Genomic DNA, 53,151 nt, shown 5'->3' on the forward strand with positions numbered 1-53,151 from the left:
GAATGACCGTGTTTAATCCATGGTTGATTCTGAAGTGATGTGGCAATAAAAGTGTGACTCTTACTTGTTGTCTCGTATTTTCACCATGACCTTTAAACATCAGGGCTCGTATTCAAACATTCTGAGAATCTTATCAGAGCTCCTAACTTAGCTTAAACAATCATAGCAAGGAGTCTTAGCCTAGGAGTCATTTAGGAACATTCTTGGAGCAACTCTGAGCGAGGAAGAGACAGAAACTTTTATCTTAGTGAGGAGGCGTGGCTGACCCCGTTGAGGAAAAAAGTCAAACAGAATCGAGTCAGAAATTGTGAAATTATAAACACTGAAATTAGCATCTGTGTGATAAATAAGACGTACTTTAAAAGTTTATAGCCTACAAGATGTTTGAAATCACATGCTCACTTGGCAGCAGCTTCTTCAGAGAGAAACTCAACATGCATGTCTCACTTTGTACTGAAAAAAAAGTCAAAGATGGATTGAAATGTCTTCACAAATAACTTTCATCTGTTCAGTAAAACTATGATTCAAAAAGATTCTTCATGTAGTGTTTGAAGAACATTTCTCCATTTTCTGCTCAGTTTGAGGAACTCTTAATCCTGACAGTTTGACACCTTAAGGGCACTTTGTGAATAACTTCGATCTTTACAAGGATCTAGTCTTAACTCTAGGGGAAATTCTTAGAAAATGTCCTGATTCTAAGAGTGTTCTTATAATTTTGATACTAGGAGCAACTCTTATTACTTTGGAGGATTCATGAATACGGCCCTAGGAGTCCAAGAATACAGGTGTGTGGATTTAAATAAGGAGCAGTGACTTCAATTCTATAAACGATTTCCTTTTTTAAAATGATTTGGCCTACAACAACAATGCAAGGATGTTTGAACATGACACACTTAAAGGTGTTTCACATTTCACACAGCTCTTGTGGTCTTTGAGCCAGTAGATGGCAGCACAGGTTCAGTTTTGAATGTCGAATAAACACTCTTATTACAGAAACTTTAAAGCAATTTAGAGTGAAACATAATTCCTACATGGTGTTCAAGAGTTACTTTTACTGCACATCCTCCTGATTGGTTGATTGATGGACTGATTGGGCATCAACACACTTCTCCTGCAGCACCATGAGACGGCACAAGCAGTTTGAATACAGTGAAGGCTTTCATTTGAAGAAGGCTTTCTTCAGCTTAATGTGATACTAATCTACAGCACCACTGGTAACTGCTGGTGATGTACTTTATGCTAAATAACATTTCTCTGCAGCCTCAATTTGGACACAGATCATTATGTGTTTAACTACAGCCTGCATTTTCAAATAGCAGTTAAGCTAAACATGTCCTTCACTATAGGAAACAATACAAAATGTTTTACAGAAGCACATGACTTTAATATTAGTTCTGCCTCTAACATCTTAAAAAAATGACTCGTTTGTTTGATGATGCAACCGCAACCATGAGGCAACCTGTGGGACAAGAGTGATGTAGCACAACTCAGAAATATAGCTACACATCTGTTCAACTTTTTCAGACTATCCTCAACATCTGCATGCTACCACATCGAGGTAACACTGAAGGAAACGGACGTGCATGCAAAGCTCAACTCGATAATACTGGCAGCATAAAGAATAAGACATTCCTCTGTGATTAAAAGAGCTCCTCACAGGCTGAAAACATAAAACTACTGTTTCAGTGAATGAAACCTGCATGTCATCTATCTCATTTATACCAGTATAATTCTTATTTAAGCTCTGGTGCCACCCTTTCCATCACGCCTAGAATGTGTCCACATTTGATTTTTATATCCGTATGCATCCGTATGCCTGAATCCAAAACACACGCAGCCCCTGAGGTGTTGAACATCTGTCACCTGTTGGAACCAAATGAATGTTTCAGCCTGATCAGAAATGCAAAAATGGAAAAATCAGCCAGCAGCGAAAAAACATTCAAATCCCAAATGTTGACTGATTATTACATTTTTGCAAGTCAACACCACCCTCACCTGTCATTCTCCCTGCTTAATATGGAGTCTTGGTTGTTCCTGCTGGTGGAGGGGGGGTGAATTATTAGTTTTGAGAGTTGATGCAACTTCCTAAAGAGCCCAGAAGTCATTCTAATGTGGCGATTTTTCCAGGAAAAGAAGTTGACGTTAGACTAGTGACAGCCTCATTTGGACAAAACCGTACTATCGCCTCAGGTTAACGTCAATCGTGTGAAATAGTCATTAAATACAGAAGTGAAGATATAATAGTGATTTTATATTCCTCTTCAATAAGTTCCTCGACCATCCTGCTGCTCCGGGGCAATACAGTGTGTTTAGTTTTATATTACATTAAAATACAGCGGCTACAAGAAGCATGTGCTCGTGATTTTCTGATGGCAACTTTGGGTTTAATTAGAAGCAGAGCTCTTGTGTTATTCAGCCGGCCGTGACTGTGCTGCGATAATATCCGCTCTTAACCCCGACTCTCAAACACTCTCCTCGGGACGCTTCTCGTTAGATTGCCTGTGGCCAAGAAAAAGCCTCTGAAATGTTCCAGCATCCGGGAGGGGGAATGCTGGAGTGAGCTACTTGTTTGTACTTAATGCACAGGGAGAGAGGAAGTGCAGAAATATACCTTATTGGTTCAAAATGAAGAGGTCATTTTCTGTTCTTTTTCAATGTAATGCTGAGAGGCCTGCAGGTTGATGTTCTCTATCAAACATGAGGCTGTGCAAGACTCCAAAAAAATCTCTTTTAATCTCTTCTAAACAACTAACAGGAGAACTGAGAGAGAACCTGGTTTAAGAGACGATTACTCCAGTCTGCTAACTTTAATGACTTGAGGTCATTTATCTCACTCTTTATAAACACAGTAATGCTCTGTAACGCTGTTAGTCTGTTTCTCATGAAGCTCATTAATTCTCCTTCAGATAACAAGGTGTTACAGTTAGAGCTGTGGCAAACAATCATTCATAAAAACATATTTTATCAAGTTAGATAACTTTCTGAGTAACATTTCTGTAAATAAATCACTAGTTCTTCTTTTTGTTATATTCCACTATTTAACTCAACATCCTTTATTTTTTTTTATTTTTAATCAAACCAAACGAGCAACTCAAAGTCATTCATGTTGGAAAATCGTAATTGGCATTTCATATCATTGTCTACAACCCTTTTTTTTTTAATGGAGAAAATAATCAGCACAATAGTCAGTAATGAAAACAAATGTGTTGACTGATCAACATGTGACATCATCATCATGAATAATAAACATCCCTGAGCGGCTAAACAGAAACTTGAGCTCAAAATAAACGGAGGAGAAAATGATAACAATTTTTTTTTTTTTTTTTTTTTTTTTAGAGGTTGAGATGAAACACTAATGCATCGATGCAGTTTGATGAGACAACCGGGATTTATGTGGACGACTTTGTACTTTTCATTTTCTTAAGGTTTTTTTTTTTTTTTGGAAGGGGGGCTTTTTTTATGCCTTTATTTAAGAGATAGGACAGAGTCAGAAATTGGAGAGAGGGAGAGAGTGAGGAATGACATGCAGGAAAGGAGCCACTGGTTGGATTTGAACCCGCGCTGCCCGTTTGGAGGACTACAGCCTTCGTTGTTGGGGTGTGCGCATTAGCCACTACGCCCCCATGTTTTTCATTTTCTCGAGTCAATATAATGTTACAAAAGATTAGCATGGTGAATCCAAGTTTAACACTTTAACACGTACATTTTCACCAACAAACAAACAATCTTTCATTCTCTCTGTAAAGCATAATAAAAACCTTCCTCAGTGAGTTTGCTAATCTCATTTTTCAGATGCCGTTGTGTTTCTTACCAAAGTGGCGCTCCGCTGCTGCAGGGTGATGATGGAGGACGAGGAAGTGGAAGTCTTCGCACCCTGGCAGCCTTTCTAACACATGGCTGCCTGCCTCGCTCTGAGCTGCAGAGTCAAGGTCAGCCGGCCTCTCGTGTCAAACTCCACATCCAGGCTGGGCTTCAGGGAGAGGAAGAGTTCACACAGATTTAATATGCGAGAATTACCGACGGGTGATTTGATGAGATTTATATTCATTTAACCTACAGAGATGTTTAAAATCAAATGCAAGAACTCCTTAAAAAGAGATGAAAAAGGCACAAAGATGTCTAAAAAAAAACACTGACTTTAAGGTCTCTGTAAAAGCTGTTTTTGGAGTTTTTGGTCACATCAAAGGTCCTCATCACCACACTGAGTATTTCGATTTTACCGGTTCAGATTGAAAGCTCTAAAATTTCTACTCAGTTCACCTTCTAGTAAATATTGGGTACAAAGTGACGACCCTGAGCACCCTTCAAAGTGCTCAGGGGGAAAAGAGGAATTTGAACTTCTACAGTTCAAGAACGGAAAATAGTCCATCAGCTGATGAACAAGTCAAAGGCTCAAAAGCTCCAAAACACCTTAAAGGACCTTCTTGTGAGAGTTTCCTCCACTTATTATTTCATGTCGTAGCATCAGCAGTATCAGGAAGAAGAAGAAGATTTACCTTGACATGGAGGAGTCCGCTGAAGTCCAACATTTACCTGAACATTCAAGACAGCATGTAGACAAATCCTTCACAGTTTAAAGTCAAGTGTAATTTGTGCCACATAAAAACACGTTTAATTTCAAATGAAACTGTGGTAGACAGAGTGCAGACAAAATCAAAAATCCATTGTAATTATTAAAAACATGTTTTGTTTTTTTTTTTGGGGGGGGGGGGGCTGCACATGACAGAATTGTGCTCACTGTTCTTAAAAAACCTTCAACTTTCATCTCTGGATGCTTTCAGGTTTAATGTCAAGTCATTAGAGGTCTCCCTTTAAAGCTGCAGGCACCCAACTTTGACCTTTTCCCCATCTATTCTTTCTGAACGTTGTCTTTGATGAACTGAAAGTAGAAAAATAAAAGAGTGTCCTCTAGAAAAAGAAAAAGTCATCCCGTTCGTGTGCTGCTCTGCTGTTCATCAAACACTGTCAGCAGTATAGGAGTCCTGACCTCCAGCAGACCACTGCAGGCAGCGCACTCTGAACCTTCTGCACTAATCTGAGCTCAGACACTGACGACTTTGAGCTTCACCTGAGCGGTCTTGATCTCTCTGTGCCTCTGGAAAAAAAAAAAGAAGAAAAGATGTTCAAAGTTGTCCCTGGTCAGCTCCAGAGGCAGATGTTGCTCATGGCCTGGCACGTTGAGCTGCTCTCTGCGGGGGAGAGGTAGATCTTCCCGCTGGGGCAGACGCACACCTCGTACACTTCCTCTTGCTGGGAGACCTGATGGGGCGACGCGGTGTAGACGCCCAGCGGGAGGCCGCCCAGCTGAATGGTGTTGGCGTCTAAAAGTATCTGGGAGGAAAGACAACATCGAGCAGGAAGTTATTAAACCACGTTACCAGGGGAGCGCTGAAGTGATGGATTATCAAGTCAAACAGAAAGAATACAGAGTGACAGCGGGAGACAAATACAGCAGCTCTGATCTGGTGAGGTGAGATAAGCAGAGGAGGAAAAACTCAATCTCTCTATTAAATATTTGTATGTGGAACATTAAAGTTTCTAGGCCTGATATCAGCACATCTCTACTGACGGAGATGTTTTTTGTTCTGTCCATCATTTTGGTCCAGACTGCAATATCTCAACAACTGCTACAACTAAGTTTGTTACAAAATCAAAAATTCAGACATTCATGTCTCCCTCAGGATGACTTCTAATTAGGGATGCATCAGATGTTGAACATTGGTATCGGCTGATATCAGCGCTGAGGTGGTCAGGGTCACCCTTGAATTCTGATTAGCCTCCCAATGGGGCCACCCCAAAGTCCGAAGCTATGATTGGCCACATGCCTTTTCCAGAGGCGGGGCTTATGTTCAAATCAGCTGTTTTGTGGCACATTACCTTGTGTTAATACTTTGATTTGTCACCACATCTTCTTTGTGAGTCTTTAAAGAATGAAGCATGGAAGATTGATATGGTGTTACTTTTTAGTGTTACATAAACAAACACAGGTCTGTAACATCTTTGAGATACTGTAATGCTCGTAGTTGAAGAAGGTATGGTTAGTAGAAGCAGGACGGGTAACTGAATGCTATTCTAAGCTAATGCTTGAGGCGATTTTAACTGCAGAGTAACTTGTAATCCGCCTCACCTCTCCCTCTGTGGACTCCAGCTGGAGGTCCTTTCGACCGCTGACCTTCAGCGGCCCTGTGGCAGCGCTCACTTCTACCCCTCGGGGAGCCTCCATGGTTAGGGTCCGCGTTGGAGACTCCAGCCTGAAGGAAAATGAACGAGCACAGGCTCAGAGATTTAAGTGCATGAGCTTCAATTATTCCGGTCTACTTTCTGGGTCTTTGTTTTCCTATAATTCACAGCTGACAATATGCTGTTGCTGATTAATTTTTCATATGTTCTTTTGTAATTACCCCTTTAGGGATGGATGATGGATTTCAATCGCATTATCTTTTCATAACAAACCTGAGGCTTTCAAAAATGGAGTGAAAATGTCTTAAAAAAAAAAAAAGCAGCTCACTGCTTGACTCATGCTGCATAATTGTATCCTAGTAGTGAGTGTTAAACCAGAGACCTCTCCACCTGCTGTGTATTTTGAAGCGGCTTCTCTCATTATTCTAATCCAGCATGGCTCCTTAACAGCCCATAATTGTATCAGCTGATTTTGACCTTCAGCAACACGGAGGCTAATGCAATCTGCATTTTCCTCCTGCCGACTATTTGTTTACACGGGGAGAGATAAGTGCCAGAGCCAATCAATGTGCGATTTGTTTTCATAACTCATAACTGTTTGGAAGACATTTCCTCCCCCCATCCCCCGCCAAATCTGTATTCAATGAATTTTAAACGGAGGACTTTAAGGCGGCGTCTTGAAATCGCTTAAATCTCCGTACCGTGCTGAAAGTGACACACATTCCGGATTATGCGCTATTGATATAAAGACACACACACACACACACATGAATTTCATCTGCATTTGAATAAACCTCGTTGACTCTAAATCAGCTTTTCAGTAGAAACAGTTTGGAGAGGATCTGTGAAATGTGCCTTTGACCTGTAGACATGTCTTCTTTCACTCCACATTTTTCTGTTTCATACTAACATCATGAACTCTATAGAACAATGAACCAAATCATCTTTTTTTTAAATTTAACATATCTCTTCAGCACTATGACTATCTATAGCTGCTTCAAATTTAAAGTACATAGAAGTTACAGTCTCGTGTTTGAGGCACTAAAAGCAGCAAAAGAGTCGCTTTACCCAAATCCAAACTTCAACTGTGAAACTCATTGTTAAATATCAGAAACGCATGAAGCACACAATGCTACAGAAGTTGTATCGTCACCTTTTAAGGGTTGTTTTCAAGGTCAAAAAAGAACTTAGATCAAGATCTCAGCGAAACATCATCTCTGTTTTTAAACCTGGGAGGGAAACACGCTGCATCAAGAAGATGCAGATAACCTGTAATGTTGCAATAAGACTGTACTACTGAGGACATGCTGCTACTCACAATAACTCACAGCTCCCATGAATTACTGCTGATCTGCATGTTTAGCATGTTCAACACTTTTTGAGACAAGTCGTCTCTCCTGATTTCAAAATAACCTCTGTGTATTACCTCTCAGTCGCCACCATGATACTAATTAAAGTACAGATGATTGCTAGCTGAGGCTTCATCTGTATGTCACAATTATGTGAATGCATCTATCAATGAATCATTTCGATTGGTCAAATGATTACATGCTGATGTAAATGCACATTATCTTACTGAGATTCTGTAGGTCTTTTGCCATGTTTTCACTGTGCTCTCAAACTCTCCATGAAAAGCCCTCACCGCAGATAACCTGTGTGGCATTTGTAGCCACCTCAGCTGTTTATGACAGGCGCGCTCTCTCTCTCTCTCGCTCTCTCTCTCTCGCTCTCCCTTTCTGGGAAATCTGACCAGCTTTCCTCTCAGCGTGCAGGACGACCTTTAGATCCACAGAGAAAGGTCACAGTATTGCAGATCTGGACAGGACTGAATGTGTTGAGGGGCCGGAGCTGAAGCCGTAGTGGATGAGGTCGCTTTAAATACTGCACGTCTTCTCAGTTAGCTGAGGGGATTCCGAAGGTGAAAGTCAAGTTTATTTTTTGTACACTAAGCTATCACATACAGTGTCTGAAAAAGCTACACAGACCCTGTTTCCACCTCTCTACAGTTCTGAGATATGTGATGGATATAATGAGCCTCGGGGGATCTTCTGCTTAGGTTCACTTTACACTCTGATGTGCAGTTTTACACATTACATGAACGACTCAATCGAGAATGCTGTGACCAAATGTCTTCATTTTTACTTCAATTTATTGTTTTCCTAGTTTTACTCTGTCTTATAAAAATGTATACACGTCATGTGCACCAGATGAAAAACAGTCTTCCAGCTGTGTAAACATAATTGACAGGCTAGTGTAGTAAGCAAGACCAAACTAACCGAGACCAGAGTGCTCCTAGACCGAGACAAGACCAAGACCAAAACCATATCACTGAAAAATCTTGTGTGCAGCGGGCGCATCACTCACTCAGACCGTAACACTGGGAAGGTTTAGGTCGTAACCCTGTAAAAATCAAACTTCAAATATATTGAGGTTATTAGTTCTTTTAGAAAGAAGGGTGGTTTTGACCGGTCTGGATTTAAAATCTGAAGACAAGACTGAGTAAAACACTTTGGATTCTGAGACAAGACTCTCAAAAAGCGGTCTCGAGACTGGCTGATTTGGAGTGCTGCACCACTTTACATGGCTATTCAAAGTATACTGTATGTCCGGTAGTTGTTCTATATGGCCAGAATTCTGGGCTGTCTAGCATCAACTCTGGTAGCATCATATTATTTTTACAGAGCCTGAACCTTGCTCAGTGATGGATGTTTTTTTATTTATGATGAAAGACCTGAAAGTATCCACTTCCTCAGGGTCTGTGTACCGTGTCCTCTGCTGTCCAAACAATTCTCTAATGGAGAAAATAAGACCAACGACAGTACAGTTATAAACAAAAAACAAGTTTCTGTACTCTCAAAACTTGAGAGAAAACGAATACACTCTCCCTGCACTACATCTCAATCTCACCAAATTGGAGATAAAAAAAAAAGGTCTGAACAGAGCTAAGTGAGACCAAGAAGAAGAATAGTTCTGTTCTGCCTTTATCTTCTTAATGAACTTGTCACTCCAGTGTGGATGCGCTTACTGCTGCAGAGACTTTCCCCAAAAGCTGCTCACACAAACCAGAGAGGAGTATGTGGCTGGCTGCTCTGCAAGCAAACTCTCTAGTAGCAGGAAGTTTGGGAGAAATTTAAATGACGAGCTGTTTTCTTTGCTCTCTGATGTCGTGGCCAGGAAATGTACTGTGTCGTCTGCAATGTAAGGAAGCATCGCGCCTTCAGATCCCGTCTGGTCTGCCTGCGTCTCTTGATGTCAGACTCGTCTCACTTCACACTCCCGTGTGCTTTTAAAGCAGTCGATTTATTTACAGTAAGCGAAAAAACTGCAAATAGAAGTTTGTTCTCGGCTCAGTCGAGACTTTCTCTCGCGTTGATCAGACGTCAATCTACCGTTTGTCCTCCCTACATGTCAGGAGAGTTGACTCTAGGTGTAAACAAACTGGAAGACAGATGTATCAGAGACATTTTGAGAGGAATGACACTGCACCAGTTTTACCAAGAAGAACATGACAGGAAATTCTTACACTGCTTCCTTCCCTCTTCAGATGGATTTGGGACATCAGGAATCAGAGCACCATCCTCCAGAAAGAGACACAAGATGATCCTATTATGTAATGGACAGAAATATTTTCACATCCGGGCCTGCCATGTCTGGCTTGAAGCTGCTACGAGTGGGCAGCAAGCCGAGGAGTCAAAACATGAATCCAAAGAGCCAAATTTCCTGCAATTACCCGTCCTGATATCGGTCCTCAAACTCAGAGCCGGGGGAATGGGGGGGGTGTTTTTGAGAGTGAAGCTGAACCTGGGAGGTCAGTGCCAGGTGAAGGAGCAGATCAGAGCCAGACAAGAGTGATGACTGAAGGTAATGAAGCTGCGAGCCGGAGAAGGACATGACAAACTGACAGGTGGCTCCTTCAGGACTATATCCACTTTATAACTGCAGCGCCCTTGTTTCAGAGCACATCAAGATCAAGGTTTCTGCTTCTCATAGATCCTCAGAACCAGTCACTATTCACAAACCGTTTATATATATATATATATTTATATGTATACGGTTGATAAGGACAAGGGACCAAAGCATAAAACAAAGTAGAACAAAAGAAAACCTCACTGGGCTTTAAATCGATCAGGCTCCTTAACTGTAAACATTTTGCACTAATGTCTTTATAGGATTGATAGGATACACATTCCCTGAAGCAGTGGTCCCCTTCATTCTTCGTTATTGTCCATGGAAATCTTGAGCAGCATCATGATGATGACAGAGACAGACTTGAGCATGATTGTACACACACAGAGTGCTGAAGGGAGGAACAGGTGCTTCAAAAGGAAAGGCTGATCTGAGGTGGATTTCTTTGATTTGGTCTGTGCTCTTTTTCTTTCCTGAGATGGCTGGCCTGCAGAGAAATAAAAACGCATCGAAAAGAGAGTCATGTGTCCTTAAAGGGGAAAGGGAGAGTGACATGGATGAGAGCCGAGCTGCCTCGGTGTCACCCAGAGAGCTTTACCAACAGGTGGAGAGAGGTTTGCAAAGAAGGCTCAACTTGTGCTCTTTCAGGGCGGTGCGAGGGGGGATTAAATGCATGATTTAAAAAGTCTCACAGCTACAGAAAAATAAACAATACATGACAGGGGCACTAGAATGTCTGCCTCATGGTTGTATCCAGTCAAATGGAAGTTTATATCCCTCAGTATTTACCACAGAATGACAGTGGACATGTGGTCCGGACAGCGCAGGGGGAATTCAGTTTTTCATAATAGAAATATAGAAAAGAATAAATGACCCTAAAATCCAAAATATGGAAAAGATAGGCCAAGGATAATGTGTTCATGAGAGAGAGAGGCACACGCAACCTTGAGCTCTGATCATGTGATCAGCTCGTCCCTGAGTTCAAGTCGATGTTTGTGCCACATGAGGAGGAAGTCTGTCTGGAGTTCCATGAGATATATTTAACAAAGAGACAAATCATGGCTGGAGAAGGTTTTTGTTTGTTTTCCAGAAAGGCTCCCATTAGACGTCTGTGTGAATGTATGTGAAGATAAGCAAATGAATGATGAGTTTTTGCATAAAGACGTGTTCTGAGAGATCAGAGTGGCCTGATTTTGAACCACCAGAATCCAATTATTTATCCTTAAGTCCTAGTGAATGTTTGTGCCAAATAAGCAGACATTCCCCCTGGGTGTTCTTGAACTATTGTTCTAAAAACTGACACACACACTGAGGGACTTTGAGATGTACCCACAGACCACCCGGACACATTTTGCCTCCAGCCACATTTATAGCCTGCGGGGAGTCTAAAAATAATCGAGTTGGCTTCATAGCATGTTTTTTTTATTGTTTTGAATCAGCTGCGAAAGCGATGGGACAGACTTTGTAATAACATTGATATGCCACAGTTTAAGAATCTCACTTTTAGTACGAGTCAAACTGTTCTGATACTGTCGCCATAATTATACAGTATGATCTCATTATATTAGATGATGAATTAGAGTTACACCTCCAATCAATCAATCAACAGGCTGTTCTGACTCTTAATTGAGCGTCTGGCTTTCTAATGAAAAAGAGCCTGAAGGCGTCAGAGAGTTTAAGGTGGAGGGGGAGTGAAAGTATTCAACCATGAGACAGAAAGCACTGTTGAATTATAGTTCAACATTTGCAGAGGAAAGCGAGGGGAATCAGTCTTTGGCCTGGTAACAACTGAGAGATATATTTGCTGGTAATAATTGGTCAAAAGAAGACTGTCTAACGGGTCACAAGGCAAAGAGTTCTGGGCCAGGGGCGCGGGAGTTCAGAGGCTATAGTCCTCAAAGCGGGCGGCCCTGGCTCCACTCCGACCCTCAGTGCTTCACTGCATGTCATTCATTACTCTCTCTTCCTGTTAATCGTTCAACATTGGTCTAGCTGAATGTATTAAAGCATGATGGGTCAATTGTCAGGCTTTGAAATCTAGCCCACTGTCTGAAGTGTCATTCTCTTTGTTCCACCCATGCAGGATGTGTTTTCAGACCCTCTGAAAACCTATTTATCTTCTTTACATAAGCACATAGGAAATTGGCTTTAGAAGCAGAGCAAAATGTGCTTTCCATTATTTTTTCAACCTTATCTTTAGATCTCATCTTAATAAAACAGTTATCTCGCTGTAAACAAAGAAACAATTGACTTGAGATTAAAAAGTGTGATCACATTCATTTGATCACAGCTGATTTCCACCTTCAAGTTCTCTCTCATGAGTCTGGGAGGACAATGATTCCAGTACAGTCTGATGTGTAAATAATAATAATAATAACACTCGATCAGTCAATCTCAACCCTGAATCAGGCGGTACAGTTGTCCTGGTGCCTTCTATTGAAACAGATGCTGTACTGCCCTCCTCATCTTTGGTAAAATTTTAAGCAATTAACAAAAATAAGGTTGATTACCTTTGTTACTCGAGATTACACAAAAAATCATAAACTAACGTGTGATCCTGAAAAATGATGGAAGAAAAGCCCCTCTGTAATTATTCTAACAATACAGTAAATAGTTCATTTTCAGACGTGTTGGTTTATTGAGTCAAATTATTGAATCCTTCGTCTAGCACAGCGTGAACCATACTTTGTCAGAATTTTGAGTTTGTGGATGTATGCTATCTTTTCCCTAAACCTGCAATTAGATAATGTAAATCACTAAAAACAATGTGATCCTTAAAGCTGTGGAATATGAGCACAGTCAGGGCTGAACATGTATAACTGAACAAAACGTTTTGAAAACCTTCAAGAACTTTTCACAAATCTTGATAGCAGAACTTTTTGTTTCAACTTCAGTTTGATGACATCACAATAACGGATGTGGCGTACGTTATTCAGGCTAGCCATCCTGTGTTAAAGCAGAACTGAAGAAGTGAGAAAAGTCACAGGACAGAAGCAGCTGCAGAAATAGGAAGCTTGTTTTCTTCGCCTAAAGCCCAATTAGTCCAAAAACACAGTTGAAGAAAATAAAGAGTAAAACCAGTTTATACAGCCCACATGATTCACTTTTCTACTTTCTGCCTTTTTAATCGCGCTGTATAATTAATATTAAAACTCTTTGACGTGTCGGCGTTTGGAAAATAAATTTGCTTTGGAATAAAGGAACTTTTATTTCAAGATCTGACAGTATGCTTGTTAGGAAATATTTCAGTGATTTTACTTTGAAGGAATTTCATGCAATTTTACCGTATTTTGAAGGAGCCTGGAAAAAATGTGGATTTTTGAACGTGCGTAACATTTTAATTAAAGCCCTCAAACAGATGTTGTACACACAGAATCAAACTTTGACGGTCTGATAATACGATGTTTTTCATCAAATAGAGGAACGTCTGAATCCTACTGAAGCCAGCGTCATGTTGGAGAATGTGTGTCTTTACTGTCTCCTGTTTGTCTTGTTAAGAGTGTGCACTCACTGCAGATGGTCACCCGTGAGTGTGTGTGTGTGTGTGTGTGTGTGTGTGTGGGTCTTATGTGTGTGGGTCTTATGTGTGTGTGTGGACGTGTGCTTGCTGTAAAGAGAGTCTCATCAGTATTCCTCTCACTCTGGAGGAATTAGATGCCAGAACACTGTTTTTTTTTTTTGTGCCAACTTTGATCCCGGCGCTCCCTTCAGGACCAGTAAGGTGGACAACAAACCGAACCCGTTATCGCTCGTTAATGGAGCAGCCTCGAGCTCAGAGCGTTGAAGAGCGTATTCACGGAAGTGTGTGAGTCTAATAAGCATCTCCAAATCACCCACTTTCTGCATACTCTTCTCTGTGCTTTAATCAATCCCTGACTGCTTCACTAACACATGATCTCCCCCCTCGGCTGTGAAATTAATATAACGGTCAAATCTTGTTTTAAATCTGTGGGATAACGAGCTAACTAGTAGATGCTTGAGTTTAAAGGAGAGTGCTCAGGGATGATGATACTGGTGAATAATGGTCCCTGCCATGTGTTTTTTTCCCCTTCAGCTCAGGCATCGACTTTTGAAATGCAGCGGCACATTTATCATCATCACTGAAATGATCTTCGTCTTAATTGAACAGGATATTAACATGTTACATTAAGCTTTAATGCAATTCTGTAAAGTCGATGAATATGAACTTACTTCAGGTCCTCAGAGGCCCTCGCCTGGATCAGAGGAGTCTCGACTGAATGTCCAAACACGGCACCTTCTGAGCCTAGCAAAAAAAAATAAAAAATGTAATTCACCACCGAGGATGTTTTATAGTAAAGCCCTGCATCAACTTTAATACTTTCATTGACTGAAACGTGTCTATAGAACCGTTTAAAAAGCTGTCAATCAAACCCTTCTAATGGTCAGATAACAAAGACGGACATCTTTTCTATCTCCGGAAGAGTTCAATTCAAATCACAGTAAGTTATGACTGATATCTGATTTGAACATGAACGCAAAATCAGTCACTACTTTGTCACTCTTTGCAGTTTATTATTGTCCGTTGACTCTTTTTTAAGTCCCGCCTCAAATTGTATTTCATTTAGTTAGCATTTGAGCCCTCTGGTCCTGAAGAGGCTGTTTCTCTCAGGTTTTCTTTATTGATTTATTTATTCTTTTAAATGTTATAAACTCTAGTATATTGTTTTTTGTTTTTTTTTTTATTTAATTTTGAAATGTGCTTCATAAATGAATGGGACTTGACTTGACACAGAAGAATTTGAATTCTCACATTAGACGCAGAAAAGTGCAGCATGACCTGATGTCATTTAATTATAACTATGAAGACATCTGGACTTCCAGGACACTTAAATCGTGTAATGTTTCGGGGTCCTTCATCAGCATTGTAGGCGCAAAGAGAAATCTGTTCTATTAGTTTATCTTTCTTTTATGAGGCATGCAGCTTAACTCTACTTTACCTGTTTTTCTTGAGTAAAACTACAAATGACATCATAATACATGCTTTACCATGGTTGCGCAATTAAACCATGTTTGTCTCTTTGTTCTGTCAAATTGTGTTCCATTTGAGGTCCAAACTACACCAGTTTTCACTCAGATAGATGATGATGGATGGCTTTTAAGTTCTTCCTCCAATATTAGAATATTTTTAAAACACAGTACAGCACACTGTACCTGTGACGGTGAACTTTTCAGTTGTCATGATGACCTCCTCCTCATCTGCAGTGAACAGCAGTTTGTCTCCACCTTTACTCCATACCTCCAGCCTCTGACACTGAGCCTCCACAGCTTCAGGTCCTGCAGAGAGAGAGAGAGAGAGAGAGAGAGAGAGAGAGAGAGAGGGAGGGAGGAAGAGAGATAGAGAGAGAGACATCCAGGTAAGAGCTTTTTTATTTCATCAAATGAAATCTAAAAACACCGCAGATTGCACTCAAGCACAGCGCTAGAAATTCAATTGAAAGTCTTTTACATACTTTGTATTTGTATTTGTTTGCTTTCCAGGAAGAAACATGCATAACGTTTTGAAAATTAAAAGCATTAACAGAAGACATTTTTATCCAAAATGTTTCCTTTGTCTGCAGGGCGGACAGTAATGCACTTTTGGAAGACGATGCGCTCAATTAAAAGGTAGCCTTATTTGTTCCTTGACTCTTAACTCAGCTTTTTGAAACAAAGTTTGGGCATGAAAGGCTATTAGCAATGTGAAAAACTGTGCAGAGTGCTTCCTCTGCAAATGAAAGGCGCCCTGACGAAGCTTTGCTTTTACAATGGATGGAGACAAATCAGTAATCTGTTCCGCTTGTGAGGAATATTAATTCCGGTTCTCCAGACTTTGGTGTTTTTCCAGATGTGCATGCAGAAACTTATTTTTCTCTCTCTTCTCTTCTAGCTTTCATTAATCCACGGGCTTCTGGGGAATTTAATTATTCTCGCCAAGTTTCATCTCATTTCAGACAAAAACGCACTTTCTACAAAAGCAGGCACTAATTTTCCGAGGAGGGTCAAGCGCGACCAAAGCGTGTCATATCAGCAGTCTTTTCAAATCAGCATCAACTCTCAACTTATGTTGGCTAAGATCAATAGCTATTAATGTTAATAAGCAGGTCATTTGCCTTCCAGTGATCATTAATCATGTAAATGACTTTGGTAATTTGGGCTGACTGATGGTTGAACTTGATGATAATAAGAAGAATCCATTGTCCTTTCAATAAGTGCAGCAAAGGTTAGTGTCTGCAAGAAACTGCAGAGTCTTATTCTTTGAAGGCAAAAAGAGGTTCAAAGAGAATTTCCAGATGAATCATCGCTCGTCTTATCTTGATTACAGTCATTAATAAAATAGATCGATCATGGCATTAACAGTCAGCGACAGCTTCATTTAAGATCACTTTTTAACTAGCTGTACTTTAAAGAGCGTAATGGACATTAACATATAATCCTGAGTTTCTTTAGACACTCAGGGACACAGGTAACACATCAAGAGCTGTAAGACTCGAAGCCAAAAAGTGCAGTTCCTTGAGTGGCCACTGGAGGCTTGCCTCAGATGCGAGTCAATCTGTTACATTTTTAAACACACAGTATGTAAAGTCCGCCACAAGGGCGCTCTCCTAACAAGGTTATTGTTACATTTCATGTTATTACATTTAATTATAAGCGCCTTTCTGGACACACAAGGACACTGATGTTGTGGAGTGTATTTCTTTTCCCTGATATCGTGAATACACTTGTTTTTCTTAAAACCAGGTTGATATCATATGAACTTGTTTCTCCTACAGGAGAATAAACCAAAGTTTTACACTCAGGTAGCTCGTGGTAAGTCTGCCTTGGATGGTAAAGACTTTGTGGCTAATAATCAAATCCACTATGGAGAAAATGAATGGGAGTTTTACTTCCAGAACCACACTGTTTAGCCCTAATAGCAGGTGTGTGTTCCTATTTTGACAATGACTGGCTCAATCGTTGTTCTTATACACTGGTTTATTGTAGTAGGCAGTGCGTAGGACTCCGGGGTTTTCATTTCGCTTTCCCCCACACAGAAGAAGTCTGGCTTCAGTGAAGAAGTTATAATATACGTAAATGCCTTGGCCATTTACTGTTTAATTCAACAGCAATGACAGCGACAGACATAAAACCAAACAAGTCTTTCAAACAGCATCAAACAAATGTGTGTCGTCACAGTGGCTACGTCCACTCACTAACTAAAGGTCATTGTTAAACCTCATTGTTAAACTAACTTCAGACAGCGATCCCCCACACTGGTAATGACAACCTTCTCATGTGAAATGGCAACAGACAGAATTAGAGACTTACCCACTGTGAGCTGCCCGGTCAGCTGGCCTTGTTCGTTTCTGACGTTCAGGGTTACATTCTTCTCTGACTGAAAGACCAGCATGCTGTCCTAGGGGGAAGTATGAATTGGGAAGGAGAGAGACGAGAAGAGAAAGAAAGAAAGTAGAAGAATAATTGTGTTATATTAGAATTGTTTATCTTTCTTTGGGATACCATAGGTAGGAGATTTGAGTCTTGCTTAAGCAAATTATTTTTCGTTGTCGTTGAGATCGGGGAGCTGGTTGGTAACACCAGTAAAAATGAAAGGTGTATCAATCCTGAATCATCCCTAGAAACCACATAAAGAGGGGCTGTTGGAGAAGATCTCTGGCTAACCAACAACTTTGACTTTTCTTGGAAGTCGTGTCGCAGCTGTAACAAGATATTAACACAACAATGACCGATTTTCCCTCGTATGGCTGACACAGGCAAACCTGGCTGCAAACTACTGCTTCTTTCTAAATCCATCATGTGGTGCAACATCGACATATATTTGGAGTTAATATATAATCTCCTTCTAGCTGCGAATGCTCCTCGATGTAACCTCTCTTACATTACACAGATGATTGAATCATTCATTGTCAATTTCACATTTTTATTAGAGCTATACGCGGGTCATTAGTTCCATATGCTCTAAACTAACTGCAAACCCCGCTGTGTGTCTTTAGTGGAGGTGGTGTTCTTCATTTTGCTCTTTAGTTCATCACAGAAGTGACTCACTTATTAAATCCACTGACATATTGAATTTGGATTCCTTTTTGTCGTATTAAATCTGTTAGCATTCAGTCACAGGAGTCGTATTCAAGCTGGTGTTTTCTAGGTGTGATGAACTTCATGCTCTCCTTAAAAAAAAAAAACTAGGGATAACATGGTAGCAGATCATCTGAAGTGTGTGCAGTGTGTATCTTTATGGAGGTCATTCGGTTCATTTTGATTCCCCTGCTTGCTCTCTCTAGCTCATCCTGAACAAAAGTTCTCCAGGAAGTACTGCGTCGCGAAGAAAATCCGAGTTCTTGATTTGAAGTCTACTTTAAAGAGTTTAAAGGTCTTGAACCGTTTTCCTGAGGGGGGCCGTGACTGCGATGCTGTTGCTCTCCTCAACACTTCTTTGGGATCACATGAAAGACTTCTTAGTCGACGCGCCTGTTGAGGAAGGTCAAGTGCGGATCAGAGCGAATGAACATAAATGGAGCCTCTTGTTGAAGGTGCACTGGGCCCCGTCAGACTGAGAAATTACCATGGCTGCTGTAAGGCAGAGGATGCTTCCCTGCATACAATGAATAACATCAGAGCCCATACGCAGGAGCACGGCCCGCCGCTCCGATGAAATAGCTGAAGACAAAGCTAACTCGTCACTGTACTGTCGTCCTGAGAGCAAAATAAAATGCAGACCTTAAAGTGGAGGAGAAGAAGGGCACTGCTCTGGGTTTAAACCATAATCCAACACACATATTTGCATACATATATACACATTTTTAATTATATTTGATTGTTCTGCCAGCGGCTCATTTTAATACTGAGCTAAACAAGAAAATATAAGTTGAAAATGTACGCCTATTATGTCTTAATTTTCTCATTTGAAAATCAAATCCTGCAGGCAAGCTTTCCATGCGCAGGGTACCGGCTGTTTTGGGACATGTTTGAAGGAATATTTAATAGTTTTCATATTAAAAAGGGCCTCTTTATTTCAGTTTAATACTGTTAGCGAAATTAAATTGGCTCCAGAGAACTGGGGTTTGACGGATGTTCAGATCTCTGAGGCAATGCTGCTGCTGCTGATCCAAAAAGCTTTCATTTAAAATTGTGAGAATGAAACAAGTGAATGGCTTCGGTTGCATCAGCAGACTGGAATTCAGATCAGCGCTGGCGCTAACAATGATCTTTGCCGTGCGTCACTAATGCAAGTGGGTGAGACTGAGTGAGAAGTTTCACCCCAATAAAGATACACCTGCAACTGATGCTATTAATAGCTCAGTCAGGGTCTCCGGAGATAATAACCAGAGCCAACAGTCTGAACAGCAGAGATTTGATTTTAGATTTTTTTTTTTTAAACGATCTGGGCACTGTGTTGCGTCATACAGCGATGTGCGTCAGAATTAGACGGAGTTCAAATGAAAGACAAGATGCGTTTTAACTTGATTTCAAAGCGAATAAGAAAAAAAAAACGTTTATAAGATTACCACAAGGGGAAACATTCACTTCGCCATGAAACATCTTAATAAAGCTTACTCACACTAATTCAACTCAGTGTTTTAAGGGAGGGTGATGTGTTTTTTTTTTTTTTTTAAATAAGGCAGCAGATGTGCAGAAACAGTCGAGTTGTCACATTGCAGTCCACAGATATCCAGTCCCCTTTGTTTGTTGGTTTGGAGACCTAGATGGTGTAACTAAAGCTGTTTGGACGTCTCTGGCCTCCTGCCCCGTTTTATGTCCTCGCACTGTTTGCATCAGTTGTTCTAAACCATGTGCCATCGGATCAAAGGCTGCAGGCTGCAGGCCAAACAGACGAGCTACTGATTCCTTTTTCTCTGAACCCGTTCGAGCAGACGAACTCATGAGTGAAATCAACTCCTGCAGTTCTTCACATAACTAAAACACTTGTGTCTCTGCAGTTTATGATTGATATTAAAAGGAAGAAGTTCATTTAGAAAACAGTGAAAACAACTCATCAGAGTACGCTCCTCTAAAAACACAATAACCCATTCTAACTTAATTTGATCTCTGTTGTCCCTAAGAGACAGAGAACATTATTATACGATGTAGGGAAAAAAACAGGAAGTATTGAATCCAATTACTTAAATATAAACTTTCTCCTTTGTGCTTTCCATTCAAACATTCTGTGAAATAATAAAAATATATTTTAATAAACTCTTGACTTGAATAGCAGCATGGATTTTCAGACTTATACATGTAGTGACTTGGGCTAAAACATAGTCAGATAAAACCTTTCATGACAGTAAGGAAACAAGTACAAAAAAAAAAATTTGAACAAACATTATTTGATCCACCCTGTTTGAAGTTCCTGTGAGGGACAAAGAACAATATGTCTACTGAAGAACTTCAAATTTCACTTGCCAGAAAAAAGAAACTTCATAATTTCTGTTTTAAAAGTAAACACAGACATTTCCAGACAGACTTATTTCAGACTTATTTCCCATTCCTGAAATATCCACTGTATTGTGACTTTGACAGGTTGAGGTGTAGGCTTTGTGAGGCATCATATGCTTGGACATTCAAGTGTTAAGTGGATTTTAAACACTTGATGTTAAGGTTGTCCTCTTTTATGTCATAACAGAAGGTGTGCGCTGACACTGAGCTACCTGTGTGAGCTAACAGGTGGATGAATGGATGTATAGATAGAAAGACATGCAGGAGAAGCCTACAGGGTGAAGAAAATAATATACAGAATATCCATCTATCAATCTTCCTGTCGAGGTGAGACAGACATCTCAGCACAGCTATAACTGAGAGCTTCTGCAAAAAGAGGCCAACATTAGTAACACATATTAAATCGATGGTAGTATTGAGTGTCTGTAGTCTAATGTACACTTGACCCTTAAAGCAGCAGCGCCATTCAAGGTCCCAATGTGAAAGCAACAATGGCACTCTAATTTTTAAGAGTTTGAAATCATTACTGTACTTGAGTTTTTACCTGCCAGAGGCAAACTGTTTTAAAAGTTTTAGAGAGGAAGCTGTGAGCGCCCGGGCTCAAACACAGCAGGCGCACAGCAGGCAGGAAATGTGACGCATCAACATGAACACTCCTGCCTGCTTTTTGCAATCACACTGAGGAAAATAAAGGGACATATAACCCAGTGTAAATACTCTGCATAATACATGGCATTACATGAGGCCTCAGTGTTTAAACATGATACTTTGATGGTTAAGGGTGGGAATAGCAGAGTGACTCAGGTACAAAACTAAACAATAAGATACTATACTAATAAGAAAACTATAATATCATGATACAGAGACTCTGCAACAATTGATATATTGCAACATCATCTGCCATTTCTAAAGACATTATAGGCTAAATTGTTAGCATCTGTTGGCCATTTGCATATCTAGCCAATAGTAGCAACAGGTGCCTGCTGAAGTCTGTGCTGAGTCAGTCAGAGCAGTAACATTGTGAGCTGTGAAACCAAAACAAGCTGAAAGACACTAAGACATTTTTTGCCAGTGTGACGTCTTGTCAGTGTGATATCACTGATCTAAGCCCATTGGCTCGTTGTGGCAGGCCCAGCAGCTCATGTTGTATGCCCGTTAACTTCTGTGGCACGCCCACGATATGCCGTAGCCTGCGGTAGCACAGTAGTGCTAAGGTGCTAATGTTTTTGCTCCCCAGCCCTCGGAGCCAGAGTGGCTGAGCAACTGGCCAATTACGGCAGAGCCGTCAGGCCGAAACAATCAGATCAGACTTGGCACACGTGGGGACTCTGAACGTGGGCACTTCAGAGCCTTAGAGAGAGAGTCAGGAGTGACCCGGTGCATGGAGCGGCAGTACATGAAAACAGACACTTTTTTCGAACTTTAGCTATTGTGAACATACTTTAGTAGGTACATAGATTAAATATACGAACCCCAAAAAGGGCAATAATATGACCTCTTTAAGTCCTACAAAGTAAGAAACAGAAAAGCTGGATGATAATCCTCCAACAGTTCAACACAACTCTGAAGCAGATCAAATACATTTTTAGATGAGGCCAGCTTCAAGAGGTAATAGAGTCAATACTGCTGTCGAGTAATATTTTAGCCTTTTTGTACTCAACTATTTTTTTGTACAAATTCCAACAACAAATGAGAATACATACTGTCATGCAGGTTTTTTTTATAACTGGGCAGATATCCCAATGAGTGTAAACTGTATTTTCAAACTTAGCAGCTCTCCTGTCACAACACAATACAGAGAGTGCTGATTTAAGGGGCCACTTGGACTCTAATTTACTGCCAGCTACCAGAGCTCCTGCCAAAAACACTGAGGGAGCTATTTCCACTTGGTATTCACAGATTACAGCTTCAGTCATTGATGAGGTTTCAAAGTGCTGATTGATCAAAAGGAAGTGAAACTAAAGCTACTTTGAGTCCGGCGCTGACAGCAGCTTGGATTCAGCGAACATATAAAAGAGAGAAATCATGCTATATTTAACTTTAAGATACCTGGGGTGCACTACTGAGGTCATTGCTGTTTGTGGTAATGGCTTATTGATCAATGGTGGTTATCTGACTGAGGAACAGCACGGTGCACTGTGCTGTACACTCATTGGATAACCGTAATCCCCTCGCTCTTGCAGTGCTTGACATATTTCCTCAGGTGAGAAATATCGAGTGACCCACAGAGATTTTTGTCCTGCAAATATCTCTGGTGCGGATAGATAAGGGGGCCGGTGCACAGCACGTCTGTAAAACAAGACAATAAAAATGTCTGCAGGTAGTATTGCACCGGGGAATGAAATATTGCCTTTGTTTAGTGTTGGGCTTGGGTGTCAGCTATGGCCTTGAGGTGTTTTCTAATGCTAAGCGCACAGCTGTTTTATTCAAATCACCACTTAGCTCAGACTTGGACATCAAAGTCCAAGAGTGGGCTATTCCGAGTTGTTTCTCGATCCTCTGTGGCGAATTGTACCCCACTTCCTCTGTCGACATCCCTCAAAAAAATCAAATTTACATGGAACCCCGGCTTCCAGTGCTTGAAATTGCTTTCCGCACCATGCCTAATCACTTGAAAAAGGGGATGATCCAACCGAGTGTCTGTGTGTCGTGTGGGAGAGGAGAAATTTGGATCAACTTTGCGCTGGAGCTGTGTTGGTTAATCTACTGAACATCAAAGAGGAGAAAGAGGAGAGAGAGATGAGGGAGGGAAGTGAGAGAGGGGAATTTATTGCGTGGGCTTGATTGGATATCCAGTGGGGCGGGGGGGGGGGGGCTGTGGTCCCTCTGTAAATGCCTGTAATCTCCTGTAGGGTTTGTATGTGGCCTGAGAGGAGCCGAGAGGTAGCCTATTACCCATCTCCGGCCGATGGGAGGACCTGATAGTGCGCTGTGGAGGGGGACAGGAAATGAGGAGGAGAAGGATGTGGGGAGAAAGAGTGTCTATCCAAGCACAATATAAGTTAACATCAAAGTATCATCAAGCCAGAGTTCAGGGGAAGTTGGCCTTTGTTGTTAATGAATTGATCATAACTTCCTCACCGCTCAGATCAATATCAGCTTGTCTGCAGCTTGGGCGAGATCTTCACACGGGTTTCAGTCGATGGTTGTTACTCCGAGTTCATCATTGCTACAAAGTATTGATCAACAAGAGGCGAGGTGCGAGTTGTGGAAAAGAGTAAAGGGAGCAACTTACCCTTCTGGACTGGATCTCGCTCACATACAGAGGCAGGACAAACTCAGAGATCCCCTCCAGGTGAATCCCGTCCGGGTTCAGCTGCAGGTTCCCCATCCCGTCCTGAAACAAACCAGGACAACCAGTGAGGCTGTGACGAGCACGGCCGATTTTTTCCTGGTTTAACTCAAAGGATTATCTCTTCCTGAATGCATCAAAAATTGGTATCCCGCTGTCACTGAACTGCATTAGGAGGAGCGTACGGAGGGCCAGTGGAGGGGCGGCAGAGCTGAGTGACAGTGAGAAAGTAGGACATGACATGGAGGTGACAATAGCGCAGACACTCGGAGGTGTCAGGGTGACGGGCGGCATGCAGGGGGAGGCGGGCTGAGGAGAAGCAGGCTAATGTGGCAGCTGTGAGATGAATGTTGATGACAAAGAATGTATGGTCAAATATATTTACCAGAGGCTTTGTGGATCATTATTAACACTTTTAAATTGTTGTGTTACAAGAAATAACTTAAAACCTCAGAAAGCAACAACATCAAAAGAATTGGACTTAAATATAAAATAAATTTGAGCTTGTACTGTAGAACAAATCCTGTTTACATTACACTTGTGCCGACCATTACAGTTCAATATTTCAGAGGCTATTTCCAGGTTCACTGGTACATTTCAGGAAACTGAGGCATATTCACTGAATTCTCCTGCTATGACAAGTCAAAATGTCCACCATGAAAAACACAGCGTCATTAGTGGGCACCTTATGTTGTGTAGTTAAGACGTGGACATACAGAAAGACCATTATGCTGCATTTTATCTAATGGCCAACAGGCGATGACGCCACTTCACGATTCGTCTTTTGCCTCACCAGACATTTTTCTGACCTGTTTATGGTCTCAATCTGCCGTTTCAAATGTTCTTCAAAAAAGCATGATTCATATTTCTTAAATCATTTTGCTATTAAGAGTAAATCTGATGATGAATCTGGATATGTGTTTAAGGACTTGCTAACTGTGTTCGATAAGAAGTTACCACGGCAACGGTCAACCACAATAGAGAAAGAAGAGGATAGAAGTTAGATGTCATCAGTTAACATTAAGATTAATCGGATCAATCTTAATTGAAAAGTAAGGGATCATCCCTTACTTTTCAATTTCAACTGAAAAGATTTGATTCAAAAACACAATTTCCAAGCCCTAATAAAAAATAATTTCCCACATTTTTTCATTCAGGATGTGATTTTGGTGGTAGATAATTCAGAAGGAATCCACAAAAGTTTATGCCGTGGTACACGTCAGTGAGCAAAGTTAGTTTGAGAGCATCTTTTGTGTGCGCGGATGGGATGTGTGTGAACAGATGGGTTCTGACGGACGTGTTGGTAGAAGCCATAGTGCTGGCAGCACAAATGGATGGAGATAGTGAATTATAGAGGCAGAGGAGAGCTCCATTATACGTGGTAGAGAGAGACAGGACGGGGGACATATGGGAGGACAAAGTTGTGGAGGCGGTGGGTGGGGAAGTGTGGAGCTCTTTGTGTGTCAGCAGCCAGACGTTAAAGTCACTCCTGTGCTGAAGTGGAGGTGATGTGGTGGGAGTGAAGGGTGTGTGAAGCTACAGTCAGTCAGACGTTTAGGTGTGAGACAGCAAAAACAGGAGGGCGGTACGACAGATCAGTCGTGACTCGCTGAAGGCCTAGGACGAGCTCCTCAGCATTGGTGAAAGAAAGAAAGAAATGAAAAGACACAGGCCATGATTATGTGGTGGAAAAATGACAACTAGAAGATTCAGCTTTGTCTGGTTTAAAAGAAAAGTGCAGAGTCAAAGATATCTGCCAAGGACCTGCTGTCCTTCACAAGGAGACAGACGTTTAAGTGTCCTTTTCTGAAACACAGGGATCCTCCTTGTGCCTGTACAACTTTACAAGGCGACTCTTTGCTATTGCTTTGATCGAGGACAGAGCTGTAAAGTTGGTGCAGATACAGAATTTTACTTCCGTTATACTTTAAGACAAGACACAGAAATACAAACAGGCAATGTCAATTTGGAGAAACCAGCTAGGAGAGTATTTTTTGTTAAGGTACAGAGAGGTGCCTTAGTATTGAAGAACTTGTCTCTAAGTTGTCACGATAAAAATGCAAATTTGATTTGGGTTAAATGATTGAAACTCCACTATTTTAAAGTAGGAGGGCATGGTATTGGAAGACATTTTTAAATAAAGATATGTGGGATCAATAGTGTGCACCTTTAAAAGATTTCAGTACTTTTCTGTGAAACACTTGAGATCAGGCGGTAGTAATAGCTTCAGGTTAACTTGTTCATTCAACAGATGTCAAGATTTTGGACTGCTGTAAGTGAAAGGTTGAGGGCTCTAATAAGAATATTTCAATTCCACATTGTGAAACTGTAAAAAGTGGATATGCCCAGTGGGTTAAATACTTTTGCAATGTACTGTAGTTACCGTAAAGCCTGGGCTATGAAACAAATGAAAATAATACGAGGCGGCTTGTATTCTTTTCAAACAAAACAGCAAAAAATAGAACAGAATATCAAACTGTGAATTTACCCCAGAACGTATATTTAACTGTGCACATAACTAGGATGATTTGGTCTTGCTTTGTAAGACAGCCCATCTATCCCAACCTGCATATGATATAAACACCAGATGCACACGGTCCTCTAATTGAGATCTGCCTTTATTTGTGCGGCAACACCGAGCTAGTTAAAGGGACTGGGCCTCAGATTGGGATGGGCTAATATTTGAAATTTTACAGTATTATTCCTATTATTACTTTTTTAGTAATTTGCTATTTATTGAAACCAGATACAAAAACCTTTTTTTAACTGAATCCTGAAAAGGATTTCACTGTGTTACTCTACACAAAGGTGCATTAATAGTCTTTACACCAGCAGAATGTTAGTGACAGCAAATCCTGATGACTCCAACTCTGATTTACAAGGTCGAAGCAGACATCAACATTTTCTCCCCACTCAGTCGCTCATAATTATAATTTGAACTATGTGCCAAGAGTGAGGCAATTGACATGGCAGGGGGATGTAATAATAAGATTAAATGCAGTGTGGGAAATGTAGGATCATGCTTTTTTGGAGCTTGACCAGAAAACAATGCTCTCATGCCAGAGGCCCCCGGAAAAATGATAATACGACCAATCCAGCAGGGTGTAGTTTGGCATGTGTTTTCTTATTTAGCTGCCCGTGTCCTCAGAGATGGGGAGCAGGAAGTACATTTTCTGGAGCGACACCAGCAGCACTGATAAGGTCTTTTGCTCGCGACACAGATTGATGGGAGGCAGAGGAGTAGAGGAGTGATAGCAGGAACCCGGGGACGCATCCGTCACAGAGGGGGGATGCTGCCATCCCCAGTTTGTTGACAAAATGCTAAATTGTGTGCATTGTCCCTGGAAATGTCAGAGGAGCTCGCAGCAGCTGCCTGTTTGGTTTTCCGTTTGGAGATTAACAGGCACTGTGTCAGTCGGGCTGCTGCCGAGTCTTTTGTGATTCTTTATCAAATCCAGATGAGACAAAGTGCACAACATGAGATGATGCCTGTGACACATTGAGGATTCTTCCCCTGAGACGTCGTATTAAGGTCAAAGAGAGAAATCAGGAGAAGTCCTTGACTACATTACAGTGAATTAATAAATACTGACTTTAGAAACAGTCAAATACGCAGATCATTATTGAGCCCAGTGTTGAGACCAAATGTTTTTCATCATCTACAAATTGATCTCATTTTGTTTAATTGACAAATCCAGACTTTTCTGTAACCGAAGCACACCATTAATGTTTAGATTCATAACAATATGATAAGTTTGATGCAGTTTTTAAAAAGAAATCTAAACTAATGATTTTACGATAAATGTTAAGTTGCTTTTTTTTGTATTCATTTTGGAAGCCTTCGTAGGAAGACCCATTCACATTACTAAACCAAACTTAAAAATCAATGTACTGTTTGTTTCAGAGGAAGATTCAATTGTTGACATCACTTTTTCTGGGCTTCTGGTTGAGTTTTTATGCACTTGTCTCCCTCCAGCTACTCAGGCTCCTGCTTTACTGGTTTTTCTCTCTCATTTTGATTTAATGTTTTTGTAATTTAACATTTTTAAATCTGTTCATTATTTTATGTTACAGACTGATTTATTCTCCTTTTGAAAGTTGGAAGAGAGAGAGAGAGAGAGACCTCTTTAATTTTGAAGAAACATAAAATTGAAATTGAAATCAAAATCAGTATTAGCCCCCGAGTGAAGGATGAGAAGTCAAAGTGTTTTATTTTTTTCCACCTTGATATTTCAAACTTTAAAATTTCGTTAAAATTCACTGCAAAACTCATTTTTTATCATCGTTGGACCAGAAACTGGCAAAACGGGAACAGTGCAAACATATGTGGTGATAAATGTTAAACATCTATTTTGAGTTCACAGGAACGTCTATAGCCCCAATACATAGATTATTTTTCAAGAAAGAACTGCCAGTCTTTCTAACATTGAATATCACATTAACAGACTGTTGTATCACATCAATAAACTGCAGCTCAGGACCTTCACTTGCATAACTAAATGTTAATGCCTAACAGACTTGCTGAACTCACCACAGAGAAATTCATGACCTTCATGATCCACACCGTGAGGGCCAGGTTAACGATCATGGTGACCAGGAGTAGCAGCAGGAAGAAGTACAGGCCTCGCTTCCTCCAGCCGTACAGACCCACCGGGTACACGGCATCACAGCCGGGCCGCTGGAGGTGCAAGGACTGAGACGCGAGGATAAACTGCTCCTGGGTAATCTGGAAACAAACACAAACATTCTCATACGTCTTTAAGTTGGCTGTCTGTCAAGGATAAATGCACACGTCAGGAGCATATACAGATTGTGAGATGTTGTTACCCTGCCAACCCCACTAGAACAGACTCTAGGCTGAGGCATGGATGTTATTCTACCCTTTCTTTAAATAGTGGGAAGGGGATAAATGCCTTACTACTACAGCCTGAAACATCCATACTTCTTAAATATATATGGTTGGAAGAGGAGATTTTAGTCAAATAAACTAGGCAATGTTTTATTTTGAGGAAAAAGCTATTTTTTAGTTTGTAACTTCAACAAAGACATATCATCGGCGCTACATACTTTCAGAAATTGAACAAGTGGCAGAGTCATTCATCATCCTCTGTGCCAACAAGACAAGGTCACTGGGTGAATTTGTTTTATTAAAAAGAGATAACAAGTCAAAGTGCCTACTCTGGGGGAAATCATACATTTGGTGTTTCTTCTTCTACTGCAGAAAAGAGGACACATTACTTAAGAGTCATCATTGACAAGCTCAGCCATCAGCAGTAGAAATAACCGGCCCTGAATGGGAAAGACTCTGAAATGTTTTATTTATATTTATATTTATATTCAATACACAGAAATCTGCAGGCAAATCTTCACACTTATGGCCTCAATCATAGTGATTTAATGTAAGTTACAATCCTGAAAAACAAGGTCCTTGACTTTTCTGCTCGCCTTGACACTTCAAATTAATTTGTATAGATTAAATAACATGTCACAGCTTTGTTGGCAATGCTAATAGCTTGTTGACATTCTGTCAAACTGGATCCCCGTGATCACACACAAAGTGGCTGTGAATGACGGCTTCCTGCAGGCGGACCTGTTTACCGCGCCCCTCTGGCTGGGCTTTTTAACAATGTTGCTGCCCATCAATATTTTACATGCCATCGGGCGCTAAGCAGTTTTTATGATGCTTTATGAGGTATAAGCGAAACTTGCGCAGTTCATGACTTGAATCAAAATGACTTCTCTCTCCCCTAAACAGTCTTCATATTTGGAATACCACATTATGAACAAAACAGAGATTGCTTAATAAAAAACAGGAGGTGGATTGTGACAGAAAGGACCGTTCTGCTGCCAAAGAAATGTTCTCCACCCGAGCTGAGGATTTGCAGCCTCTGGGGAGCTCCTCCATGGGAGCTCTGATCTGAGATCAGAGAGGATGATGTCTGTCAAGTGGGCTCGTCCAGGCGAGGGCGAGCAGTAGCTGTTCTCCAGCCGGTTGTGACCGCAGGCTGAGGGTGTGAAACATCCCGTCACTGATCTGCTCTGGTGGCTGTTGTTGAAATCAAACTGAGGCGACCTGTGATCTCTCTCTCTCTCTCTCTCTCTGACAAACGTTAAACTTCAGTAAATCAACATAAAATGATCTGCAAGATCTTCCTAAAGTTCCTCATACTCCCAAGAAGCAATTATTAGTTTATCCTGCCACAACAAAATGCTTTAGTGGCATGAAGCAAACATCCATTATAGACACACCTGTGCAGAGTTTTTCCCTAAGGACAGCCAAGAAGTGTAATGCATGCATAACTCAAGTCAGAATCCCTGACCTGACATGCTTTATTCACACTCAGCATGTCATTAGCATATGACTCTGATGGCATACATCATTACATTGTATGTTTTCCTGACAGGCTGTCATGAACCGAGGCAGAATAAGCAAAGACTCTTTAGCTCAGCAAGCTAAAGGCATTTTCCAAAAAGAATTGAACTCGACTGAGCCAGATCCTGCATCCTATGCTCCCCTCAGTGAAGCTGCAGCAGCTTGCTGACACAAGGTGTGATCCTTCTGTCTGAATGAGGTGATTATTATTATTATTGTTGCAATCAATCGATGTCTCTTACAAAAAGGCGAGCAGTTGATTAATTTTATTGATTGTAAATCTGCAGACGCTGCATATTGTTGTGGTAATTGTGTTACACTGTGTGTCGGGCAGTGTTGTGTATCAGCTGGTAGAAGACGGGGTGTGAGCATGCTTCCTTTGAGCTGTGTGGGAATGTAAAGAAACACCTGCTGTTTAAGACGGCCAATTTGTGCTCGCATCTGGTTTTCTATTCTTTTAGTTCATTATCACTGGATGATTTCTCATTATCAAAATAAATCTCTTAAAATGTCGTAGATAACACAGTGTGATGTCAAATGTTTCGTTAAGACCAGGAGGAAGTCCAAAATTGAAGCAGATTTAATTCACTCTCCCACTTGGGGAACAAACCTTTTTTTTTTTTTTAAATGACTCGTCGCAATATTTGCAAAGTGTAATGGATTTTGTTGAGGATACCCAACCCATGGTGGGTTATATTTGTAAAAATATGGGAAGTGCTTTCTGGGAAACCCCTTTAATCACTACAAACTGTCATCAGGTAAAACCAATCGCGACCTCCAGTGTTGAAAAATGAAGCCAATGCGGAAGTGCAAAATCCTGCAGTCCGTCGAGTGTCCACTGGAGGCTGGCTCCATGAACACCGGAAGTCAAAAAAGCATTTTTTTACAGCATTAATTAACAACTTTAAAGCCTGGTACAAAAATAAAAATAGGTAATTTAGTTATTGTCATCGCTGGTACACACTGCACAGTGGGTGAATGTTTTTTAAAACGGCTCTGTTTTGATTTTGAAAACAATACATGTTATCCATGCAGCGCCCCCCGTAGCTGACATGATTGACAGGTGGGTGCGATGTAACGGTTCATCAAGAGGCTTGAAACCCGCCTCTGCTCCGGCTCTAAGCCTGTCGTTAGGTTGACTGCATTTCTAACATGGCGGCGGCTGCCGATGAGCCTCTGGAGCCCTCTGCTGTAACAGATAGCTGACGTCACTCAGGCTTCATCTTTAATATTTACAGTCTATGGGTAAAACCAATAGCCTTTAAACTTAATTCATGAAGAAGATTTCTGCTTTTTGAGCTGCTCTTATTTTTAATTAAAATGTCAAAAGCAAAAATGAGTTAGTTTCACTTCAAGGTTGTTAGGCTGTGAAATATTCCCTGGCTCAAGCTTTTACATTGGAATGATTTGCTGAAATCTGAATGTCTTCGGGGTTGAGATTTGTATTGTTGATTATGACAAAACAAGCTTTTCCAATATGTCACCCTGTGTTACTTGGAAATTGTTACTGGCATCTCTCACTGTTTCTTGTCATTTCAAAGATGAAAGAATTATGGATGATGATGCTTGAAGTAACGGCTGAGGAATCACTGAGACTAGTGAACCGACGTGAAGAATCATAAAACACTTAGCTGGATTATGTGAAAGTTCAGTCATTTATCATTTTACAGAGACATTAAGGTATGTTTGTGTACTTTTGTTAAACTTCCAGATCCTTCCTATTTCTGAAAGTGTTCCCTGAAAGTAAGAGAATGAATGAATGAATGAGCCATCTTTAGACCGGAATAATAACAATCATCGTCTAATAAGAGTCTCCCACAGCTCTGCTGCTTCATCCACATTTTAACAGACTGTTTCCTTGGACCGATAGTTTGCGTCGTGTCTGCAAGCGCTGGCAGATGTCTCACAAATGGGTGTTGCGACTTTGCAGCAAATACAAATGACCCATATCACTGGCCTAGAAATGTCAGTGCTTCCAATTTAACCAGCGATACAGTTGAGGGACAAGAGCATTATGAGAGGCGCTTACTCAGAGGCTGAATATAAACTCCATGCAGCGTCACACAAGACTTCTTTTACAACCACAACTTGGCACAAAGTTCAGTCAAATCACATCCTGAGATCATCTTCGAGACACTTTCAAATCTTTACACTGTAAGAAACAAGACATCTTTAAAAGCATTATTTTAGCCTCCAGCCATAACCCTGCTGGACAAACTATCAGCCTATTTTCAATCCACTGTTTCCAGGGGAAACGTCAGCACTTAACTAGCACGTCATTTCTATGGCAACCCTGTGTGCCCAACACTAGTGGATGCTGTGATTTCTTTGCAGGAGTTTTAATGCATACATTACAGCGGTCGAGTCGTGCCTCCTAAAGCGTGTTTATTCACAGAGCAAATGGAGGAGTGCATAGAAGCTGGCGTTTTGTCAATCCATCATTTCAGAATGCCGGTCACAGACGACTCACACACATACACGCCAGGCCCGACCGATGGAGATGTCTGACTGTGGCGTGTACGAGAAACAACTTGGACTTTTAAAATAACTAAATATTGATTACAAAAGCAAGCTGTGCAGCCACGTAACACTATGCTGAGTCCTATTTGTTACTTTATGTCGGCTCCAGTAGGTGTGACAGATAACTCTGCATCAGTGGAAGGCAGGGAATTACTGGTGTCCATACTGTGGGTATTACCAATCCAAACTTCATAATGAATAACTTAGATTTTAAACAGCCCTGATAAACTCATAATTTGAAAAAGGAGAGGTAGAGCACTGCATATATAGATATTAACCCCTGTGAGTAATTTGATCAAATGCACTGATAAACATATCAAACATATTTGTTGCTGAGACGTATATTTGAGGGCATTTCTTCCATCCAGCCTAAATAGAATATAAATCATTCGAGTCACAAGAATTAGCAACTCAGAGGAGCGACCTGTAGCGAGCAGTTTCAAGTCAGTTTTGCTTCATGTTAAGGAGACATTTTGGGGTTTTTCGGGGTTTTTTCTATGAGTTTCTTTTAATCAACAGATGGTGTATTAACTAATGTTTGTACAGCAGCAAATTAACATCTTGGACACCCAGAAGAAAAAAAACGACCCACCAGAAAAGCAAAAGTGGCAATATCAGCAACAAATGTACACTATATACAACTTCTGGGTTCCTATACATGCAGTGGAAAAGGACAAATACAAGAAAAGAATCAAATGTGTGATTAAGACGGCAATGATGAAATCCATTCAGAGTGGAGACAAGAGGATTGTTTTATGAAGCATAGTATTCAGAGAAATAACTTTAGCTTTGTGAGACAGACCAATAGAGAGAGAGGGTAAACTTTGTTTGGTTTGGGGGATTGTTTTGTTAATAATTCTGTCCTGAGGTAAAGCATTGCTCTTGCTTTATTTGGTGTTTTTTTTTTTAGTATTCATAGAAATAATCCGGGGTTGCTGGGTTGTCTCAGCTTTATTGCTGATGTTTGTATTCAGTGGAAGCTTCTTAGGCCTTTATCACTCAACAGTACACTGTGTAGTATTTATTTTGACCAGGACTAAAGCAAGCACTACCTTAGCCCTCTTAAGAAAAGTGAAGTTTGATTTCAGTTAAAGACTCAAAGTTCACACAAGTCAACTTCAGAAACTCTGAACTATCCCTTTAAAGGGGCTAAACAGCGGGACACCAGAGAACAGGTCCACAAAAAAATCCTTTCTCTCTAAATTCCAGTACCTGGGATGACTCCTGCCAACGACAGCTACTCCATTATCGCCTTATAAAACTATTATGTGTTCTCGTGCATACTGTGAACAAAAAAATCAGAAGAGGTTGTGTGATATCAGGTGGAGTCTAACACCATTAATATGTTCACACACCAAATAATGAATTAGATTTCTCCTCACAAAGCTCGCACAGAAAGAGAGAAAAGAGGAGATCACTGAAGTATTATCTTTTCCTTCAAAGTGTGAAATTCACTTTAAAATGCCGCAACTCAATCAGCAACTTTGGTACAAGTTAAATTACTGATCCACACAACTTGAGTTCAACTTATAGATGTGTCCCTCCACAATCAATAAAAAGATACTGAAGACATTTTTTTAGAGATGAACATTTGCAATGAACTCACTGCAAAACTCTGAATTTACAGCAATCATTTCGGAATTATCTAATGTCAACAAACTATTCTTTCTTGAGGTCCTTTTGTGACTGTGTTATCAGCTCCACTCACATTATTTGGCGCCAATTTAGTGAAATAAAAAAAGTTTTCTTCAGATTCAGGAGGGAGATGTTGCAAACACAGATGTTAAATTAAAAATCAAGGACAAATATATAAAAACTGTGAGTTAAAGCTAAATGCACTCCTTCAATTTTGTTATTTATCACACATCACATCATATTATCCCAACATTTAAAAATGTTGCCGCTCACTTTTCTTATAGCATGCGGGTCTGATTTCATTTGTTTTAACCTCTGTCTCTGAAACGTCTAACACTACATTAGTGCAAACTGTACGAAAAAAATTAAAGTTAAAACATCAAATCTTTGCATTTTAACTACTATTTAAAAATCAATTTGGTGCATTGAAACACAATAGCTCTACTATATCTTTTTAACACTCCTTGTATAAATGTTCACATAATTAGGAGTCTGGAACTGAGAATAATCTCAATCTCAAATATCTAATCCCCACATCACTTTTCTCTCCACTCAGACAACAAAGATGAAAACACCTTTTTCCAGTCTGCCCTCCTCATACAAACATCCTTGTTTAGGGAGAGCCGCTCTATCTACAATGAAATCATCACGACATGTTCGAGTGAGCTGGAGACGAGTGTCAACAGATTATCACCGACAGATGGCTGTGAAATCTACTCAAAGCTACGGATGCTTTTCCACCTACAGTCCTGATTACATGCCGTTTCTATAAATAGAAAGCAGACACCCACGCCGTAACTTGCTTCTCTGAGACAATAAGCTATAAAAACTGCTTTCTCGGTAGATCATGTGCTGTGCTGGAGAAGAGTTCAAGGATTTGTTGCATTGCAATATTTAGCTCTTTAAAAACCTACTTCATCAGTTCTTCTCAAGTTTGTGCTGAGATCTGTGTCACTTTACTTTTTGCAAGGTGAGGGTAGAAGAAGGAGAGGGGCAGCTCTTTAGAGTTTTGACGTTAGAGCTGGATGAGCCAAAGCCAGCAATTACACAGCAGTCCCCTCCCTGAGCCAGCAGGCCTCATCTTCACCAATTAGTGTACAGGTTGATATTCTACATGCTGTTTAAGATCAAACAGCTACACGCTGCAAATGCAGCAAAACGCAGCTGAGGAGCTCCTAATGAAAGAAAATGAGATGTTATCAACGCCTGATAATGTTAATCAGCAAATCGCAGAGCGCTACCTCACTCAGCGGTGCCACAGGAGTCCCGCAGGGCCGCCCGCCTCAGCTGGAGGTAAGAAAACATTTGAGGCGCACTAATGACTGTGAAGCTCGTACTCGTTCGTCCTGCTCGTGAACGCAGGACAATTGCTGAGGCAGCAACGGGGGGGGGGGGGGAAGAGTGGACACAATCAGGACATGAAGCATTTAAGCACCTGTTTGTTTAGGATTCTGTGGTTGTTCAAGTTTGACAGAAAGCCCAATCACAGACACAGGGAAGATTGAACACACAGCTGTAACTGGATAAAGCCAATTATAATTCTAAAATGTGCAACTCAATGCATCGACATAACCATTTCACATTTTGTTGATGTGACAATGAAGCATTTGGATGAGGCCGCTGCTGTCAATAGGCGCTCCACTTGAGATGTGAAATCCAATTTTTGCGGCTCCATCATCTCTGGTGGATGTACAATAGCAGAGCATCTCGTCGATGGCTTCACCTTGACCCCGAAAGCAACAAAGTAAACCCCACTGTAAGGAGGAGTCCGGCTGGGATCAAAGATCTCTAATATGTCCAGCACAAGGGAAAGGTTGCAGCTGTTCAGTCAGAGCACAAACATCACAGACTGGTTTGAAGATTGGTTTTCAGAGAGAATTTTCTTTTTTTTTTTCACATGCACGTCTGCTTTTGATGACATTTTCATGAAAGCATCTGCAACCCGGCAACGCAAAAGTATCGCAACAAACCTCTCTGCACCTCTAACCTTTGCATCTGTTGTGTCTCAAAGGCTCCCGCGGCTTCTGTCATCGCCCTCCTCGGAGTTGATGATGCTCTGGCAAACTGCTGATGTAAACAGACAGACACTTCTCCACACTACACTAGCTTTCGCTGCTAATCCCTGAGCAAATCCTTGGAGAGCCTACGGGGCCATTTTGGACAGCACCCCGTAGGCGTCATTTGCATTCATCAGTTATAATGTTATCAACACAAATAATGTCCCAAAGACCTCAAAAGTGGATTCTTACACTTGAAATCCAGGAATATAAAAGCTGCTCATCAAAGGTGACAAATTGGCCCAAAAAATAAACTTGCAGACTTGTCACTAAGTGGGAAGGAAGTGCTGGATCAGCTCAGAGCCAGAGTGAGCAGGAGTGATTTCTTGACTGATAAGCATGACCCACAGCTAAGCCTGGAGCTTTTTGGTGTGTGTACGGAGTGTGTGTGCTTCGGGTATGTGTGCGCAGAAGGCCAATAGATCGCCTTCAGTGCACACAGCCAAACAGTAGCTGTGCTGTGTGGGTTTCTGACACCGTGCAGCCTCTTTTCTTTTGCACTGCAGCACTGGAGACAAGATGCATTCACTGTACCCAGAGGTTACTGCCTCCCTTCACTACAGCTTGGAATGATAATGAGACACCATGCAGGAGGAATATTCATAAGCTGTCACATTACAGTGATTCTTCAAGAGGAAAATGCATAGAATATGAGGTGTAGTGCAGGATGGGAGCTATGTAAAGAACTCAAGGAAGGCTTCCTGAGGCGTTTGAGCGCTGGTCAGCGGTTATTAATCATCATGTTCCCGCCTGGAGGGAGATGCAAACACTGCAAGACTTGAACAGTGCGCAGACACTTCACATTCATCTTTAATTAGCAGGTTTTTTTTTAATGCAACAATTGAAGCAAAGGGTGCACCTGTTGCAGAAGAGCACTCAGGAGACGCTCGAGTTTGAACTGCTGAATAAAACAACACAATACTCCGATAAATTATTCATAAACAGGTCCGTGAAGTACACTCAAATCCTGTCCTGTACAGCAACGTTAATAAAAACTCAATTTCCCCGTTGCGTCACCGAGATTTCCCCGTCAAACTGTCACCAATTTCACTAATAAATGTGTCTTTTTTCAATTCAATTAAATAAAAAAAAAACCTCACAATTTCTACATTGTAAGCTTACCTTCAACGTCTCTATGTCGAGAGTGGCCGACTGCTCCATGTTATAATCTCATTTGTCACAGTTACATATTTCCACAAAGTTGAAAAAAGCAAAAAAAAACCGCACGAAATTCAGCCCCGACGAGCGAGCTAGCTAACTCTTCTTCTTTCTAAATAAATGAATAAATAAATAAACGTATCCAATGTTAAAGGTAAGTAACACTGTTTAACTACATAATAACAATGCTTTAGTGATATGTTAAACCCATTATATTTGCTGTTTCTACAGTCCAAACTGGCTGCTGCACTCAGGTACTTTTCTTCCAGGCAGCTGATGAGACGAGTAGCGCAGCAACGGCGAGTCAGACACAATGAGGCCATGAACATCCGGTTGTGACTTTCAAACTAAAGGTCTCAACACGAATGCCTATATATTGGTTATTTCTCCCATGAGATGTTGCCGGTTTAAAAAGAGATGCACTGTTCTAAAAACTGTGCTTTATTTGAGCATTTATTTTGTTCGTCAACATATATTATTCGCCAATGATATAATTTTACTCCGTACACGGACCTGTATGCTATTTTTCTTCTCTTCTACTTCACTGTGGGGGCATTTATTGTACATTTTATTCCATTGAAGTGTCTTAAATATCTAGGACAGAGATATTCTACTGCTCTTTTAGTTGTATAACGCACACATCTGGAAATAATTTGTATCTGATAGAGGAGTCCCCGTCAGTTGAATGTTTGCTCAGAGGTGTTGTTCTATGAGTTGGCAGGAAATTCTTAAATCTAAGACAGGATCCCCCACAGTGGAAGGTAAACAAGGGGACCCCTGTGTCCAGAGAGATACCCAAGAACAGGAAACAGATGTCCTCATGTGTCCTGTGACATTGTGTATAAATAGCACTCTCAGTGTATGTTCGAGAGAGATCATTATTGGCTACATGACTCTCCTGGGTAGACGTGTTCAGTGATTCTGCATCTTGTTAATAAATAATTCTGTTTAAAAGCAAGTCAGTCTCAACGGCGAATTTCTTCATCATCAAACATATCATCAACAACGGAAATCCACATCACCATTATCTAAAATCAAACAAAAACTTAACTTGTAAATTAAGATATGTTGTTTTAGGTCAAGCTATTCAATCTATAAACAAATAATTACAAGTCCTTCCTTGCCAGCTAAAACAAGTGATGTAGGCCGACATGTAGGTCATTATTATCAAGTTTTATAATTCTGAAATTGACATCCGCATGATGTCTTCTTTTCACAGTCATATAGGCCTACAAGTACATTTATATCATGCAAATGAAATAAACTATTACGTTTTTTTATTTGAAAGTTGGGTGAGGCAAGGTAAGAGTATAGGGTAGGTTAGGATAAAGCATGGTGAAGCTAAACCAGAAAAAGATGTAGGCTAGTTGTATTCAGATCATTTAGTTGAGTAAAAGTTAAAATATCATTGCCATACAAAATAGCGACTATCATCACATGTAAACTTTAATATACAAAAAAATGTTTAGTGGATGTGCAGAAGTAGCATAATAGAAGCAAATATACTGTTTCCAAATTGTCTAGTAAGTGACATTGGTTTGCTAATGTTTATACTTCGGTTGTTATAATCACACACAAAAACGCATCTTATTCTGAAAAAAGGGTTGCGCTCAATTTCCTGTTTAGTCATAGTATAGTACTGTTGAATTGATACTACAGTGAAATTCCTCCAAGAGGCGATGGATATGTTAAATACTTAGAAATATGTGATAGTGTCTCATATGTGACCACATTCAGCAGCAACAAAGAAAATCCCAGAGTCTCAATGATTCTGCATGTGGATGTCATATAGACCTAGGTTACAGGCTCATTATGACCACCAAAACATTCAAATATGTTCATTCTCTGATTCATTTTTTAGCTAAAACCACTTCAAATGTTTAATGTTGAGGAATATTGAAATGAATGTATGGTTTTCTCAAAATGCACTATAGTAGGCTAAATAGTAGCCGGCTCCGTTTCCCAATATTGGATGTCAGCGCACCCTGCTGGAGAAACTAGGACACTGCAAGAAAAGTATATATAATAATAATAATAATAATAATAATAACTTTATTTATATAGCACCTTTTAAAAACACAGGTTTACAAAGTGCTTTGACAAACAGCAAAAACAAGAACAAAGCAAACTAAACCAAACACAGAAGAACATTAACAACAGTAAGAATATAACAGATGCAAAATACTAAGAATAATTAAATACAATTCAACAGAAAAGAACCCAAAGTGCACAATACCCAACAGACATATATAACCCGACCATCACAAGAACCATTATAAGAACCCAGGCAACAGAAGAACCCAACAACAAGAGCTGAGACCAAGAGGACCAAAGATTTATATAATGCCTATAAAGTAGCCTACACTATATCCGTGAGTTAATTGGTCCCCTAATCCCCTAAACAATATATATGTATTAGTGGGGAAAGGGATTATGTGGTTAATATATGGAATAGAAATATAGCCCATATTGACTGAAACTTTTTTTTTTTGAGTAATAAATAGAAGCAATAAACATATTTTTAAGCATTTCTGACTGAAGATCGATAAGCATTATCTGGATAAAAGATACTATAACATTAAAAAATATACATGTATGTTTTCAACATTTCATTGCAGTAACCTGAACAATACAGTAGATAGCAGCAAAGTTTCATGCTACATATTTTCAGACAAAGGCAATCAACCCCCGAGCTCCGACTCTTATCTAGGATTACTAATCAATTATCTAGCATTTTAGTCATCGTCGCAAGGATGTCAGACGCCAAGCAAATCGCGGCACAAAAAAGGTAGATGAGCCTAATATTTACAGTCTACGAGATGAACATTTGTAAATATTAGAAAACATAGAAAACATTTCGTATTAAGGATGAATAATGTTTATTAATCACATATGTGCGACACTCCTTTTTATTTGATGGCCTCATCATCTGCCTGTAATGAAGGCTGCTGTGCATCTTTGATTTTTAAATACATTTTCATCCTGATTTTCTTTGTGTTCTTGCAGTGCTAAGATAGCAGCTGGAGCTGTTGTGTGTGTTGAGAGTGAAATAAGAGGAGATGTGACCATTGGTGAGAAAATGTTGCTCTTAGAAGCAAACGCCATTTCTACAATTTTATTCAGCTGTTTATGTTTTTCTGTTTTTGTTGTATGTCCCGTTTAAAACAGCCTATATCTATTTTTTTTTTTACAGGTGCTAGAACAGTTGTCCACCCCAAAGCACGGATTATAGCAGAGGCAGGACCTATTGTCATTGGAGAGGGTAATCTAATAGAGGAGCAGGCGCTTATCATTAACAGGTTACACTGTGTAAATCACCTCAATCCCCTATTTGATCTTACAGCTGCACCTTATCTTACCTTTTTTTTTTTTTTTTTTTTCTGTCTGCAGTTATCCAGAGAATATCATGCCGGATACAGAGGGAGTGGAGCCAAAAACCATGACAATTGGGACCAACAATGTGTTTGAAGTTGCATGTGGTATCCTTTGCAATGCAAATAACAATGTGCAACCATAACTGCGGTGGAGTTGGAAATTATATTACCAAAGGGCTAAATATATCTTTCAGGACATTTTGAAACAGTATCGCAATTACACAGTTTGTCCACCAGGGAGCACTGACATTATTTTCCAAATGTCCCAATCAGGAAATAACAAAAATATTTTGGCAAAAAAAAAAAAAAAAAAGTCATGTCTTATGTTTATAGCCTTAATGTTTGTGCCACAGTCTCTCAAGCGTTAAAAATCGGGGACAATAATGTGATTGAGTCCAAAGGTAAGTACAGCAATTACTTACTGTAATCCTATTAGAACTGTGCATCATGGAAGATACATTAATGTATTTGCTAGTTAGGATATGAAACAGATAGTGACCACTGTGTGAGCAGCATGGCATTGTTGATCAATTTATATCCTTTCACGTTGACCGAACCCAGTTTTAGTATTTCTATTGTTTAAAACACAAAGTTGTTGTATCAAAAATGCAGCTGATCTTGGGAGAAACGTGATCCTGACCAGTGGGTGCATCGTCGGCGCATGCTGCCAGGTCAACACATGTGAGGTCGTGCCTGAGAACACAGTCGTGTACGGTTCAAACTGCATCAGGCGCGTGCAGAGCGAAAAGCCACAGGTCAGTCTCCACAGATGCTTGTCTAAATGCCCCGTGAGTCACAGAAGTTTTGTTTGCCAGTGTGCGGATGCGTGTTAACAGGGGATGGCTTTTTTGTCTCGTAGCCTCAGACTCTGCAGCTGGACTTCCTCATGAAGATTCTGCCAAACTATCACCACCTGAAGAAGACAACCAAGGGAGGCAGCACGCCTGTGAGGAACTAAGACGGAGTGATATTAAACCCAAAGCCTCTGCACACAGACCGACACATTTCTCTCAATTTTCACTTCTCTTACACTTTAGTGTTGTTCTTTAATGTCTTGTAGAATACCTCTGACCCTGAAATGACTCTGTATTTCTCCCTGTATGTGAGGAATGACACCACTCTTTGGCACTTGTGAAAATATCTTCCATTTCACTTTGCTTACATATCAATATTTACACTATTTGTGATACATTTTCAAACTTTCCTGTGCCATTTTACTGATAATACCCACATATATTTATCAATGCACCAATAAAGATACATTAGTATTGAAATAAAGATTATATCAAGAAGCTTGAATTACTGCAAGTGTTTTTTTAGTATGTGGCCACAAGGAGATGCTATTGAGCAACAGCTTGTACAGCCTCTGTACTGTCTGCATTTAGGGCTTTGTTCCATCAGGTGATACAAAACAACCAATTAAAATAGCATTTATTTATAATACGCCTAAAAATATCAATATTATCATGTTCTTTGTCCTTAAAATAACCATAAAAGGAAGCTTCTAGGCCAGAGATTTGCATGTGCATTGGCTAACTGTGACTGCAAGCAGGTTTACATGTAAAGAAGTACAATCACGGAGAAGAGAAAAAAAGACATGTTTGGGTGTGGTTATCTCCATCTTGGATCCAGTGTGTTGTTAGTCCTGCACCCACCCACCAGTGGATGCTAAATTGGTGCCCTGGGTACAGTGGGAATTTCACACAATGCCTGGCTTTTTGTAATTGACACGGGTGTGGTGGCAACTTTCATTTCCGCTGCAGCATGGGTCTGAATTATCCCCCCCCCCCCCCCCCCCCCCCCCCGGTGCCCCCTCTTCCTTCTTTTCTTGTTGAAACCCCTTTGGTGGTGCGCCCATCTGTGGCCCAGCCTTTCAGATTTCGCGTGTGGATGGATTCAAACGCGGTGGTCATCTCTGCCTTAATCACCTGACAGAAGAAGTTCAGACGTCACTTTTAACAGTTGTTTCTTTGAAACTCTTGTGGCTGTAAAACAACCTCAAGGCTGCTGCTCTTCAGGGTTTACAGGGTTTGTTTTTAATGCTCGGTGGGGAGGGCGCTGCACAGGACAGCAGCTCCCTGTAGGAGGCCCACAGCTGGTGTCGCACACTGCCAATACTCATTTGAACATGTCATGGTGGAGTCCCATGAGGAGTCCACATCAACCAGGGGCTAATTATTTCGGCAGTGGAGTGCAGCAGGGGCCACTGCTAGGCTACTTTCCGTTCGCACTTCTCCTGTTCCCCCCCCCCCCCCCCCACCCCTCTGCACTACCATCACTTGTATTTTAGGATGTTGCCAAAGCATCAGTTTACTTTAATATGACAAGTAAGACAGATGCTGGGCACAGTTGCACGAATGTGAAGAGTGACAAGGACCTCATGGGGGCCGAGTGCGGCCTTAATCTGCGGTGGGTTTTTTAGAGAGGCAAAATGGCTATGATGATAGCAACTCATGGCAAGAATTTGAAGAGGAAGTTCAAATGTTGTTCTATATTTGGAAGCAGTTATTTATACCTCTCCCTTACTGTAGTGTCGTGAAACTGAATTATCCAGCTCACACTTGTTTTTGAAGCAAGGGGTTTGTTCTTTTCTTTTATTATCATTATCTTAAACTAATATTTAAACTCTGCTAAAATATGTAGGATTCTTCTATAACTTAAAATGGTCTTATCATATACAAATATAGAAGAATGAGATTTGAGTTTGTAACACCACTTGATACTGAGGAGGTTGCTGGACAATGTAAGTGAAACACAAATAAACCCATACTACACATAGAAATCTATGGAACAAAGCTTATACAAAAAAGGGACAAATACATCCGTTATTGCTCTTTGATGCATTATAATATCTTTGTTTTTTCAGTAGCAAATACAGCTCAAGTCCCGCTGTTGTCCACTGCAGTCAGTCATGGTCAAACAGGCCACCAGTTGGTTTGGGAGGATAAAGGCTTTCTGACAGCTGACCTTTGCATCCAGGTCCACTCCACCTTTGAAAAGTGAAATGTGACCTATAGAGCACAGTGATTTCCATTGCAATCCAACTGAAATGATTAATTTAATCACAACAGGGACTTTGAAACACTGGATATCATGAGTTTGTAGCCATGTTATAACAGCATAGCTCTGTGTTTGTACGGCAATGTTGTTTGGTTGGTATTCAACTTTGGTCTATAGACTGAAATATATAATTGGATGATTGCATAGAAATTGGTGTATATGCATAAAGTTAAATAACCATGACTGTGGTTTAATTTTTAAATGTTTTGACTTTTACTATTTGGTCATCCGACTTCTCATCGGGCACTGCTATTTGATTTTGTTATAAAAAGAGAAATCTTAAATATGAGGTCTTCTGATCATTGAGTTTGAAGCACAAATTCAAGCCCCCTCCTGAATAAATCAAGTAGTTTAAGTAATTCCTTAATTATAACCCAGTGCTGCAATCAGTAATAATTTAAAAAGTTATTTTTTTTCAGTCTTCTATAGCCTAATTGAAAAGCGGTTGACATTTCTATGCACTTTATACTTGGTGTTAGCGGGCAAATATTACTATGCTAAAAGGCTAATAGGCTGCTGCAAAATGCTAAACATAAACATTTGCTCAAACAATTGTAGCATTTTGCTATGCTCAATCACAATGTCTTAATGGTAAAGACTTGCCTACAACTGCTAGATACAGATTTTAGCAATGTTATGCTGAGCATGTTAGCATGGTGTGGATGTTAGCATGTTTAGGCTATGCAAGTCTGCTTCTAGCATGCACTTCATCTTCCCTTTTTCAACATGTATGCCATTTTGATTTGTTTAAATATAAATGAAATCATGTGAAGTTTAACAAAATCATAAATGAAGTACTCAATATCACATTATATGGCTCCTGCATGGATAAGCTAGTATGTGGACATACCCTCATAAACATCTAGGCCTATGTTAACAATTTGAAGTAAAACTTTCCTTGTAATTCACAGAAACATTTCATAAAACTTAATTACATGAAGAAATAAAATGTTAACCTCATAATGAAAGAACAAGATCTTTCAAGATTAGCTTAGTGAGCTCAGCGGAGGTCAGAGTTCTTGAGCTCAAAGCTAACTACAGAAAGCAAATTAACAGTCTGCTTTTACACACACACAGGTTGTTCAATAAAGATTAAAGCCGGTATGAAAGAAAAAACCTCTGGGGCTGGGTTTAAGTTTAACCTTTTATTGGTTCCACTGGGCAACAAAAGAGAAGACATAACTTTACGTTCTTCCCTTTGACCTGCTCTAAGACATTTTAGCACCACTCAGCTGCAGTCAGAGGGAACATTATAGTCCATTACTTAGACTTGTGTCAACATTTTGGAATTCAAGCCTAGGAGACATACTTAGCAAGTTCTCTGTTCGCTGCTCGACCTCTCCTCAGCCTGATGAACCATAGAAGCTTAAAGTGTCTAATGACACAGACCTGTGCCTCTTTGATGTGTTTCTGTACGTAACCAAGAGTTCAGGTCTTTCCAGAAAGACAGAATATTTTTTTCCATTTCTTGTTTTTGCTTAAAGCAGGTTCGCTTCTCATGCCTTGTCAGATTTTTAACACGGCTATACCTGATGATCCCAACTGTGACCCTGAGGGTAAAACACACGTTCTACCTCACCACTCTGTAATTAGAGCTAGGTCGACCCTTCTCTAAGCCAGTCCAACAGTGGAAATATGATGATGAACATTTTTTATTTTACTCAAACAACATTTTTCCAAACAACTGCATCTTCGATTTGAACTTTTTGACCCAAAATTCACATTGCACTTTGCCAGCTAAAAAGAAACCCAAAACAAAATGAAACTTAAGTTTGTAAGGTAACACATTCTTGCTGGATTATTTTATCGGCAGAGACATGTATTTCTTCCTGTGGGGGTTTGGTGATTGACAGTAAACAGAGCATGACATAATGTGTGCACTGATAAAATGACACTCAACTTTGGAACCATGCCATTGTGATAAAAGAGGGAAACTTAAAAAGCTAAACTGGATGATAACTTCTACTGTATTAGCTTAGTTCAAGTGTATAGCCATGAATGTGGTATGGTTTATTTGGCTGGCCTGCTGGTCCTTCACTCTGACCCACATGGAAATAACTCAACACCAATACATTTCTATGAAGTGACTCTGATCATGACATTCGTGGTCCCAAGAGGAAACCAACTGACTCAGAATCCTCAGAATTTTTCTGACGGTGACAACAAGAGTTTATCTTTTCTTTTTTTTTTGATTGACTTTTCTTGAGAGACATTGTATGAATGGCTATACAATATGCTTGGTAACCAGATAATTCATCCTGATCCATTTGGGGATTTTAAAAGCTTTCTCCTCAGGCCATTATGTTTACCTTTACTGCGTATGCGCGTCAACTACAGTCAGAAAGAACAGGGGACACATATTGGTCTGCTTTGGGCCCAAAGTTGTAGCTAACTTCAGGGCTAACCTCATTTAATTCAACAAGCAGCAAGCAGACACTTGGTGTCCACTTTGAGTCTGGGTTAATTTATTATTTGCACAAAGCTCAAACTGTACTTACACTGTGTTCTTAGAGCTACCATTGACTAATTTCTCTGCTCTCATGCTACTCGAGTCCCCAATAAATGGACTTGGTCTTGTATAGCACTTCTATTATTCTAGACTATTCAAAGCTGATTTTACTCTACATGTCAAACCACATTCCACACTAATGGCAGAGGCTCCTATGTAAGGTACCATCAGTATTTACTAATCCCATTCATACACATTCACACACCACTGGCATAACAGCAGAAGCAATTCAACTCTACCACTGATTCACAGCCGCACCGATATTAACAACATAACTCATTCACACACAGAACTTCCACTTCTCTCTCTCTCACTCGCTCTTCCACCCACACTTAGACACTGAGCTCTCCAAAACAGAATATCATTACTAGTATGACAATAGGTTCCACTTATTGACTATCATCTACTTCTTGTACATGAATGACCTTTTTTGTAGATGTTTAGGGTTCCTAAACATTGAATTATACAGAACATGCTCGTAAATCTTATTTATACCTTAACTTTCATCTCTAGCATTGGGATTACGTTAGCTAGGCCTAATGCTTTGGGAAATGAGTTCAAACTACTTTGTCAAAACGTAACCAAATTGACAATGTACATATGATATAAAATGTGACAAAAAAATAAGTTAAAAATTGTATGCTGAAAGAATTGCAACTCAACAAGATTATGGTAAAAAGTGACCACTTGTTTTAAAAGATATATACACACCAGGACATGGCTGGTAAAATGGGCTTTAATTACAGAGAAGAAAATAAATTAAGTTTATTGTTTAACCTATTTGGATAGATAATTGTTCAAAGAGTTAACTACACAAAACATGGGGAGAAAATTAAAATACTATTCAAATGGTAATGATGCAAAGTAATGTCATTATCCTCAGCTGGACATTGAGATACTTAGATGCTAAATAGACCAAAGAATAATCATGCTAACACTAAACTAAGATGAAGGTGAGGTTAACATTATCCCTGCTAAACATCTTTGTTTTGCATTGTCATTTTATGAGTGTTAGCTCAGAGCACAGCTCAGTAAAAAGACAGCCTCGCGAACTTTACTGTTGTGAGGTGATTGCAGCAAATGGAATACCCAGTAGTAAAACTCTTCAGACTGTAAAAACACCTCCTGAAAGAATTGAAATATAAGAAAAAAATCATAGACAAACTTTATGAAGTGCTTGTAGTGTCATTTCATGTGATTTCTACCTCACATACTGTATAAGTTGCGTAAAAAGAATTATGCTTTTGAACAAGCCACTGAAAAACACTGACCAAACTAAAACAATGCTTTAGCCTCTCAGGGCTAATTAGTGTGGGTCAATCTGACCACAAATTGCTCATTGGTGAAGTTAGAGGAAGATCAAAGGGCACTAAGCATAAGGGAGGAAAGAATCAGTAAGTCAAAGGAAAGGAATGGCCTGGCTCGGAGCCCAATGAGAGCCACTTACCCCACTTCACTCAAAAGGGTGAAGTGTGTTGTTCTGCCAAACCCAGAGCTGCTGTCAGGTCCTACAAGAAGGTCTGCTTGTTTTTTTTTTTTTTTTTTACAGATGACCTCTAGATGATTGCAACATTGTTCTCCCTCTCTTTTTGTCTTCAGTTGTTTTGGAGGAAGTAAGTAACCATCGAGAGCAGTGAGTTTTCTTTCACATCGACTTTCAGGAATGCAAAGAAAGAGTGAACAGACAAAGAGACGAGAAAACATCATCTTTGAGTCATCCGGCCGCCAACTGAGCTGACTGCCAGGAACCGCGGGGGTCCTCCCTTGGGAATCCACCACTGGTCAATACATCGGCATTGTGTCATGATAGATTCTTGTTTTTGCGCTCATATCAAGCTGGCCTTTTAGCTATGAGTCAGTGATCCAGAAGATGATATTGGATAATCCGATTTATGTCTCAATCGTCCATCTCGCCTTGTTACAGCCATGGTTCTTGTTATTGAAATGTTTGTTATCTAGGCTATAAAGATCACTGAGTTTTAAAGCAGTAGTTTGACATTTTGGGCGATATGCTTACCTGCTTTCGAGATAAACTTCATTGTCTCCAAGGGGAAATGTGTTTTGCAGATGGAGGGAAAGAGTGAAACCAATGTCAAGTCTGTAACATCATGTTATATTTGGACCAACAATTTCCAGCCAGTTAGCTTAGCTTAGCTTTGTGTTAAGACTGGAGACGCCAGGTGAGTTTTAAAAAATCCCCTTAGGGCACATTGATTTCTCCAAAGTGTGAACATAATGGGTTGGTAATGACATAATGTTGCTTATGGGCTTACTTTCCGTTAGTCTGCCCTAAAAAACGTTTGCCAATTACGTAGACTTTTTCATGAATTTAATTTAATAAATGAAAAAAATTAAAACTTTTTTCAAGTAGCCTATCTTCATTTAGAAACAGGTAGGTGATTATCTGTTACACAGTTGAGAATTTTAAGGACTTCTTAGAAGCCTGAAATAGATCTTACTCCTGTTAGCTTCCAAGAGTTTTAGTTTAAAGTAAAAAAAAAGTTTGCTACACGAATGCAGTATCTTTGAATTGCTGTAGAAAATGTTGGCCTACATATATATTTCACTTTTACAAAAGAAACTCCTTCATGACTTTCTTAGTTTGGACTGATGAAATCTCAGAGAAAGGTGTTGGCAGGCAGATTTGTTTCTACCTTTGGACAAACCCAGGCTAGCTTATCTTTATCCTTAGCTAACCTTTCCTGCTACTAACTGGTGCTCCGTGTCTCACATATTTAGCTAACAGATATGAGATGAATGTCTACACACAAGCAAGAAAGCAAAAGGACCTATTTTCATTTATTTTCTCTTATCTAAAATAAACATATTGTCTTGCTGTAAACTTTGACTTAAATGCAACACTTCTTCAACCAATGAGGCAGAAAATGTTGGATTGTCCTGAACTAGCAATCTTTTGATATGAGAAAGAGATCTTAATGTCTGGACTGCACCTTATAAAATACCTTTCCAAAAGTTGGTGTTATCTTTTAAATGGCTCATATTATAAAGTCAAGAAGTGTTTATATGTGATCTTTAGGTGCTGATTGGTGGATTCTATCCACTCTTGGAGCTAAGCTGCTTAACTTTATCCTAGCTAACTTAACCAGCCGCTACATATTTAGCATAGAGACATACAATGGGTAAAGATGCTCTTATAAAAAGGAAACATAGAGCCATAATTCTCAAAATGCAGGGGGTAAAAAAACATTCCAATTTCATATAATTAAGCTCTTTTTTGTCTCTGTCGACTAAAATACAAGGAGTTCCTCAACTAGTTTGGCCATTTTTATTTTCACCTAAGTAGCAGGCTGTTAATATTTCTCAGCATTAGACTGGACCTAATAAAACACCTGTCTATAAAAGGTTGTGTCAAAGAAAGAGGCCATATTAAGTATATTTTGTCCAATACAGTTTTGAATTGTTTCAAAGTGAGCTTTAGATTTTAACTCACTAAACAAGATGCTAGCTGTTCTTACATAAAAGGCCACCAACATCGGTATAGAGCAACTACACTTTGCCAAAATGCTTCAAATCATGTCTTTCTAATCAGAGATATTAGCATGCTTGTTCTCTTTTGTCTTGCTGTCAACTTTAACTAAACAAAACAGGTTTGTCAACCAATGAAGCTGGCAATGTTTCTTAAGCTAACGGTCTGTTGATAACACAAAGATATCTTCATGTAAGGCTGGACCATGTCAAAGCTTGCTGACATGTTACCCAGGACACCGTGACCAAACCGTCTCTTAGCTGCTCACCCCTCCCTCCTCCTTTCTGTGTGTGTGTGTGTGTGTGTGTGTGTTAGTGTGTGTGTGTGTGTGTGTGTGTGTGTGTGTGTGTTAGTGTGTTAGTGTGTGTGTGTGTGTGTGTGTGTGTGTGTGTGTGTGTGTGTGTTAGTGTGTGTGTGTGTGTGTGTGTGTGTGTGTGTGTGTGTGTGTGTGTGTGTGTGTGTGTGTGTGTGTGTTTGTGTGTGTGTGTGTTTTGTGGAGAAGGAGATGGGGGGGGGCACCCTCCCTCTTTGAGCATCAGACCACACAGCTCAGCCCTGAGACCTGTCAAACACAGCTGGGACATCTCCCCCTCCTCTTTCCCCCCTCCGACTCCTCTCCTATCCCCTCCTCTCCACCTCCTTCCTACCTCTCCTCCCCCTCTTTTGCTCCCCAGACTCCAGCAGGAGGCTTTGATACAGGGGTGTTGAGCAGCATGGGGAACATTTCCATTTTTATCTGCTTGGAAGACTCCAAGACCCTCCTCCCTCTCCCCCTTATCCTGAGCTGCTTCTCATCAGCATAAAAAGAATCTGCCATTTCCCTTCTTCATTGTGTATGCTTCAGATGCAGAGTAATTGATATAGACACAATCTGGAGGGGGGAAAGAGCAGATAACTCCAAGACCAATCCACGATGACTGTTTTTCCTTCTTTAGATGCTTTTGAGGTGCAAGTTCAGCAGAAATGACGTTCTGTTTTCTGCACCGGCTGTCATAAAATGCAAGCTCTTGTCCTGCACAATAAATGTCAAGCAACATATAGTCAAAGTCTCCACCAGCGAGCTACTGTCAGCTCTTGAACTTTTCATCACGAAACACAAAGTGAGGCAGTTGCTCAAAATAAATGTTTTGAAACGGGTAGCGTTCAAGGCTGCCTTGTCACCTGATCGCCGCTTTTAAGGCTGTTTTGCACCCTGCACTGTAGACAATAATAGGTGTGCCAGCAAACTTCTTCAGTGTTTGCTCATCTCCTCTGTTGTGGAGACATCACTTCCATAGCTGCAGGGTCTGGTTGTTTCCCCACTCATAGGTCATAAATCACACAGTCTTGAGTGAACTCACAGTGGATTAGTGCAACTTAATATCTTACTAAAATCTTGAGCAATGTACAGGTGTTGTCTCCAGTTCCTCTTTACACACAACCTGCCATTGTCATTGTAAACAGAGACAGAAGTTTGCTTTACAAGTGATGTCTGAGGAAAAATATTTGCCTGAAACCACAAAACTCATAGAGGCCCTGAAGTGATAAACCTGGAGCCACGTGAAATGTATTCAACAGTCAGGTTGATAATTACCTGTGTCTACTGCTCTGTGCATCTTAGCAGATGACAGATAATGCTGAGTGTCATACATTTCAGGGGGGGTGACACAAGGAAAGGAAGAAAATACTCCTGAGTGTGCAGAGTAACGAGACGTCTTGTGATGCCGGATTTATGACTGAAACTGACGGTATGCAACACAACTTGGTTAAACAGTAAACAGGTTAAAGGTGCAGGGAAATTAGTGACTCTTCAAATACAGAGGTATGTAAAAATGAGTGGCTTTCCACAACAAAAGACGTGTGTGGGGTTTTGGCAGGAAGTATAACGTAAAATACTAAAAGCAAACAATGAGAGCTCTTTGAGGGCATGCTAACTTCTTCCATTTGACTCATTTCATGTCATACGTACTCTTTCAAAACAGGTAATCTTTTGAAAAATGTACATACTGTGGCATACTATTCTTGCATGAATGCAATAAAATCGAATTTTTGGTACTAGCTACAAGCTGTTTATGTATTCCCATGGCAAACAGACCCATTACTATTATTATTAAAACTATAAATATACTCTACAGCCTATGTATATACAAAATGCATAAGCCTGTCAAAGGGCCTCACTATATGGCTATATGCTCAGAGTAAATTGTTTAGAGAATTTCTTTAAGTTTAGTAATTAAGAAAATGAAAGGTTGTTTAATTACCATCCTAATATTTTTAGGTTGGACTAATTAAACATTAAAAAAATAGCTGCTGTTGTCTAACTCCTTACAGACAGGTTTGTACACTGAAAACTGTATGCATTTAGATTTTAGACATGCCATGTGTAATTCATGAAACCATTTTGGTGCCTTATAGTTTGATTATGAGCTGAAATGATAAACTTTGAGTTTCTAGAGATTCATTAGTGCAATTTGCATTCGACTCTATATATAGCCTACATTTAAAAAAATTTAGGCCATCAATATAACATTTTATTTTAAAAAGTTACATGTATGAGCTTTATGTGTAAGGGTTTTTAGCTATGACGTCACCCTTTGGTAATGCTGGTTACAAGTTTGAAGCCTTTAATTTGGCATTGTTGTGATCTTTCCTTCTTCTTTAGAAGCTATAATTAACTTTGTGTGCCTATTCATAACTAAACAGAACATAAATTGCAAATTAGAAGATGGGGCCATAAACTAATCGAGAAAAGTTTACTTAGGCTATAGAAAACATCAAAAGAGAAGTATGGTCTTTTTCCCATAGGACTATATGGTTTCATTCAATCTGTTTACAACCCCTGCAGTCGCCCCCTGTTGGCCTTTAAAACGAATGAAAATGTAAGACTTTCAGACAGGCCTTTCTTTAGAAAACTTTGAGATTACTTCCACTTATCAGCCAACACAACAGTCAATTCAAATAAGTGAAGAGATGGTTTCCGACAGCATTAGATGTTAATAAATTAAAATGTAGACTAGATTAATAAAGAAACAAATAATTCAAAATTAAAAGCTGGTGTCGTTGACTTTCATTATATCTGTAAAAAAATATAAAAGCAGTCAAACAATAACAGAGGGGGAGACATAATGTCACCAAATAAGCCCCTATGGATGGACAACACACTACATTAATATTACAAGAATGTTGCAGT

At 40.1% G+C, this 53,151-nt stretch overlaps 2 protein-coding genes across 2 annotated transcripts; one reads left to right on the plus strand and one right to left on the minus strand.

Moving 5' to 3' along the window:
* Window positions 1-3,442: 3,442 nt before the first annotated feature.
* LOC132958769 (zeta-sarcoglycan-like) lies at window positions 3,443-37,842 on the minus strand. The gene is made up of 8 exons (XM_061031807.1): window positions 37,517-37,842; window positions 28,341-28,535; window positions 23,753-23,854; window positions 17,392-17,479; window positions 15,259-15,381; window positions 14,278-14,350; window positions 6,128-6,251; window positions 3,443-5,331 (listed from the first exon to the last, which is right to left on the minus strand). Exons 1-8 carry the CDS (start codon window positions 37,553-37,555, stop codon window positions 5,140-5,142), a joined length of 936 nt encoding a protein of 311 aa, XP_060887790.1. The 5' UTR covers window positions 37,556-37,842; the 3' UTR covers window positions 3,443-5,139.
* A 2,382-nt stretch (window positions 37,843-40,224) lies between these two features.
* LOC132958633 (dynactin subunit 6-like) lies at window positions 40,225-42,225 on the plus strand. Its single transcript, XM_061031589.1, has 7 exons — window positions 40,225-40,340; window positions 40,559-40,623; window positions 40,746-40,851; window positions 40,943-41,031; window positions 41,280-41,327; window positions 41,539-41,681; window positions 41,786-42,225. Exons 1-7 carry the CDS (start codon window positions 40,306-40,308, stop codon window positions 41,882-41,884), a joined length of 585 nt encoding a protein of 194 aa, XP_060887572.1. The 5' UTR covers window positions 40,225-40,305; the 3' UTR covers window positions 41,885-42,225.
* Window positions 42,226-53,151: the final 10,926 nt, after the last annotated feature.

Source organism: Labrus mixtus, chromosome 23 (assembly GCF_963584025.1).
Source record: "Labrus mixtus chromosome 23, fLabMix1.1, whole genome shotgun sequence".
NCBI lineage: Eukaryota > Metazoa > Chordata > Actinopteri > Labriformes > Labridae > Labrus > Labrus mixtus.

Excerpts from the sequence above, each read along its gene's own strand:
- LOC132958769 (XM_061031807.1), bottom strand. The coding sequence starts at position 37,555 with ATGGAGCAGTCGGCCACTCTCGACATAGAGACGTTGAAG. Across the intron at positions 14,351-15,258 it reads TGAAAAGTTCACCGTCACAG|GCTCAGAAGGTGCCGTGTTT; the intron begins GTACAGTGTGCT and ends TTTTTTTGCTAG. Across the intron at positions 6,252-14,277 it reads AGGGCCTCTGAGGACCTGAA|GCTGGAGTCTCCAACGCGGA; the intron begins GTAAGTTCATAT and ends ATTTTCCTTCAG.
- LOC132958633 (XM_061031589.1), top strand. The coding sequence starts at position 40,306 with ATGTCAGACGCCAAGCAAATCGCGGCACAAAAAAG. Across the intron at positions 40,341-40,558 it reads CAAATCGCGGCACAAAAAAG|TGCTAAGATAGCAGCTGGAG; the intron begins GTAGATGAGCCT and ends GTGTTCTTGCAG. Across the intron at positions 41,328-41,538 it reads TAATGTGATTGAGTCCAAAG|CTGATCTTGGGAGAAACGTG; the intron begins GTAAGTACAGCA and ends TCAAAAATGCAG.